Raw genomic sequence first — 67182 nt, 5'->3', positions numbered from 1 at the left:
TGTTACTCCTTGAGGATTACTCACATCTGGCATGGTGCAGCCATACAGATAGGCACATACACATAATCCCTGATAAAAAAGACAATTTAATTATCTTGCTTCCTTTAAGCTGCTATGACAATACCATCAACTGGGTGGCTTATACAACAAACAACTATTTCTCACACTTCTGGAGACCTCAGAGTCCAAGACCAAGGCTCTGGCAGATTTGGTGTCTGGAGCGGGCCCTCTTCCGGGTTGCAGACGGCTGACTTCTCCGTGTCCTCACTTGGCAGAAGGGAGAAGGCATCCCTCTGAGGTCTCATTCATCAGGGCACTAACCCTGTTCATGAGCAGCCCACCCTCATGACCTAATCACCTCCCAAAGACCTCCCCACCTAATACCATCACGTTAAGGATTAGGTTTCAACATAATGAACTTTGAGGGGACATAAACATTCAGCCTCTAGCAATAGTCCTCTCCTTGCCTTTCCGTTTACCTCAAGGCAGATAAGAATTAGCCTACTGGCAAGAATTAAGTAATCTATACCTTTCCTACTCTTACATGCCCGTGCTCAGTAAGCCAAGAGGAGCCAAAGTCCTGGGCACACAGCCCACAGAGACCGCAGCTGGCGCCGTTCTTTGTTTCTAAAGCCAGTGCAACAGACCTTAGCTGTTTCATCCTGGGAATTTGAGGAGTCTCTGTGGTGGGTGGGGAGGGATGGCAGTACAGCAGGGCTCTGGGACTCTGCTATTAGAGCAAGTGTCTGCTTCCCAAGGAAGCGTTCAGGCTAACTACAGGGTCTGCAAGAGCCATGCCCCTGGAGGGTGGGAAGTGGGGGCACTGAGCTAATTCAGGGCCATCGCAAAACTAAGGGGGGCAGAGGGATGTATAGATCAGACACTACACAGAAGAGTCAATGCTAGGTCTATGGCTACAGTTAAATATTAGACACGTTTAGGTTTTAGTGACATTTATGATTAAAAACGTCAGGATTAGAAAGTTATTTTCTAAGACGCTTCAACAAAATGAGTGATTCACATATACTTAGAGCGATTGAAAGAAATAATTGTTTAGTGGGAAACTACTAACACCAAGAAATGCTCTACTATTAGTGAAAAGGCAATAGCATTTCTGTGAAGATAGTCACAAAATCTGAGTTAGGAAATAAAAAAGTGTGAAAGCAACCAGGGGCTTCATTTATTTAGTTCTTCGTCACATCTGTGTGGTAAGAAAGTGAGAAAGTCATAGCCTAGACTCTGAGTCCAGGTTCCAGGGGGAGATCTGCCAAGGAGATGTTAAGGCACAATGGGCATCACTTATTTCTTTAGGTACTTTTTACCCAAGAGCTCTGAGGCAGTCTTATACCATGAGATATTTTGTAGGAAATGATTCTAGAATCAAGTAAGTTTGGAAAACTCTGCATAATAGATCTCACTTCTTGGAAAGGCTCAGAAAAATTCTGCTGGTGTTTCTAAATCTAACCTGACTGCAGGATACTTTCTTCATATAATATCTGGAGCAAAATTTGGGAAATACTACTATTAGATATTTACCTTATAAACCCTGCTGTGGGGACTCCGTCCAGGTGAGGGGCCTGGATCAATTGTGAAGCTGGCAAGTCTAGTCTTGAGAGAGAGAAGAGGCACTGTGGTCTCTGTGTATTTTGCTTAGACCCATCGTTAACCTTGGCCCTCAGAGCTTACCTTTTTGAGAGAGCTAAGAAGGCAGAAAGATAAAACCAAAGAAAAATGTCTAAACTAGTGACAGTTTTCTCCTTAAAGCCTCTGCTGGCCAGTGTATATGTCTACTCCTAGGCTGACTCACAGCAGCCTGGACCCTGCTCCCCACATCATAGTACCCACCCCATTGCATTGTGACGCACAGTCTCCTTGACTTGGGTCCATATCCGAAAATGATGAGTTGGGGTACCATTAAGAAAGCATTGGCCAAAACATCCAGGAATCCCTGAATCCATGTCATCCCTGAGGGAGGTATAAGCTCATGTGTACCCACCCTCACACAATCTCTCTCTCTCACACACACACAGACACACACACACCCTAAAATACCAGAGCGAGAGAATGGCAATTACTTGCCAGAGCTTTCATTTTAAAACTGCAGTGCAAAACACTAGTGTACTGACTGGACTCCCCCAGACTCAGGTTGCCAGAGGAGCCTAGAATGAGAAGCAATCCAAAGACCTCTGTCTACTTCTGTCTTGGAGCCTGAATCCAGATCCTGAGTCTTGCCTCTGCAATGCAAAGAAAGACCAGAGCACCTCAGCTGGTGTGAAGAACCAAAAGAGAAGAAGCAAATTTGATCTGGAGTCTGGCAAGGTGCTCCCCTAGGCCATCTCCCCAGTCCTGGTAGCAGAATGGGGGAAGGCTCACAGGCAGAGGACCCTCCTGGGGGAGCTGCCTCCAGTCTCATCTCATTTCACAAGGGAGAAGAAAGAAGGGCAGGGAGACCCTGGCCTTTCTCCTGCAGGGGGCCATCTGGGAAGCCAGCTATTGTGGCCAAAGTGAGCTTAATCCGCCCATCCTCCAGCAGCTGGCCTCGTCCTGGGAGAGGAATGGAGATGGAAGTGAGTACAAATACAGGTGGGAGGACAGCCTTTCCTCCACCAGAGTCCACAGCACCTTTCTTTCTTTTTTTTTTTTTTTTAATTTATTTATTTGGTTGCACTGGGTCTTAGTTGCGGCAGGTGGGCTCCTTAGTTGTGGCTCACGTGCCCGTTTGTTGTGGCTCGCTGGCTCCTTAGTTGTGGCACATGTGCTCCTTAGTTGCAGCCAGCAGTCTCCTTTGTTGCAACTTGCTGCCTCCTTAGTTGCGGTATGTGTGCTCCTTAGTTGCAGCCAGCGGGCTCCCTAGTTGCAGCACATGAATTCTTAGTTGCTTCACGCATGTGGGATCTAGTTCCTTGACCAGGGATCGAACCCGGGCCCCCTGCATTGGGAGTGTGGAGTCTTAACCACTGTGCCACCAGGGAAGTCCCCCAACACCTTTCTGTAAGTAGAGTTTGAATACCTTTTCCCTCAGTTTATTTTGTTTGCATCATCACTCACTACCTTTCAGTTCATTTACACACTCTGTATTAGTTATCTATTGCTTGTAACAAATGACCCCAAAAGTTAGAGGCTTAAAGCAGCAAATATTTATTATCTCACAGTTTCTGTGGGTCAAGAATCCAAGCATGACTCTGGTCACTCACTAGGCTGCAATCAAGCTGTGGGGCTGGGCTTTCAGTCATCTTAAGGGTGGACTCGAGGTAGACTCACTCCCAAGCTCCCTCAGTAGTTGTTGGCAGGATTCAGTTTCTCTAGGGCTATCAGACTGAGGACCTCGCTTCCTTGCTGGCTGGGCCGAAGGCTGCACACATGGGCCTTGGCATAGAGCAGCTCACAACGTGGCAACTAACTTCATCCTAGCAGGCAAGTGAGAAAGCAAGAGTGGAGTGTAAGCAAGACGGAAGTTACAGTCCTGTATTTTAATCCCAGAAGTGATACATCTCCACTTTTGCCTTGTTCTTAGTTAAAAGCAAATCACTAGGTTCAGCCTACACTCAAGAGGAGGAAATTTACCAAGAGTTTTGTGTCGACTTGACTGGGCCATGGGTGCCCAGATATTTGGCCAAACATTATTCTGGGTGTTTCTGTGAGTGTATTTTTGGATGAGATCAACATTTACACGGAAAGATTGAATAAAGCAAGATTGCCCTCCCTAATGTGGGTGGGCCTCCTCTAATCCATTGAAGACCTGAATAGTACAAAAAAGCTGGCTTTTCTCCAAGTAAGAGTGAATTCTCGCCTAACAGCCCTTGAACTAGAATATTAGCCTTTTCTGGCATTCAGACTCAGACTGAGACATTGGCTCTTCCTGGACCTGGAGTCTGCCAGCCTTCAGACTGGAACTCTATCACTGGCACGCCTGGTTCTCGAGCCTCAGACTGGCCCTACATTATTGGCTCTTCTGGGTCTCCAGCTTGCTGACTCACCCTGCAGGTCTTGGGACTTGCCAGCCTCCATAATCTCATGAGCCAATTCCATATAATAAATCTCCCTCCATATATAAATAGGTGATAGAAAGAGAGACAGGTGGACAGGTAGGTAGGTAGGTAGATAGATAGATAGAGAGATAGATAGGTAGATAGATGGATCCCATTGGTCTGTTTCTCTGGAGAACCCTGACTAATACAGGGTTGAATACCAGCAAGCAGGGATCATTGGGTGCTATCTTAGAGGCCTGCCTCCCACGCAATATTGTGGACTTTATTACATACTATCCCCCTATTTAGAGAATTATAACTTACAGTCTAAGGATTTCACTATATACCCTTTTCCCCCCATTTATCTTGACTTTAATCCCTCCCTTACAATCATGTATACCACTGTATCTAGAAAAAACTGTCCAGTGTGCCACAGACATGTAGGAAGTCCTTATTAACTACAGTGTTAACTAAAAAGGCAAGGACTAATTATGTTTAAGTATTAAACATTAAATAGGCATAAATTAAATTCAGTTTCCCTGATCAAAGCAAATATCCATCTAGCACCAGTACAGTATTCAAAGGAAATTGATTGGCCTTCATTAGATGATAAACTAGCATTTCAACAGAATATGCTTCCATTGGTGGATCCTGGAAGTTACTCTGCTGTTCGCAGTGAGAGGTGGGAAGGTTACATCTTTAAGTTGCCTCTTTTTAAAAAAAAATTATTTATTTATTTATTTATTTATTTTTGGCTGCGTTGGGTCTTCGTTGCTGTGCGCGGGCTTTCTCTAGGTGTGGCGAGCAGGGGCTACTCTTCGTTGCGGTGCGCAGGCTTCTCATTGTGGTGGCTTCTCTTGTTGCGGAGCACGGGCTCTAGGCGCGCGGGCTTCAGTAGTTGTGGCTCACGGGCTCTAGAGCACAGGCTCAGTAGTTGTGGCACACAGGCTTAGTTGCTCCATGGCATGTGGGATCTTCCCGGACCAGGGCTTGAACCTGTGTCCCCTGCATTGGCAGGCAGACTGTTAACCACTGCGCCACCAGGGAAGTCCTTTAAGTTACCTCTTTAACCTCTCTTGGTCAAGGCTAATGAAGACATATTAATGAAATTAATTTAAAAATAGCAAATATCTGATTCCTTTTTTCTTCTTTGTAAAACTGGTTCAATAACAAAGCAGTTTAAATGTCCAGTGATGGTTGATTTACTGTCAATCACTGGATTTACCTGGCTGCCGGTTAACTGGTTTGGTTTGCAGACTATCCTAACAGCCCATGAAAAGAGATTATTTTCCTCCCTAGAGAGATTTTCTCCCAGAGAGCCTTGGTGATTAAGAGACAGCTGATAAGATCTGGTGGTAGATATCTGAGTGGGAGGAGCTGTCGATTAAATCAGATCACCAAGCCCTGAGTGGGAGGAGCTGTCGATTAAATCAGATCACCAAACCCTAAAGCTTGGTTCTTCCTGCTGCAGAAGAGTCAATGCACTAATCCGGACGACCTTATTACTAAACCCACTCCAGCCAACCTTCCCTAGAAAGTGACACTATCACAGGTGACTGTAGCACCTTAACCAGATTTAGTCTACAAACCAGTTAATCTACATTGGATTAATAAGGAATTTACTACAGTTTGAGGTTGCTTTTTTTTTTTAAACTGACCTATAACACACACATAGTAAGATGCCCAAAACTAAGTGTTTTATACCTCAGGGAACTTTTACATATGTAACCACCAACCACATCAAGATGTAGACCTTTTCTGTCGCTCCAGAGGGCTACTTCATGCTCCTTCTCAATACCCACACCCCACAAGAAACCCCACAAGGAACCACCGTTCTCACATCCATCACCATGGGTTAGTTTCGTCAGTTCCTGAGCTTCATATAAATTAAATCATACAGTATGCGCTCTCTTGTGTCTAGATGCTTTTGCTCAGCATTATGTCTGTGAGGTTCAGCCATGCTGTTACGTATAACAGTAGCTTGTTCTTTCTTATCACTATACAGCATTCCTGTGCATGAACATACTTCAATTATTTAAACAATCTACAGTTGATGGACATTTGCATGGTTCCCACTTTGAATCTATTATGAAAAAAAGCTGCTATGGACGTTCCCGTCGATGGCTTTTGGCGGTGGACAGACACAAGGCTCATTTCTCCCAGGTAAATACCTAGAAGTAGGATTGCGAGGTCACAGGAGACAGTTTTCTCAAGTGGTTGTACCAGTTCACACCAGGACAAGCAAGTTGCACACGTCACAGGATGGGCTACTTGGTCAGCAGACTCTGCAACAGAGCTTAGTGTGCAGGATGTTTATTACAGACTGCCCTTGGGATCAACTGCTATGGAAGGGAGCGGTAGGAAGTAAGATTGGACAAAGGGAGAGTGAAATTGAGCTGCAGTGCAGGCCAATAACAACCTGGGGTCGGGGGTGTTAGAAATGGCCTCTCAGAATGATCCTGAGTTGGGCAAGTGGGCTAGCCCTTTGTGCCCTCCATCAGTCATGGTGACTTTGGATGAGATGCAGTTGAGGCAATCGCAGAAGGATTGGAGATGGAGGCTGTCAGCACTCTTAAGCATCCGGGGCGAGAATCATCTCATTGAAAGGAGATCCAGGCAGTGCCTCACAGTGTCTAACTACTCCACACACCCACATGCATACCTAGTGCTGTCAGCGTTTTTCATTTTAGTCATTCTGGTGGGTGTGTAGTGGTATGCCTTTGTGGATTTTACTTTGCATTTCTCTAAGGTCAATAACATTCATATGCTTATTGGCCATTGGTTATCCTCTTCTGTGATGTACCTGTTCATGTCTTTTGCCCGTTGTTTAAACGGGTTGTTTGTCTTTTTCTTGTATATAAATATTAGTGCTTTATATTTTCTGGATGTATATTTGTAAACATACTATCCCAGTACAAAGTTGGCCTTTTCACACTCGTTGGAGTCTTTTGATAAACAGAAGGCTTTAATTTTAATGAAGTCAATGTACTAATCTTCTCTTTTACGATTAATTTTTTTTGTATTCTTTTAAAGAAACCTTTCCTTACTTCAGGGTTGTTCTTGACCGCCAGGCCCTCAATGGTAGGCTGATTTGAACTTAACGTAGAATAGTTACTTTAAGCATACAGAAATTGTTGAGCCAAGAGAAATACAGCTACTGTTATTAGTTAGTCTTTGTTTCACATTATTATTGAGACATTTAATTGACAAGTTTGGCTCTTGGCCAGTGTTTCCCTAAATGTATGTCACCAAGCACTATGTCTGCGTTGAAAAAATAAAAAGGGATTCCGTGATCAAATAAGTTTGAGAAACTCCTGGTTAAACAAAGTTAAGCAGATTCTTCACTGTAGAACTCCTTGTGGTCTTCAATATCCTAATATACATTAGGTAACTTCAAGAGAGATGGCGGATACTTTCTATCCCCAAATTATTTGACCATAGAATGCTTTATCCCCAGAGCATTTCACAGGACTGGTGTTCCACAGGTGACTGGTTTAGTAAATATCTCTCAAGACAAAAGGTATGACGTCCAACAAAAAAGAAGTCAAAAAAATCTGAATCCAGGAGTCCATAGTGATATTTTAAAATACCTCTAAAAATCAGGGGGGAAGGGGACTAGCCATTTTTTATAGAAGGATACTAGTTAATGAATGTAGAAAGACATAGAATCAGGAAATCATCATTTTGCAATCCCCCGCATAAAAGTAGATTCAGGCAAAGATCATCAATCAATGCTAAGACCATTGGGTAAAAAGGTTATGGGGAAATGAAACATTCTCATGGTCTCAATACAGCATTCTACAAATTACTTCTTAATTGCTAAGTGGAAGACGTAGCTTTTCAGTGGAAAGATCTGGCTGACACCAACTGAACCAGGTGATCAAACTTAGTACCACCCACATTAAGACTCAAGTCCATAATGGTTCTCTGCTGTGACACAGGAGAAGCACCCCATGTGCTTCACCTATGTGGTATCCTTGCCAGAAACATCTACCCTGCCTCTAATCATGGGGAAGAAATCAGACAAATCCACATCACAGGCATTCCACAAAAATAACTTTGAATGCTGCAAAAAGGTTTGTCTCAAAAGACAGAAATGGGGAGAGGGGGGTTTTCTAGATTTAAGGAAACTAAAGAGACATTTTTAAGAGTGGAAACATTTTTTCCACTCTTTGCACGTGGGAAAGCCTCCTCGTCTTTCCCATGTGCAATGTCGTTCCACAGACAAAATTGTATTGCCTACGGAACGCCTCAGAAGAAGGAAAATGGGGTCCCACCCGTAAGGGAGTGCATCAAAATCGATGTTTTGGGCTCTGTAGAAAAAGCCAGTCTTTCCCCTGATCTGGAAGTTCAGGAACCTCCTTCCACTGTGGATCGTACCCCACTCCTTTCCTGCTGAGAATCAGTGAATTAGTTAAGGTTTTTCCATTAACATAAGTGATACTCTTAAGACTTGCTGCCCAAAGAGCTGGACTTCTGGGGGGTTTTTTGGGTTTTTTTTTTTTTTCCCACCTTTATGGCTGAACAATACAAACTAAAGAAAACCCAGGGTACTGTTGCCCTGTGGCCAAACGACAGCATGTAAGTAATTTTGGAGTTTACCTGGGAAACCAGAGTGGAAGATTTAGGATAGACGTCAGTTGTCCCCTTTAAACCAGCTCAGAACTTCATTACATGCTTCCTTCCTTCCTTCATTCTTTCCTTCGGCCTCATTTGTCACCATATCTTCCATGCCCTGTGTGGCTGGATTTTCTCCACATCCTAAACACAGTTGCTATTTAAAGCATTCACATTATTTCCTTTTGAGAATGATTTTGGTCTGGTGGTTGCTCTTGTTGTTTTTTCTAGCAATAAATTATCTCACTTCAGCAATTTCCGGTGTTTTCATTCCCCAATCAGGGACCTGTGATTTGTAACTAAAACAAAACAAAGATACAAGAAACTCTTCTCATTCACTCATACCTCTAGTATTCATTGTGTAATTTTTTTTTTAATTAAAATTTTTTTCCCCCTCAATCATACATAACAAAACTGATTTCTCAACATTTACTTTAAAGCAGGACAATAGTGATTGTGACCTCTAGGACCTCCCAAAGCCACCCATGGCCATGGCCTGGGGCCAGGTGGGAAGGACAGGAAAGAAGCCCCAGGGCCAGGGGCAGGATTGGCTGGGATACTGGAACCAGTGGGGGATCAAGGACAGATGCTTCTTGGGACTCAAGGGAGAGTCTTTTCAAGGGTAAGTCCTGGCAGGAGTCCAAGATGGAGAAATATGATAGTAAGAAGTGGAAAACCCTAAAATAATGGCTGGCCCTCCCGTTCTTACTTGAAGGAATTCCAAAGAGGAGCAAAAGAACACATCTTTTCTTTTTGTTTTATTCTATCTGCAGAGTTCCTTCAAGATGACTGCGTCCTCCTTTTTTCTTCCTACAAAGCTTTGTCAGCCTCAGTCCTGAACAAATATCGTCTGACATATTAGCACATCAGTAGCTTAGAAAAGTATAATTAAAGGTAAAATGTACTAGAACTGAATGATACAGATACCCTAGTCATTCACTTTTAATTACATTTGGATAGATTTTTCGTTGCCATGGAAACTCTCTATCCTTAGGAAATTTGAGAGTCAGGGATCTCCTCCAAATTTCACAGTTCTGTATCTTAAAGAAATTTCTTGTTCTATTTATGAGTTTAGAAGATATTCTGCAACTTTCCATTAGGATAACAGGCAAACTTATCTGTTGTCAGTGGCTCAGAGCAGTTAACATAAAAGGCATTGTTTGCTTTTCATTGTTACAAATTGTTACAAATTTCATTGCTACAAAAATTGCTATGAGTTCTATATGGAGCTATTTTCTTTATTGTCTGTAGGTTGGTTTATTCATCAAACTTGTATGTCCAAAATGACAGCCACTAGCCACATTCACATGTAGCTATTTAAATTTATGTTAGATAAAATTAAATATTCAATAAAATTGAAATATAATTCTTCAGTGGTATTACTAGAATTTCAAGTCCCACTAGCCACATTTTAAGTGCTCAATAGCCTTAGGTAGTTAGTGGCTATGTATTAGCATAGATATAGACCATTTCAATCATCACAGAAATTTCTATTCAATAGCACTACATTAGAATAAAAATTGCTTGCATTAGATCTATTCAATTTTCTTTGCTCAGAAACAACAAGAGACTTAAAACATATGCAAAGCTAGTTTATGGGTGTGCAAACTGTGTCGTCATAAACAGCCTTGCACTTAAGGAGGACCCCATGTATGGCTTAATGCTCTGTTCTCACAATCTTGAAGTTAATAATTTTAATAACTTTGACTGAGGGACTTCACATTTAGGCACTGGACTCCTCTCAAATTATATAGCCAGTCCTGCACATAAGAGATGGCGCTTGGATTTTGAGTTCTTGGTTTCCCTTCCCTTGTAACAGGTTTTTCTCAACCTCCTTTCCTATAATCTTTAGAGACTGAGGAAAAACATTTGGCACATGGGATAAAATTTAGGTGCCTGGAATCCTTTAGGCCATCTCATCAGAGACCCTCATCAGGGATTCAGTTTAAATAATGTCTGTTCCCAGGAATTCCAGAAGCCTACAGCTGTGTCCTGGCACCTTCACTATTAAGGGAAAATTGAGTTCTCTTTTGAACAGGTGTTTTCTAACAAGGATTCTGAGTTGCCCACAGTGGAATTCCTTTCCATTCAACAGCCTTGCCAGGGCTCATGTTTAAGCTTTAGCCTGATTGGTTTTATTCACCATTCTTTCATTCCTTTATTCTCACTGTCGTTCATTCAGCAAACACGAAGCATCTATTACATACAGGACACCGTTACAGGTCTGAATAAAAAAATTACATGGCACAAACCTACTGTTACCATCTGGTAAATTAAGTGCTGCAATTAACCCAACATTAATGATAGATTCAGGAGGACAGTAAAATCAAAAGCAGCCTGAGTATCATCAAGGGTTTATTAGCTACCATCCATGTTTCCATGGTCACATTAAAACAAGAACAATAAAAAGAGAGTAATGTAGCAACAATTCTGACTGATTCGTGTATTGTGTTATGAAGGGGAAAGTTTTCTTCCAAACCAAATTTTGGTTAAGTTTTTTTTCAAAATAGGTACAGTGTACCTGCCAAAAAAAGAAAAAAATAGCACAAATAAAAGCAGTGTTAGTAATAACAATACAGTAAATACTAAAGTCATTTTCACTTACTTTGGGAATTCATTGCATGAGGTGCTTTTCTGAAAATTTTGATTGCTTATTATGTTTGAATTAAGCTAACATTCACATTGATGTTGCATTCTGTGAGCTTATGTGATTCAAGTGTGTACCAAATGGCAGAGAGAAGGCAGTTATGTGATTAAACTGGCCAACAAAAATTTGCAAAGCCAGAAACACTCATACTGAGAATTGAACTGTCATTAAAAGTATTATTCTCTCCTTTCTATACCTTGGAAAATCGTACCTCAAAATTGACTGGGAAATAAGGGAAAACAGAATACAAAGTAGAAAAATTAGAAAAAAAAGGGGGGGGGAGGGTGAAGTTATTATTCACAATGTATGCCAGATGGTCCTGTACTTCTGAAAGCTGAGCTCTTCCTACCTGATTCTGAGTTCAGGATATGAGAACAGCCAGAACCAAGTGCTTTTGGTCCTCAGCAGAAATCACTAGGTTCTAGGGCACTGAAGTGGGATGGATGGTAGACTTTCATCTCAAGGGATTTTTTCCTTATTGACTCCAAGTTTGACTTTCTCTAGTCCTAGTCTGGAAAACTATACATTCTAGTGGGAGGTGAAAAGAACATGTGTAATGGAAAATAATGGCGTGTGGGATAAATCTTATTAGGAAAAGCTGATTATAATCTTACCTCAGAAGACTGAGATGCTTAAGGAAATGAATCAAATTTTAAAGTTAACTAGGGGGGCTTCCCTGGTGGCGCAGTTGTTAAGAATCCGCCTGTCAATACAGGGGACGCGGGTTCAAGCCCTGGTGGTCCGGGAAGATTCCACATGCCGCAGAGCAACTAAGCCCATGCGCCACAACTACTGAGCCCGCTCTCTAGGGCCCGCAAGCCACAACTACTGAGCCTGTGTACCACAACTACTGAAGCCCACGTGCCTAGAGCCCGTATTCTGCAACAAGAGAAGCCACCACAATGAGAAGCCTGCGCACCACAACGAAGAGTAGCCCCCGCTCGCCACAATTAGAGAAAGCCCACACTCAGCAACGAAGACCCAACGCAGCCAAAAATATAAATAAATAAATAAATTTATTAAAAAAAATAAAGTTATTTAGGCCTTAATATATTGCATCATTTGTTGAAAATCCTCCTAAAAAGTATGTGTTCAATTTCAGAGTTAAAGTAGCAGCAAGTTTTGGAGTCCATGTACCTGTTTCCAAGTCCCCATTAAATAGCCCATAAAAATACTGAAAACTGAAAATTGACAAAATGCCAAAGTCAAGGTAGGATTTCTACTAACTGCATTATTCCTATATTTTACTACAGTTTAAAACATACACACACACCCTCACACACACATCTACATTAACTTAAAGGCAAAATACTAGAAATAATTTCAGTATTGTAAAGGACAAAAGTGATGTTCCTTATAATTACCATGTCATCAATATTTAACACTGTTCTAGAAGTTTTGCCTAATTCATTGAAACAAGGAAAAGATAGAGATAAGAAATAGAAATTAAGAAATTAAGAGAAGAAAATATTGCAGATACACAATTGTTTATTTGGAAAACCTTAGAAAATCAAATAGAAAACTATTATAACTAAAAAGGAACACAAATAAATGTACACAAATCAGTGCTAACTACACTCAATTAAAATATAGTACAGAAAAGCTGCTGTTCATTTTGGGGAAAAAAAAAGCAAACAAGCAAATGAAAACACCTTAACAAGAGAGGTGAAGAGGCTACATTGGAGGGAACCACAAAATTAAATAAGACACCTAAGGACATGATGCTACTGGAAGATCCAGTACTATTAAGATGCTATTTTTCTTGAATTTACTGTATACCCTTAATTCAACATCAGTCAAACTGCCAATTTTGAGGGAACTGATAAAATGATTGTATACAGTTCATCTGAAAAATAAATGGAAAGGAAGAGATCAGAACATTTTAATAATGTAGAGAAATGTTGGTGGGGTGGATCTTGGGTGCCTGATCTTAAAGTGTGTGATGAAAAATAAATAAATAAAATTTTATATACGCTTCAGAGTCAGACCTGATTGAAGCTGTACAAACTACTACTAGCTGGGTTATCTTAGGCAAGGGGCTAAACTTTTCTTTTCTTTTCTTTTCTTCCTGACTGCCCACTTGGCATGTGGGATCTTAGTTCCCCAACCAGGGATCGAACCCACGCCCCCTGCAGTGGAAGTGCAGAGTCTTAACCCCTAGACCGCCAGGGAAGTCCCAAGGGGCTAAACTTTTCTAAGACAGACAATTTCTTCATCTAGAAAATCATTATAGTTATATATATAATTTATTTATGTATAAATATATAGTCATTATATAATATATTATATATTACATTATATAGTCTATATTTATATATAATTTATATTTAATATAAATATATATTATTATATAAAGTGTGATTAGAATTAAGAGATAATTTTACCTCTTAGCACAATACCTGCTACATTTTTACTGTTATTATATAGACAACAGAACCTTTAGGGAAATGTGTTCCATGAATCAAAAGAGGGTCATTTTTCAAACCTGATAAAGCAAATAATTAGAATGAAACCATATTGCGAATCTTTACGGGCTATAGTAATACCCACTGCTGGTACTGGCGTGATAAGGTGGGTCCTGGAGTGAAAAATGGTGTGAAGTTACTGGAGAGTAATCTAACAATACTTCTCAAGAGCTTCAAACATGTTTCTACCCTTTGACCCAATAATTGTATTTCTAGGAATCTAACACAAATATATTAATTACCTCATCATAAATAACAATTCAAATATTCAACAGAGAAACTATAAAATAATATGGGATATACTCATATGAGAATATTTTAGGTTATGTATATTTATGCAAGTAAAGATTACAAATGACATGGTAAAATGCTCACAGCAGAATAAAGAATGCATATGTTGAATTTCTTTGTTTTTCTGTGTTTTCTAAATATTCTACAATAAGCACTTAGAAATACGTGTCACTTTTAAACTATTTTTATTTTATATTGGAGTATAGTTGATTAACAATGTTGTGTTAGTTTCAGGTGTACAGCAAAGTGATTCAGTTACACATACACATGTATCTATTCATTTTCAAGTTCTTTTCCCATTTCGGTTATTACAGAATATTGAGCAGAGTTCAATATACAGTAGGTCCTTGTTATCTATTTTAAATATAGCATTGTGTATATGTCAATCCCCAAAAAAGCATATCTAAGAGAACAGTTAAGCTGCTGTAAATCAAGAAATTAAAGTATAAGATTTAAACTTTCTTTAAATGGAATAAAATGTGTAAGTCTACTTCCCTGTGTTAGTATTGTTTAATTAACAATTAATATTGTGGCATTGATTTGAGTTATTTAAAAACCTTGGAGTTATCTCTGAAAACATTAATCATTCTATAATATTTATAATATTAAATAGTAGAATATTAGACCTCATATGTTTTTTTGTTTTATTTTGTTATTTTAATATATTTTTTTTATTTTGGCTGCATCAGGTCTTAGCTGCAGCACGTGGGATCTTCGCTGCGGCATGTGAGATTTTTTTTTTTTAGTTGCAGCATGCAGACTTCTTAGTTGCAGCATGCAGACTTCTTAGTTGCAGCATGCAGACCCTTAGTTGCAGCATGCATGCAGGATCTAGTTCCCCAACCAGGGATCGAACCCAGGTCCCCTGCATTGGGAGCATGGAGTCTTACACATTGGACCACCAGGGAAGTCCCTAGACACCTCATATGTTTTAGGAGAAGTACAGAATACTCCCTGGAATTGTATATATATATATGCTTATATTTTAATTGCTATTAATAGAGTTACCCTTCTTGTAATTTTTCTCTTTCTCTTAAAAAAGAAATTCATTTTAAAAAATGAGGATCACAGGTATTTGGATTCTTGTTAATGGAGATTCTCTATATAATGAAAATTACAGATTACCTATATTCTGTACTACTAAGGAAATGAACACAGCCCTTGGAACACAGCAAATCTTGGTGAAAATTCTAATTTACTCACTTGCTATCTGTAGGTCTTGACTTTGTCCAAATTATTTCACCTCTACCAGCTTCAGTAATCGAAACTAAACAATGGGGACAATTTTAAGAGTTGTTTTGAGAGAATTCCTGACACAACTGTGGCTAGAATTAAAAATCCAGGCTCTGCCCCAGAGAACTAAAGTTAGGGGACAAAATTTTAAATAAAAAATAGAAAACAATGTGCAATTTTAAAATGTGTTGTATTTAGAAGATAAGAGCATACTCTTATAGCAGCACAGAAAAAACTAAGTTTAGGACAGAGTTAGCAGAAACAAATGGCTAAAATTGGAATAACAGACCAGAGGGTGTGTTTGAAGCTAGATTCGCTAGTTTGGTTTCTTGGGGGGACAGCCCCACCCTACCTTGCTCCTCCCCTTTTCTCCTTTATATCAAGGAGAGTTAGAAATTGCTTTTTGTTTTTTGTGTTTTTTAAATTTTATTTTATTTATTTATTTATACGGCAGGTTCTTATTAGTCATCAATTTTATACACATCAGTGCATACATGTCAATCCCAATCTCCCAATTCATCCCACCACCACCACCCTCCCCCTGCCACTTTCCCCCCTTGGTGTCCATATGTTTGTTCTCTAAGAAATTGAATTTTCTGGTAATTTGAATATTCTGATTCACTGATATTACAATAAGTACCAAAGACAGCTTACACATTCCCTAATAACTACAACATTTTAATAAAATACACTTCATCTGAAACTGCTCTGAACATAATCATAGACTGGGAATCATAGATGTATCTGAATCTCTGTAGATTCAAACCTTAGCTCAAGATCTTACAGTGCCTCAGGTTGTCCATTTAAACATCATTTATATAGACAGTAAATAAAAGTCTGATTATTTTCACTTTACGGCTTTCTGTCTACTTTTTATGTACTCTTTGAATAGGAGTTTGTGACAACAAGTGTTATAATTATAGCTATGGAAAAAGATAAATTACAATACATTGGGAGTCTCTTGTATTGCACCAGGAGCAAATTGGGGCAGATTTTGTGTGGATATACATAGAGGACTTAGATATTAAAAATGGCTATGTTTAGAGAGTTGGCTTGGAAAGTGAATAAAAATTAAATACTCTGGCATTTCTATTTTGGTTATTAGTATTGTAAATGTACACATTGACCTTTTGAAAGTCAGAAATTACCAGGGCCTAGACAAATAAATGGAACATAACAGAACGTATTTTAAATCCAACCCCATTGTCTTTAAAGTATTTGAAAAAAATAAAAAGCAGCTAGAGAGAGAACTCAAGAGGAAATAAAAGAAAATAATTAATACAAATAAAATATTCAAAAGTCTATAGAGAAATCAATTTTAAGCAGGAGATTCAATATGAAAAGCACATTTCAGGGTTTCCCTCGTGGCGCAGTGGTTAAGAACCCGCCTGCCAACACAGGGGACACAGATTCAAGCCCTGGTCCAGGAAGATCCCACATGCCGTGGAGAAACTAAGCCCATGCGCCACAACTACTGAGCCTGCGCTCTAGAGCCCGTGAGCCATGACTACTGAGCCCACGTGCTACAACTACTGAAGCCCGTGTGCCTAGAGCCTGTGCTCTGAAACAAGAGAAGTCACTGCAATGAGAAGCCTGCACACTGCAAGGAAGAGTAGCACCCACTTGCTGCAACTAGAGAAAGCCCATGTGCAGCAACAAAGACCCAACACAGCCAAAAATAAATAAATAAAATTTATTTTTTTAAAAATTAAAAATTAAAAAAATTAAAGAAAAAAAGAAAGAAAAGCACATTTCTGTTTGGCACTCATCTTTCTGACTTTTTTGGCCCTGGGCAGCGGGACAATGTTGATAGAAGAGAAGCTAAAGCATTGACTGCTGGCATGTGGATGTATGTTTTTGTCCAAGGTTGTGTGAGTTAATCATATTGGGAGAAGAAAAGAGATAGCATTTGGTTCTGTCAGAAAGAGCTGTTGAGTTTGCAAAACAGTGGGGCTGGACAATGAAAACATTGGCTCAGTGGTAGAAGGTGGTGACCATAAAACCAAAACATCCAAGTGTTGAACGAGATTTGAGAGACCTTGTTTATTAGAGTGAAACTGAGCAGGACTCTGCGGGGCTTTCCCAATGACAGATGCCTTGATGTCCCCCGCTTATTATTGATTGGGAAAAGAGGCTATGGAAATAAACCGTAGCCACCTAGGTCTTCCCTGAATTCCAAAGAGCAAGTTTAATCAGAGAAGTGAGAAGATGTAGAAACAAAGGAAAGCAGTCAAGCAAGACAAAATAATCATAGTTTAGCTATAAAACAAGGTCAAGGACTTTTAGTTCCTCCTCAAGGGCTATAGATAATATCCTGAGCCATATCCTTGCGTTATTTTGCAGATACTAAAGTCCACACCAGGTGGAAGAAGTTAACTACATGCAAACCACTGGCATGTAGACCCCAGACAGGTTGGACCCAGAAGGTGGATGATTGAGATTCCCAGCACATCACCCTGTTACCTCACCATCAGCCAATCAAAGAATTGCACACAAGCTGATCGGGTACCCTGAAACCCACACCCCTAATCTTGCCCTTAAAACCCCTTCCCTGAAAGCCTTCAGGGAGTTCATGTCGTTTGAGCATGAAGTTGCCCATTGTCCTTGCTTGGCACCCTGCAATAAATTCTACACTTTCCTTCACCACAACTGGATGTCAATAGATCGGCTTTGCTGAGCATCAGGTAAGCAGATCCAAGTTCAATTCAGTAAAAAGGGTAGTTGCTAATTATTCAACCCACCGTTGTTCCCTGCCCTAGCTGAATGATTTCTCAGAAGCCATTTCCAACCTCTCTTAGAATTCAGCTCCAAACATTAAAAGAATAACTTCCAGCCTAATTTTTGCAACATGCTGGACAAGTATCTCAAGAATTATCTGCTAAAAATAAATCAATCTGAATTCACTTTATTTTTAAACAGAAATGGTATATATCACTTTAAAGAGTGGAAGAATGTATCAGAAAATGAAACATTTTAAAAAAACACGTCACCCAGTTGCCCTCTTGCTGATGACAGAGCAGTCTCACATTTTTAAGGCATTGTTAAACCTTGGTAAATTCTACTTTTCTTTATCCTTAAGCATTATACTTAGTATCATACTTAGTTACCTTAAGACTTGAAGGTAACCTAGAGATCAGCTCCTCCAAACCCTCAGTTTTATCCATGAGGATACTGAAGCCAGAAGTTTACAACTGCCTAAGACCCATAGATGTTTCACAGGGCCAAAAATGGTACAGCAAACTTCTTCCTTTTCCTGTACTCTCTCTATTTCAAATAAAAGAGGAAGCATTCTCTTAGTAACCTTAACTCTTTTACTTATCCCCAAATTATATCACCCCCATCCATCCATCAATCCATCCATCCATCCATTCATCTATCCACCTATTTATCCATCAAATGTTTATTTGGCATTGACTATGTAAAGATACTAAGTTAGGCCCTTTGGATATAAAGATTAAGTAGAATACAGTCTCTGCTCTCCAGACCTTGGACAAGAGGGAGAAGAGTAGTCCCGGAGTTCCAGGTAAGCCAAGCATGACCCACTATCAGTCCCTTTGGTAGAAGCAGGAACTTTCACTTCTGCTAGAAAACAAGGGTGGAAGGGAAATGGATCAAGGTTAGTTAGATTACAAGTGTTGACTTCAACTTTTCTACAAGGTGTTCCCAAACCAAGCAAGTGAGAAATGTTGTCATGCAATTTTAACTGTATTTTCTGCATGTCTTATGACTTGATTTATAAACAAATTATTTTTGCTGACATCCTTTCACTTTCTTAGAGATATTCTTACTTCTTATATGTACCTACCTATATGGCCTTCAACAGTCTACCCCTTCATCCTGGGGCTCCCAATTCTCAACTTAAAGTTGAAAAAGAAGCATAAACACTTGAGAATTTTCTTACTTGTTTTAGACACTATTTGAACATGATTAGTGTTAACTTGTGTGTCTAATTTATGATGTGCTTCACAAGGATACTCTCTATTGCAATGGTACTTTTTAAAAATTAAAACATCTTTAGTTCTCATTACAAAAACAGGACAGGTTCATTGTAGAAAAAGCAGTCAGAAGCCCTTTTCTCCTGATTTCAAACCCTGTATATTGAAAATCCATTTGTGCTGCCAGAAGACTCTTCCGGAACAGAGGTGCTAAGGACGTGATTTTTTTTTTTTGAATTTTATTTATTTTTTTATACAGCAGGTTCTTATTAGTTATCTATTTTATACATATTAGTGTATATATGTCAATCCCAATCTCCCAATTCATCCCACCACCACCACCCCACTGCCCCACCACTTTCCCCCCTTGGCATAAGGACATGTGATTTTCTATTTACTCTCATGTCAAGGGAATCTACAGAAAGAACTTAAAGGTCTTGATGGGAAAAGTCTGAGTAACTCACAGCTTGACTGCAGCTCTCTGCCTTGTGCTCAGGGAGCTGAGAGAAAGCCAAGCTTACAGCTGAATTTTCTCAAGTGGCTTGATTTTCAATTAAATGTAGTTGTGAGGACATCTGACTCCCAGCCTGAGCTATAGATTTCTGTAGCACTTTTATGAAGGTGGGGACTGGGTTTTTCTTGTTCAGAGCTGCAGTCTCTCATAGCTAGCGTGATGCGAGACACATGGTGAAGATGGGCACATTCTACTCTTGCTGACTGAGAGTTGAATTAAACTAGGATATTATGGCCCAATACAAAAATCTCTGCAAAGCATAGCAGGTCATTGTGCCTTATAATGGGTCCTTTTATTTTTTTTTTTAAAAGGTGCATCTGGGGTGAGGGGTCTTCCAAGCAGATTCCAACACAAAAGATAACAAGGAGAATGTCTCCTTCAACAGCCATAATAGCTAATGCCTATCATACTTTACTATGTACCAGGCACTGTTCTAAACATTTTACAAATGTTAGCCAATGGAATTCTCACAGCAGACCCTATGTTAGAGATGAGGAAAGAGAGACCCACAATGCTTAAGCCATGTTGCTTACGATCACATCACTGGTGTGTTCTGAAGGTCACATCATACAGAGCTAAGTCCAGAGTCTGTCCTTAATCACCTTAACTACCACATAGACTACCTCTTTAAAGGGTACTTGGTGCTAAGTTCTTCCCAGTAAACTGAACTCTGTAAGTTGTTTTCAGAAACTGTTCTAGGATCTACCTTCTCCACTGACTGGGGTCTACAAAGCTGCTTGAGAACGGTTTGGTTCTAAGATTCAGTGGCGTTGAGTTACTGAGGCTCATAAACTCGGCCTCATGAGTAGAAGCTCCTGGGGCTGTTTGATACATGGTCACGTTCACAGCCCTGTAGACTGGCTAACCATGAGTCAACCCTAGAGATCTCCATGACATCTCGTTTGAGGCTTGTGCTTGACTTCTCTTGCTGGAAAAAACTGCATTCAAGAGGATCCAATGTTTGGATGATTTAATAATTAGGGATGTGTCGACTGAAAGAAAAATATACAACCTAAAATTTAAGAATTATGTTTTTGGTTTCTTTTTGGCTGCAGCTTGCAGAATCTTAGTTCTTCCACCAAGGATTGAACCCAGGCCCCGGCAGTGAAAGCATAGCATCCTAACCACTGGACTGCCACAGAATGCCTGAGAATTATGGTTTATTGGGTTGGCCAAAAAGTTCATTTGGGTTTTTCCGTAAGTTGTTATGGAAAAACCCGAACGAAATTTTTGGACAGCCCAATATTGGGCAGACTTTCTGAGGACTTCAAGCCCAGGACACAGCCTCTCAGACAGCTCGGAGGGACTTATCCGAAGAGGTAAGGGAGGAGCCAGGATATGTAGGAGTTTTGCAACAAAGTCCACGTAGTTGAAACATCAAAAGATTACTGTTAATTAAAGAAAACCAGACATCTCAAGTGCGTGAATTTAGCGCTTATCTATGTATGGGGAGATGCATGAGTCTGGGCTCATTGAAATCATTCCTTTGATATGCACGTTCGCTATCTAGGGTCAGTACCCCGTTCTTTCCCATCCTGAGTTCCCTCATGCTCACCATCGGGGGCAGCGTAGTGGCTGGTGGCTTGATGGCCACAGCATCCTTTGTTTGCTGATATGGCAAGCAACATTTTTTATCCACAGATGCTTATTGGAGGGAGGTTTTCTAAGAAGCTTCTAGAAGTCCCTCCACAGCCTCTCTGCTCCCTGCCAGAGGGTACAGTAATGGCGCAGCCAAGAGCCCAAGTCTGTTGCGTCAGTCAGGGTCCCCACAGGAACAGACGGCAGCATCAAATCAGGATAATCCAGGAAGGGCTTATTTGTAAAGTGACTGTGGTACAAAGGTGAAGGTGGGACGTGCGGAAGCACAGGGATAGTGCAGGAACCTGATAGAGCAGCAGCAGAGGAGCTGGGCCCTGCCCTAGACCCAGGGAACAAGGAGAGGGAGTGGCTACAGCATCTAGAAGGCTCTAGGCGGTTGCTTGCTTTGAGAGGAGCACAGGCCTTCAATTAAAGGATGCGGCCAGCCTGAGGTGAGCTTACAGGAAGAGAATCAGGGGAGTAGATACTCCATCTTCACTCTCTTCCCTCCTTCAGATCTCTCGCCAGGAATCCTCCTTGGCTGGACCCAAAAGGAAGCAAGGGGGATGGAGAGTCCTTTGTTAAAGTCCATACAAGGCAGGCTTCTAGGGCAGAGAACAGGGAATGGAGAAGAGGGAGGGTGGATCTGGAGAAGGAAACAGCAAACATCCTATACGGGGCTCAACTAGATGCTTACTAGACTGAAGCTGAGGCAGAGCCCACCCCAGTGATAGAAGGTGAGGAAGAGACGCAGCACAGGAGATAGGCATGGCAGGACAAACGACCCAGGAACAGACAGCCATGACAAAATGGCCTTGTTCTCTCTTTGCCATAATAACAAGCTGAGAGTCATAAAATAGCCATGGCATCTCGGCCTGTGGCTAGGGGTCAGAGGGTCATTTTGTTCTGGTCTCTGTTTATTACTCTAAATGATATGTAGGAAACATCTGGAAACAGAACAAAGTCATCTCCATTGGGACCCAGGGATAACCAGACAGATCTGACAGTTATCGTCACAGAGGCAAAGCTGTGGTATAACCTGTATCCTTTATCCTGACAGAAGTGCTCGCTGAAAAGCTGTAGATGAACAGCAAGTACTTTTATAAACTCATATTTTCTTTTCTTTTTAAAAACGTTTCTGTAGCTTTTATTAGACTAAACTTTCCACAGACGACAATTATAAACTCTGAAAACTAAAAGAAAATTTTTCATTTAATTTTTTCCGGCTTTGTTGAGATATAATTGACATATAACATTGTGTAAGTTTAAGATATACAACGTGTTGATTTGATACATTTATATATTGCAAAATGATTAGCACTTTAGCATTAGCTAACACCTTCATCACATCACATACCTGCCATTTCTTTTCTATGGTGAGGACATTTAAAATCTACTCTCTCAGCAACTTTCAAGTATATACTACAGTATTATTAACTAGAATCACCACGCTGTACATTAGATCCCCAGAACTTACTCATCTTGAAACTGAAAGTCTGTACTTTTTGACCAACCTGTAATTTTATAAATCTCTGTATACAAACTCTATGGAAACTTGAGACCAAGACCATAGTTTTATTTGAATCACATCTCTAGAATCTGACTATAATGCAACAAAGCAATGAGAGCAGGATCCAGCAAACAATACCCTAAGGGCCACATCCAGCTTGTGTCTGTTTTTATAAATAAAGTTTTATTGGGACACTGCCATGGTCATTCATTAACGCATTGTCAGTTTCTGTGCTCAACAGCAGAGTTGAGTGGTTGTGACAGAGACTGTATGGTCCACAAATCTCAAAATATTGATTTACTATTTGGCACTTGACAATAACATTTGCGAGCCCCGAGTTAGAGTCAGTTTTAAGAGTAGAATGTGATGTATGGTAACATCACCAGCGGGTTTGGGGTGACTGCCCGTTAATATTTACCACTGGACTCAAACTGGGAAAAGGCAGCAAATACATCTGTTTTTTGTATCCAATTCTTAGCTGCATCCTGTTCATAGCACAGGACTTAGGACAGAATGGGGTCCAACAAATGTGTGCAGAGTATATACGCATTTAGGGAGGAAGTTAGACCCAACACCATCATTCTGCAAAGAAACTTCCCCTTAAAGAGACAGGGAACATTTACTTACTGTGGAATTTTATAGTATTCATCCATAACTGGCTTTGTTTGGGATTTTTTTCTTTATCTGTCTCCCTTGCTTCATTTGAAAAGTCTGATTTGAACTGTGTGAGGAAGAGGAGGAAAGGGGCACTTGGCAATTGTGTACAGCGTGAACTCATTTCTCATCCAGTCTCTGTTCTCTAGGCATGTTTCCTGTATATGAAGAAGACTGACCCCAGAGCTGACCAAAAGTCTCTCAACGGTTGTAACCTTCAGGCTGTACTGTGCCCCTGAGCTATTTGCTGGGTCTTTCTCAGATCTTGCTGTAAAAACGGTGAGACCTCACTGCAAGTCAATTGATCTAGCTTCCAAGTGTGTGGGTTGGGAAAGAAGGTCAACAGCTTCATTTCAGAGGAAACACTGTCTTCTAAGGCATTCATTCATTCACTCTTTCATGTGTGTGTGTAAGAGAGGAGAGAGGCAAAAATATTTGTTTACAACAATAAAACAAACAGTATGTCAAATGGTGATAAGTTCTATGGAGAAGAATAAAACAAGGAAAGGTGATAGAGAGTGCTAGGCTGCGGATGGGGAAATGTCAAGTAGACTATCTTTTGATGTGTTTGAAATATCTATCGATAATCTGAAATTCGATATACCCTTTGCCTCATGTGGTGGGTAAATTCCTTTCTTAACATTCAACCTTATAAGAAGAAGCATCATCATTGCACTAGGAAAAGTAGTTGGCTATCTGATCCTCACTTCAGGGAGGAAAGGGGAAAAAGTCATTTATTGAAGACTCAGCTTTGCTAGGGTTTGAAATTGTTAGCACTGTTACAGTGGCAATTTATCCCGGCCATGAACTTCTTTATGTGCACCTTGGATATAACACACTGGGCCAAGTGAAAGTAATACCTTGGTTCACCCAGAAAATCAGGAAACAGAACACAGAAGTTGACTGATGTTGGCTATTTGGAGATAGACCAGCCACACTGACGTAGACATTTTCTTATCAGGTCCAGAAACCCATGTGAGCCAGGAAACTATCCTTTCACACTCCCTTCACCCTATTAGGCTTCTTCCAGTGCCAGACAGAAGGACCCAGTGCTTCAGAAATTCCGATCAGAGTGCTCAGATGGCCACAATGAAAATACTCCTGTGTGCTTGCCAAGGCCCACCCAGCAGTGCTAAGTTCTGCAAGGAAGCAGGACCCGGGGACAGGCTGTGAGTTCGACGCAGACTCTGAAGACACTGAGAATCATGAGAAATGATCTTCTTGAAAACTTACTGGATTTTGCCAATTAGATTGGATTGTTCACAAAACCACTTTGAGGAGCATTGTGCAGAGGCAGGGACATACCATAAACCTCTAACCACCATCTGGCCGGCCCTGGGCTATGAGAGGAGCTCTCGGTGTCAGCTGAAACAAAACCCAAACTTCCATCTCTCAGAGGGTGGGAAGATGCTCTACGACCTACTCTCCCATCCAAGAACCCCAGGTGATGTGCTGAATGGGGGTGGAGGTGGGATTGGAGAAGGGCTGCAGAAACCTCCACGATGTTCCTGGGGGCACTTTTCAGCAGGATGGAGAAGAACTGGTTCTTACAGTCTATAGGGGGCTGGTTGAAGATTTGGTTCCTAAGTCCCTTCCCTGCAACTGCATGGGCCTCTGGCCCACCTCCTCTGTCAGCCTTGGAGCCGACATGTCTCCACAGTGGGAGGGCAGGAGCACGGGTTTCCCAGGCCTGGGATGCAGTCCAGAAGTTAACACCAGTAAGGTCAGGATTTCCTGCAGCCTCTGCCGTCAAGTTTCCTCAGGTCAGCTGGTCCCACAGAGCGGCCTCCGGAGCCCTCCAAGTAACATCATGGGCCCTGCTGTTCTCCTACAAGTTGCTGCCCTTTCCCACACTCTAGGCAGGAAAGAATCTTTTTATACCTAGTTTTGCGCCAGTCCTCATCTCTCCTCGTCTTCACTCCAAATTTGAATACAAGTTACCTAAAACTGTTCTCAAGATTTTTAAAGATGGAGATCAACAAAATCACCCCTTCAGTCGACCCATTAAACAGTTGGGATGTGACCTGGTGCCTGTGTTGACCGTTTGGGCTACATTTGCCCTGCTTGGGAGCAGTAATAACTGCAGTCCTCTTCTTGTACTTGTGCCAAGACACACTGTATTTAAGAAGAGTGGAAATTCCCCATGGCATTTTCTTTCTGATGTTTTAAATATTTGCTTATTTTTCCCACAGGAAACTTTATACTTGGTGTGCATTCCTAAATCGATTGTTTTTTATTTGTGTTCCTCCCTGCGTTTCCCTCTTTAGCAAATCGTTGGGCAGCTCAACATGGACGTTTCTGCCAATGTGACACGTCACAGCAGCACGAGACACTTTCCTTTGTGCTGCGTGCTTTGATCCATGGCGGCCAGTTTTCTTATTTGCTCAGTAAACCTCAGCCATTGCCTTGTTCAGGACCCCCTCTTCACGTGTAAGAAGCGTCTCCGAAAGCCAATCAGACCCCATTATTTTTTCAATTCTCCTAGGCTCAAACGCATGGTTTGCTCCTGAAAACAGCTCCAAGAGCTCCCTGTGGGGCTGGCCATGGGATGCAAGCCCCATCAAACTCTCCAAGTCAGTAACAGTTTGCTTCCTGGTTGTATATAAAGCACCCCAGCAAAAGGAAATAGAGATTCGATAAAGATAAACTAGAAGTGGCTGATGGTCACGGAGAAAAATTTCCAGTTAGAACACTCTGGGGGTTGGATCATTTTACAGGATTTATTCTTTATTTTGAGGGGATGAAAAGCCCAGTCAAAAAATATAATCAACTCGGGACTTCCCTGGTGGTCCAGTGGTTAAGACTCCACATACCCAATGCAGGAGGCACGGGTTCAATCCCTGATTGGGAAACTAAGTTCCCAATATATATATAATCAACTAATTTATATCTGGCCTGTCAGCCATCAGAATATGCCAGGGAAACATATGCTGAAATTCTTGGCTTCACATTGTCGTTAGGGGCAGCCCTGTGAGGCAGAAAATGGTGCAAAATGTCTGCAGGACAGATAACCAGTACAGAGGGTGGTGTCAGGGAAGCCCTCTGTTTTGAGGAGCCTAAGCCTGGGGGGGGCGGGGAGGGAGGTGGAGAGACGTCCTCCAATCTTGGAGACTTTGTCACCAGACTTGGCTGCAGATCCGGGAGCTTGCTGGACCAGGTGGAGATGTCGTGGTCAGCATCTCTTTCCTTCCCAGGCTTGTCTGTTTCTAGGTAAGGTCAGAGTGGGACTCCAGGTTAGAAGGTGGGAGATTTCAGTGCTTCGGAAGTACTTTTCATGGCCAGATCTAAACTGAGACTCAGGGCTTCCCTGGTGGCGCAGTGGTTGAGAGTCTGCCTGCCAATGCAGGGGACGCGGGTTCGAGCCCTGGTCTGGGAAGATCCCACGTGACGCGGAGCAACTGGGCCCGTGAGCCACAGTTGCTGAGCCTGCGCGTCTGGAGCCTGTGCTCCGCAACAAGAGAGGCCGCGACAGTGAGAGGCCCGCGCACCGCGATGAAGAGTGGCCCCCACTTGCTGCAGCTAGAGAAAGCCCTTGCACAGAAACGAAGACCCAACACAGCCATAAATAAATAAATAAATAAACTGAGACTCAGCTGAATTCTGTGAGTACCTTTGGAGAATCTGCTCTACATAAGCCACCGTGCTAACCACGGCTGTGTCACTACGCGGCTCCTGCGGAAGCCACTCACAACCTAGTCTCTAAGAACAGCCACCCCAGGCTCGTGCTGTCCAAAGCCTCAGCAGCCACCTGTGGTGCATGCTGGACGCTGCAACTGTGTCAGAGCCTCAGGAGGACTCTCCCCGCCTTCAGAGAGCGGGGAGAGTCTGGGGGATGAAAAGATTGCTACAGAAGCAGCTGTGACACCAGGCAAAGCAAGCTCAGTGGCAAAATGGGAGTAACCAAAAATGAATTCAGAGTGAACTCAAGATATAAGGTGTGGGCAAAGGAAGAGGGACAGAAGGAAGAAGAGGAGGCTGGATTATCTTGTGGGAGCCTCCCATGCCTGGTCTTAAATTGATAGGTCGTCAAGGATTGTGTTTTAGGAGATAACACTGAGAAAAACTGGCCAGGAGACTGGAAGCCAAGTAGAAACACACTTCATACTGTCAAGGTAAAAGATAAAGGGGCCTGAACTTGTATGATAACAGTCAAAAAGAGAAAAGGCACTGAATTGGGAGATGTTTTGAGGCTTATAAAAATTCATTTTGACTCACCGCGGAGTTAAAAGTGAGAAAATTAGTAAGAAACAAAATACTGATGAACCCCAACTTTACTAACAAGAAACAACATAGTTCAAGTTTTATATTGAAACTGCCTTTTTTTGTAGGTAAAAAAAATGGTCAACAATCAGTAATTTCATGAAATTCAAATTTACTTTATAATAGGTCCCCCTAAATATCCCACTGTAGGAAAAGTATAACCCCAGACAAAATAACGTTAAAAGGAATAAAAATTAACCGTGAATACAAGAGAGCAGGAAGTCATTTATTTAGCAGTGGGACAGGTGAGGGCAGGTTTTAAAGAGAAGACCCAGTTCTTAAGGAGATTGCCTGGTAGAGAATTTCCCCATGCCTTTCAGCCTAGGGCAAAATTCCAGAGAAGAGTGGTTTAGGTCAGTGAAAGCCCAATACTTGTTTTGGAATTAAAGAAGGGCATTGTAACTTACTTCAATGTACAATGTCCTATACATCTCTCTTTGGGGCTTTTCTTAACAGGAGATTTGTTCCAGAGTTACTGGCAAAGATTAAAAATACCTGCAATGAAATCTTCCCTGAGTCCATTTCCTGCCTGTGCTCCCTTCACCATAATACGTACTGAAGACAGGGTTTAGGAACAAACAGAAAACTTAACACTGTTAAGCAAAACGTTAAGCAAACCTTCCATTACATGAGGATGTCGTTAGGTGACCTAGTAAATGTTAATGCCTACCCAAGAGTGAACCCTGTGAATCCCAGGCAGAATGATGCACGTTGTAGAACCTGTAATTTTCACCTCTAAATTCTGAGCCACAGCAATGGGCTTCCAAGCCTTTGTTCCCACTGATTCCTTTTCCTCCCCAATTCTTTGCTATTCAAGGAATGCTAACCCGTCCTTCAAGCCTTGACCCACCCTAGCCTCACCCACTCCCTAGGACCTTAAAACATTCAGTTCATGCTTTTATTTCCATTGTATTCAGTTTGGTTGTCTCCCAATCTTAGTTTGGTTTTCACTCCTAGATTCAGTCAAGAAATGTAAGCCCCAAACTACATGCTTTTTGTATTGACCAGTAAAACAAAGGAAAATAAATTTCAAGATTGTATGCTGATAATGTGCTGCATTTGTGTCAATGAGATAAAGCAAAAAAAGAAAAAAAAGTCATTGTGAAAGCGTTTGCAAATAATTTTATTTGTATATAAAATAGACATCAGTTATGTATAAAAGAAATATGTTTATAGAGGCATAGAAATATGTGAAGGGATACCCATCAGTTTCCACTAGGAACTGAAATTGAGGATGATGGAAAGATTAGAGACTTTCACAATATTATGTGATCAATGCTTCACTCCTTGATTTTATTTTAAAAAGAATTCTCTTATTAAAAAACAAAGAGACATAGTTCTCCCACATTGGATCTCAGAAAACTGTGGTTCATTCAAGACCAGCACCAAGGGGCTTCCCTGGTGGCGCAGTGGTTAAGAATCCGCCTGCCAGTGCAGCGGACACGGGTTCGAGCCCTGGTCCGGGAAGATCCCACATGCTGCAGAGCAACTAAGCCCGTGCACCACAACTACTGAACCTGTGCTCTAGAGCTCGTGTGCCACAACTACTGAGCCCGTGAGCCACAACTACTGAAGCCCACGTGCCTAGAGCCCGTGCTCCGCAACAAGAGAAGCCACCGCAATGAGAAGACTGCTTGCCGCAACCAGAGGAAGCTGGTGCACAGCAACAAAGACCCAACGCAGCCAAAAAAAAAAGTGCTAAAAAAAAAAAAAAAAAGACCAGCACCAAAGGGGGTATATCCCAGGAGCCCACAACAGCCAGTCCCCAAATGGAGACGTCTTCAAGCATGTTCCTTAGTGCTTCCTGTAGAAAGTGTTTGTCATACTACAGGGTGAGCTCTCCAGGGCCAAACATAGACAAGTTAACTAGCTCAGGAGGCTACAATCCACAGCCTCAGGTAGCCATAATTTGGAATAAGTGAGGCAGATTTTAAGTCTTGTAGTAACAGAAAGGGATTGCTGCCCAAGAAAACCATAGGACCGGCAAAGATTTTAAATGCAATATTGGACATCATTGTACTAAGAATTAAGAGGCCATTTCCCAGAATACGATGTTTCTCACATAAACCCTTAGATCTGAGCTTACTGCCATCTCCTTGCCTCTCTTGCTTCTTCCAACACCTCCTTTTCCATTTTCTAACTACCAGTCTTCAACCATCAAATTCTTATTCCATTATTACATTAAATTTCCTATCCCTTCAAGTAAAGCTTTAGATTTACCTTTAAATATCCAAAAGTGTCAACAATTGTATTAAGGAGACCCTGCTTAACAAAGACCTTGTACCTAGAGTCTCTTTCTGTAGCAACCAACAAGTAATCAGGTGAATCAGCATCTGACTCTTCAGCAGGGCCCCTGACCAGACCAATCAGAGCCCATTCAAAGTTGGGAGAGGTGTGAAGTGAAGGGAAGGTCCTTCTAAAACAACAACAACAGAACAACGAACATTAATCGGAGTCTTTCTATGGACCAGGTACTGGACGAAGACATCTTCCCTGTAATATCTTGCTTATCTTCACAACAACTCTATGAAGTTATGATAGAAAAACATTGTCCTGAACTTGGTCTGTCTGATGTAATTTATAGCCTCGTTCTGGAAAGAAATTAGGATTTTACTGATCTAATGTTTAAGCCGTTTTCTGATGAGCTTTAATGAAATTATGACTTCCTCAGAGGAATCATCACCCACACCACAGATGACTAATCAGTCAAGAGTCTAGTGACTGTTCTTCATGACTTATGTTTCTTTTAATAATCAAGCTGACAAGGATAATCTATTTATTGTCTTTTTCTGTAGAATGTCTTTACCAAAAGTGAATCCTCTTTGGCCTATAAGAGGATTTTTTTTCCCTCCTTATTCAAGATTTTCATACAATTTTGACACATAACCAAATTGCCTGCATTTTTTAACTAAGTAAATACTATTTCCCTATTTAACACCTAGTAAGAGTTCATAGAGCCAGAGCATGAAGGTGATCAGTCTGAAACACAGGCTTTTTACTCCTCACCAAGCAAGTTGGCGTCTCACCTCCTGCTCTCATACCACAAAGTTTGTGACTGTCAATCCCCCTTGTGCCCGGAAGCCCTGCTCTCAGAGTCTCATCAGTCAGGGTGTCAAGCGTGCCCTCCAAAAATCCAAAGTCTAATTTTTCAATTTTGATGCTAGTGATAACATTTCCAGAAGCTGGAAGAGGCAAGGAAAGATCTGCCCCCGGAGACTTCAGAGGAAACCCTACCAACACCTTGATTTTGGACTTCTGTCCCACAGAACTGTCGGAGAATAAATTTCTATTGTTGGAAGCCACCTAGTTTGTGGTGATTTGTTGTGGCAGCCCAAGGAAACTAATAGAGCTCCCATACTTAAGTTTGAAATTCCACCATGATCTGTTAGATGAAAAGTGCAAATCATACAGAATATAAGCTGCCAAACGTACAGAATGGGCCCTCCAGCCAGCACCTTCCAGAATGCTCCTTATAAGAAAGGCTTAGAACTGTGACTATTGAATTGATCCTCTGCTCTTCCAGCACTGATCTGATTTGTAACCACCAGGGATCTGACTTGTAAATGGAAGCTCTTCTCTAGACCTTCTGCATCATAATCTCTCTTCTTGCTTTTTTACACTGAAATAGAGTGTGTGGGGTAATGTCTGTGTTGCCCCCTTTAAGGGGTTTGCATGAAGCTGTCTCAGACAAAGACTGAAACAGGACAGTACGTTATGCCTTGGATCTGAGAAGAAAATATCCAGCGGGTACACAGGAAAGGTTTACTCCTTTTAGGCACTGAAACTTTGCCTTCTGTAGTGAAAGGGAGAACTGGGGTGGAATATAGAACTGGGCTTTGCAGTAGAACTTTCTGCATTGATAATGTGCGCCATCCAGTATGGGAGCCATGAGCCTACTGTAGTTATGGGGCACTTGAGATGTGGCTAGTGTGACCCATGAAATGAACTTCACATTTAATTAATTTAATTAATTAGACAGCATAGACCTAGAGTCTGAACAATGTGGTAAGGAGAGACAGGAAGGGGGGAAAACCAAATAGAGGACTCACAATGAAACAAAACAAAAAATCTATTTAAATCAAACCAAGTAAAAATTAATAGAGAACAACAGTTCAGGTAGACTAAATAATGAAATTAACACATAGTTCTCTCCCTACACTTTCTATGGTCACATTTACCCAATATAAAGCAACTGGCCAACTGAGCTCCATGAATAATAATTTTTTAAAGACTGTCTAAAATCGTTAATCAAATTAGCCAAATAGTTATCTTGTAAACTCAATGGCCACAGTCTTACTGAATTAAAAAATAAAATTAGATAGAAATATTTTTCTTATATGCAAAATAGCAAACAATTTAATGAGGAGAGGGTATAAGATAAAAATTCAGTAGGAGAAAAAAATTAAAAGCTCCAGGAACACCCAAAAGGGTCATTAGCTTTCTAATAGCAACAGGGAAAAAAGGACAAGAAAGAATAAACTAGAGGAAAGAAGAAGGGAGAGGTTGGAAAGGAGAGAAGGAGGAAAGAAGCAAAACATACAAACCTTAATCCATAAATTCAAATCTGTTGGCACTTGGCAGAAGCATTTGTGAGGTCCCTAAAAGTTGAAGCATTGTTATTACTTTTGAAAAGAAAATCCCAAGATAGATGGCATGAGGAAATGTCACATATGGGGATAGATGAACAAAAAGATGCCAGTTCCTACAGACCAGACAGAACCTGGAAATCGCTATAGCCTGACACACTCTATAACTGGATTTAAGATCCAGCTGCGAAACCCACAACAGCATCCAGGAAATTTTTAATGTTTCCTGAGCTCACCATCAAAACCAGGAGTTCTACTTCTTATGATAATTTGGACAAAAAAACACGTTGAATCCAGGCAAATCTGTTCAATCAACATTGCTAAAAACAATACTGTGACATCCATTTGTTGGAGGAAGTTTGTCTATTACTTGTGTCTAAAGCAGAGAGTAAATGGGATCAGTGTGATCTCTCAGTTGTGGGGATGGTGAAAAATCCCTCATATTTTGGAAAATGAAAATCAAAAGATTGATGTAATCTTATTACAAATTTAGTCCTTCTTATGGATTGAGTAATTATTTAAGACTTTCAAATTTCACTGCATTTTTTAAAAGCTTGGAATCCATGACATGGGCGATCAACTAATCAAGGCTGCACACTTGGCAGGTTTTATTTTCAGAGCTCTGCTAATTCAGAAATTTTATCCTGTGTCACTAAGTGTCTGGAGTTGGGAGTGGTGTGGATACTTATTAAATGATTGCTGAATAAAATAATAAACCCTACTTATTTAGAGACAGGTCTTGCAGGTATTATAAACACATGTCAATCAGAAAGCATAACCTGTTGACAGATTCATTGGTAATCTCCCCAGAACCTTCCTTTGGTGCTGCTGGCTTCCCTAGCAATGGCTGTTATTGTGAAGAGGGAGCTTCACTCTGCCTCAGCCCCATCCATTGGCCATTCTGGTGGGTTTCTGAAATTTCCCACAGCATCAGCTATCATGTCCCCTTTATTGTATTATCTTCTTATTGGTCTTGTGGATTTGAAGAAACAATGATGGATTAGACATCCAGTTTGACTAGTTTCCATTTAAAACAACTAAATACAGTGGATACAATGAAAATAAAGAAACAAATAAAAATTAACTACATTCACAAGCTGGCAAAATGTAAAGAATTCTGATTAAAAACTAAGTAAAGACAGGCAGCCAAGAACAAAAACAGAGACAGGTTTTGCATTGAGCATATTTGCCATGAACTTGAGCCTTGGTGTTCAAGGTCTTGCAGGGTTTGGAAAAGAGGCGGCAAGGACCGGGACCCATCTAAGTGTGACTTAATGGAAAACTCCTCCATAAACGCTGGACATCAAAGGCTATCCTCTAAAGGCATACCCTAGAAGTAAGCTTACTCTCTGCCCCTCTCCCCAGGGGCAGTGAAGACAAATACTGGCTGGAGCCTTGTCACTGAGTAGAAGGCGAAAGTCTCCCTAAAATTAGCGGCCACATGCCAGTCTTCACACGGTTTCCAACCCCAATTCATACAACCTATGTTGCCCAAAAACCACCATCAAAAATGTAGTTTAAAGTGATCCCAGAATGTAGTTGTACCAGTTGCCTGGCAGAACCAAATATAGTTCTTTTCTTGAAGAACTACCTTCATCCCAGAGACAGAAGGTAAAATTTGACCAAAAAAGGAATACTGAATTAGAAAATAGAGCTGAATAAATTACACAGAATGAAGCATAGAGAGATAAGGCGATGGGAAATAGGCAAGAGTTTTTAAGAATCATGGATGGTAGGATGAAAAAAATTAACACAGGTCCAATGTGAGTACCAGAAGGAAAAAGAATCAGAAACAATATTTGACAAGAGAAGAGTTGAGAAGGTTTGAGAACATCCATCTAGAGATTCAAAAAGATCGACATAAAGCAGGATAAATATAAAGAAATCCATTCCTAGCCACAGCAACATGAAAACTGAATAACCATGAGAAGATGCTAAAAACTTCCTTAGAGAGAAGACTTAGCCTTCCAAGGAGTGAGGCTTCATTTGACAGCTCACTTCTCAACAGCAACAATGGAAACCTGGAAACAACAGGTAACGTACTGAGAGAAAATAAAGGTCAAATTCGAACAGCACACCTCAGCAACAACAGCACTCAAGAGTGAGGGCAAAATCTGAGAGTTTGCCACATTTAGATACCCAGTAAAGGAAATTCTAGAGGATATTTTCGGGCAGAACAAAATGATCCCAGATGGAAAGTCTGAGGTATAAGGATTAAAGAACAAAGGACATGGCAAACATGGGTAAACCAGAACTAATACTGACTGAGTAAAACATAATTAAAATATCTTGTGAAGTTAGAAAAACATGGTAGAACTAAAATACAGGGCAATAACATATAAGTTGGAAGTAAATAATAGTCTAAATTTCTTCTTTTTGGGGAGAAGTATAAAAATACTGATTTACTTTAGACTACAGTGTATGTAACTTCTAAAATAGAAGAGGAATAAGACAGAATGAGAAAAAAAAAATCAGCCTAAAAGAAAGTGAGAAAAGGAAGCAATGAAACAGAATAGGGACAAGCAAACACACACACACACACACACACACACACACACACGCACACACGCACACACGCACACACGCACAAAACAAACTGGCAAAAATAAGCCTAATTTATAAACCCAGTAGTTATAACAAATGTAAATGGACCTAATTAGTTACGAAGCAAAAGATGATCAGGTTGGGTTTACAAAATGTAGTTGTATGCTTTTTACAGAGGTACACTGAAATACTTAAATGATTCAGATTGAATACAAACAGATGGGAAAAGATACATCAGATAAACATTAACTGAAAGAAAGCTAGTGTCATATTAATATCAGCCAAACTAGACCCAATTTAGGCAATGATTAGCATGTTGACAATGTGTGCTTCCTTTTTCTCACAGTGAAAGGTCAGTAGAAAGCTTCACATCCTCAACATGTTGTACTAAATATTTTTTTCTTCATTCTTTGACAACTCCAGGCAGCATTTCTTCTTCAAAAAATGTTAACATCTCTCACTCAGAAATTGCCTTAAATTTTTGTTTTGGGGACTTCCCTGGTGGTGCAGTGGATAAGACTCCGTGCTCCTGATGCAGGGGGCCCGGGTTCGATCCCTGGTGAGGGAACTAGATCCCACATGCATGCTGCAACTACATGCCACAACTAAGGAGCCCGGAAGATGCAACTAAGGAGCCCAACTGCAGCAATTAAGACGTGGTGCAACTAAATAAATAAATAAATAAAAATTTTTAAAATAAACAAATTTGTGTTTTTCTTTTTTCTTTCAAAATTTTTATCACTTACACCGGACAAAAGTCTTCTATGCTGAAAACAAGTCCTTCTGCCCTCCTCCTTACACCTCTGTCATCACTTGGTCTTGTGGCATCTCAGTATCATCTCTTTATTTCCATGCATGATTTATTTTATAAATCCATGCCTTTTTTAGTTTCTACAACTTTCATTTAGATTCCATGGGTTTCTCCCTAAATCAAATCCCCGCTGTTTAGATGCATGGAGTTCACCTGTGGTCCAGCATGCCTCATTTGGGTACCATGCATTGTCAGGTGAAATCGATTAACTTTTGAGTCGCTCCAAATAGTTTCATGGTATTTTAAGTAACAACCCCGGCTTCAGTCAAGGCTTTAATTTTTTGAGTACACACCATTCACCTGAAATCCTGGTTACTTGCAGCTAGCGGAGCTTCACCTTGCATTTCACATTAAGTCCATCTCATTTTTTCTGTTGCAGCTTGGACTAACCTATTTGAGCTTCTTATTCCATTTGGTTTACTCTGATTCCTCAGAAGTCAAGCATATGCAATTGTTTGATGAGATAACATGTTCCTCTATCTCATTTTTATACCCTATATGTCTTGCGGTTGATGATCCCATTCTAAGCTGTTCCCAACAGTGTATTATGCACATGGCTGACTGCCCTATTTCTTCTGTCATTATTCCCATCCAAGCTTATTAAGTACTCAGTGACTATAACAGCATGGTGTTTATGAATCAGAGAATCTTGGTTTTCAGTCACCATCCGTTGCCTGGCTCTGAGTCAAGGGTCAGGAAATAATGAGATCAACCATGCAAACAATTGAACCTATGAGGGAGCCCATCTCTTTCTCCTGGTGCCCCTAAACTCTGTAGAAACAGCATGAGTTTTCTCATCAAAGGCTTTGGATCAATGTTTGGATTCTGTTATAGACCAGCTAAGTGAGCTAGGGAAAATCATTTAACTTCTCTGAGCCTCAATTTTTCTCTTTTATAATATGGAGATTGTTATTATCATATCAACTGTTGTACAGATTAAATGTGACAGTGCATGGAAAGCTTTTTGCAAACTGTAATCTGATTAATTAAATGCAATCTGATTAATTAAGTAAACCCAATTCGCCTTAAAATTGAAAATATCCCCAAATTAAGACCCATCATTTAGGCTTTCTAGGGGGCCAATCCTGACTCCGAATTTGATGATTAGTGATTCGATTTGGACTCTGGCAGCCCCCCGGTTTCTGGATCCAGTAGGAGAAACCGATGCAAACTATTTAAACTTCTGTCTTCTGTTTGAACTACTATTCAACCTTCTGTCTAGTTCTTTGAGATATTTGAGTAGAAGCTTTTAAATTTAAAATTATATATGTATTCTTTATTCATAAATCAAATAAGGTGCACTATAAGAAATTCACTGGAAATAAGGGCATTTTAAGTTGCTTTTTCCTATTGATTTTGTGCAAATCATTTAACCTCTATGGACGCCAGTATTTATTGTTCTAATCTCAAGTTTCCACACTCTCTTAGGAGGATATTATGTTCAATCTTTTTTTTTTAAATTACTTTTTATTGGAGTATGGTTGCTTTACAATGTTGTGTTAGCACTTAGGAGGATATTATGAAGGTTATGTTAAGCCCAACATATAGTGGGCATTTACCCCTTATTACCATCATTTTACATCAGGGATTGTCTTAGTCATCTCAGGCCACCATAAAAAATACCATCGACTGGATGTCATAAACAACGGAAATTTATTTTCTCACAGTTTTGGAGGCTTGGGAGTCTGAGATCAAGGTGCCAATTGATTCAGTTCCTGGTAAGAGCTCCCTCCTGGGGTTTCAGGTGCCTGACTTCTCGCTATGTCTTCACATGGCCTTTTGTTAGTTCATGTGCTCTTCTGAGGGTACTAATTCCATCATGAGGGACCATCTTCATGACCTACCCTAACCCTAATTGCCTCCCAAAGGCCCATCTCCATACACCATCACATTGGGGGTTAGGGCTTCAACATACGAATTTGGGAGGGGATACATTCAGTCCCTAATGGATACAACTACTTTTGTTACTGTCACATTTATCATGTAATGTATATGTTCTTTCTTTGTCTGTGATTATTGGACTGAGATCAACTTAGTTATGCTGAAAACCCTGCCCCTTCTATTGAGAAGAATCCATTTTCAGTATAAAGGTAGGTCTGGGGAGTTTTGGTAACACATACACTAAGCAGAATGTAATTTCAATAATTGACACTTAGAAATATGAGCTGATCGTGATGACCAATCAGCTGAATCTAGGACCCTTTCAGGTGAGTTCTGTGCCTCTGGAGTCTTTAAAAGACTTGGTCGGGACTTCCCTGGTGGCGCAGTGGTTAAGAATACGCCTGCCAATGCCGGGGACAAGGGTTTGAGCCCTGGTCCGGGAAGCTCCCACATGCTGCGGGGCAACTAAGCCCATGCGCCACAACTACTGAGCCTGCACTCTAAAGCCCACGAGCCACAACTACTGAGCCCACGTGCCACAACTACTGAAGCTCACGTGCCTAGAGCCCGTGCTCTGCAACAAGAGAAGCCGTCACAATGAGAAGCCCACATACTGCAACAAAGAGTAGCCCCCTTTACAAGGAAGAGCAGCCCCCCGCTCACCGCAACTAGAGAAAGCCCGCAAGTAGCAACGAAGACCAAATGCAGCCAAAAAAAAAAAAAAAAAAGACTTGGTCAATTAGCTTTCTATGCCTCTAGCCTAAGGCCTATTCAGATAAGTGAATCTTTGCACATTTGCTTAGTTCAGATGTTCTAAAATGCCTGGAAATATTTGAGGATAAGTCAGGCTGATCCACCAAAAAGTATATAAATATCAGCTCCTACAGGGGGCAGTCCACTGCATCTCTGATTGCTTGTCATGGCAGACACCTGAAACGGAATAAACACAAGCATGCAGCAGGAGCAGAGCCCCCATCAGGCCAAATCAAGGGGAAAAAAAGTAAAACAAAAAACTGAAGCCAGTGTTCCATAAAGTCATGCCCTCAAATTGGTCACAGAGAGTAGGAAGGATCCTTGCTCTCTCACAAGATCAGAAGAGCAACTCCAATGATCTCCAGGTATGACATAAAATATTTTCTAAAAAGGCATAAATGGCCTGATTAACTTCTGCTCTTTTGGCTGGAATATTTCTCTTTTTTTTTTCTTTTAACTTTTTGGTTCAATGTTTCTAGCCCCCTGATATTTATATACTCTGCAATATTTCCTCAATGTTTCAATCCATAAGTAGCTCGAGGCACTTGAAAAGATCACAACCAAGCAATGGGCCAAGATTGATGTGTTTCCATAACAGTATCGGGCTGGAGTTCTCAGTGGGAGAGTTGATCCAAAACAAATGAGCAGGCATTGTGAGAAGCAGAACCTCTTCTCGCGTTTTGGAGAATTTTTGTTGTGAGCTCGTCTGTGGCGAGACCCTATGTGTGCAAATTTCATGAGGCCTTAATTAATGGCTCATTTCTCTAGAGAGAACTTGTGTTTACTTCTTCCATGTGCTTGATAGTGCTCTTCCCAGTTTGACCAATTTAAAGTTTGGTCATGAATGTACAAGTAATTAATATTGTTATGTGTTTATGAGTAATTTCTAATAAATTGCTTTATAATCAAAGAATATGGCCAATAAAAATCTTTTGGAATTTCTTAAGGTTTTCTTTGTAGTCAAGTAAATGATTTATTTCCACAACTGTCTGGTGGATATAGTGAAGAGTAGGGCACAGAATTATCTACAGACCTATTTTTAGATCAGGTTTGTTGATTGCATTATCTGAGACATCTATACCCTTACTTACTGTTCACCTAATTTTTGAAAAAGTATACTACAGTCTCTGCTATGATTTTGGATTTTATAATGTCACTTTGCAATTCTAGTTCTTGTTTTACCTTGTATGTTTTACTGCTATGCCATTTAGAGACATAAAAATTTATTAATATTATCTCTTCCTTGTAGGTTATACCTTTTATTACTCTCCCATATCATGCCTCAGATTCTTATTTATCCGGTATTATATTAATATAGCTGCCTTTTCTTTTCTTTTGTTTTCTATTTTCCTAAAATATCTTTGTATGTCCCATTATTTTCCACCTTTCTTTACTATTTTACTTTAGTTCAATTTATTTTAAACAGCCTACAGGTAGAAGTTATAAGTATTCTGAAGTTGCTTGTTTTTTACTAAAATAAAGTACTCCTTCACTTTCACTGCGATATTTATTTTGTTTTATTTTTATGTTTTACCTTCTGTTTATAATCAATTTTTGTTCTTGCTTCCTCTCGATATTGTTTTTAATTTGCTGCATTGAAAAAGTTTTTAATTTTTATTTCCACCTTAACCCTGAAAATTAATTAGGAGGTTTTTCTCTCTCTCTGTCAGCTACTAGTTAGCTCCCTAATTTTTTTTTTTTAACATCTTTATTGGAGTATAATTGCTTTACAATGGTGTGTTAGTTTCTGCTTTATAACAAAGTGAATCAGTTTTACATATACATATGTTCCCATATCTCTTCCCTCTTGCATCTCCCTCCCTCCCGCCCTCCCCACCCCACCCCTCTAGGTGGTCACAAAGCACAGAGCTGATCTCCCTGTGCTATGCGGTTGCTTCCCACTAGCTATCTATTTTACGTTTGGTAGTGTATGTATGTCCATGCCACTCTCTCTCTTTGTCACATCTTACCCTTCCCCCTCCCCAAATCCTCAACTCCATTCTCTAGTAGGTCTGCATCTTTATTCCTGTCTTGCCCCTAGGTTCTTTATGACCTTTTTTTTTTTCTTTCTTAGATTCCATATATATGTGTTAGCATACTGTATTTGTTTTTCCCTTTCTGACTTACTTCACTCTGTATGACAGACTCTAACTCCATCCACCTCACTACAAATAACTCCATTTCGTTTCTTTTTATGGCTGAGTAATATACCATTGTATACATGTGCCACATCTTCTTTATCCATTCATCCGATGATGGACACTTAAGTTGCTTCCATGTCCTGGCTATTGTAAATAGAGCTGCAATGAACAATTTGGTACATGACTCTTTGTGAATTATGGTTTTCTCAGGATATATGCCCAGTAGTGGGATTGCTGGGTCCTATGGTAGTTCTATTTTTAGTCTTTTAAGGAACCTCCATACTGTTCTCCATAGTGGCTGTATCAATTTACATTCCCACCAACAGTGCAAGAGTGTTCCCTTTCCTCCACACCCTCTCCAGCATTTATTGTTTCTAGATTGTTTGATGATGACCATTCTGACCGGTGTGAGATGATATCTCATTGTACTTTTGATTTGCATTTCTCTAATGATTAACGATGTTGAGCATTCTTTCATGTGTTTGTTGCCAATCTGTATATCTTCTTTGGAGAAATGTCTTTTTAGGTCTTCTGCCCATTTTTGGATTGGGTTGTTTGTTTTTTTGTTATTGAGCTGCATGTGCTGCTTGTAAATCTTGGAGATTAATGCTTTGTCAGTTGCTTCACTTGCAAATATTTTCTCCCATTCTGAGGGTTTTCTTTTGGTCTTGTTTATGGTTTCCTTTGCTGTGCAAAAGCTTTTAAGTTTCATTAGGTCCCATTTGTTTATTTTTGTTTTATTTCCATTTCTCTAGGAGGTGGGTCAAAAAGGATCTTGCTGTGATTTATGTCATAGAGTGTTCTGCCTATGTTTTCCTCTAAGAGTTTGAGAGTGTCTGGCCTTACATTTAGGTCTTTAATCCATTTTGAGTTAACTTTTGTGTATGGTGTTAGGGAGTGTTCTAATTTCATTCTTTTACATGTACCTGTCCAGTTTTCCCAGCACCACTTATTGAAGAGGCTGTCTTTTCTCCACTGTATATACTTGCCTCCTTTATCAAAGATAAGGTGACCATATGTGCGTGGGTTTATCTCTGGGCTTTCTATCCTATTCCATGGATCTATGTTTCTGTTTTTGTGCCAGTACCATATTGTCTTCATTACTGTAGCTTTGTAGTATAGTCTGAAGTCAGGGAGCCTGATTCCTCCAGCTCCATTTTTCGTTCTCAAGATTGCTTTGGCTATTCGGGGTCTTTTGTGTTTCCATACAGATTGTGAAATTTTTTGTTCTAGTTCTGTGAAAAATGCCAATGGTAGTTTGATAGGGATTGCATTGAATCTGTAGATTGCTTTGGGTAGTAGAGTCATTTTCACAATGTTGATTCTTCCAATCCAAGAACATGGTATATCTCTCCATCTATCTGTATCATCTTTAATTTCTTTCATCAGTGGCTTATAATTTTCTGCATACAGGTCTTTGTCTCCTTAGGTAGGTTTATTCCTAGGTATTTTATTCTTTTTGTTGCAATGGTAAATGGGAGTGTTTCCTTAATTTCACTTTCAGATTTTTCATCATTAGTGTATAGGAATGCAAGAGATTTCTGTGCATTAATTTTGTATCCTGCTACTTTACCAAATTCATTGATTAGCTCTAGTAGTTTTCTGGTAGCATCTTTAGGATTCTTTATGTATAGTATCATGTCATCTGCAAACAGTGACAGCTTTACTTCTTCTTTTCCTATTTGGAATCCTTTTATTTCTTTTTCTTCTCTGATTGCTGTGGCTAACACTTCCAAAACTATGTTGAATAATAGTGGTGAGAGTGGGCAACCTTGTCTTGTTCCTGATCTTAGTGGAAATGGTTTCAGTTTTTCACCATTGAGGACAATGTTGGCTGTGGGTTTGTCATATATGGCCTTTATTATGTTGAGGAAAGTTCCCTCTATGCCTACTTTCTGGAGGGCTTTTATCATAAACGGGTGTTGAATTTTGTCAAAAGCTTTTTCTGCATCTATTGAGATGATCATATGGTTTTTCTCCTTCAATTTGTTAATATGGTGTATCACGTTGATTGATTTGCGTATATTGAAGAATCCTTGCATTCCTGGAATAAACCCCACTTGATCATGGTGTATGATCATTTTAATGTGCAGTTGGATTCTGTTTGCTAGTATTTTGTTGAGGATTTTTGCATCTATGTTCATCAGTGATATTGGCCTGTAGTTTTCTTTCTTTGTGACATCTTTGTCTGGTTTTGGTATCAGGGTGATGGTGGCCTCGTACAATGAGTTTGGGAGTGTTCCTACCTGTGCTATATTTTGGAAGAGTTTGAGAAGGATAGGTGTTAGCTCTTCTCTAAGTGCTTGATAGAATTCACCTGTGAAGCCATCTGGTCCTGGGCTTTTGTTTGTTGGAAGGTTTTTAATCACAGTTTCAATTTCAGTGCTTGTGATTGGTCTGCTCATATTTTCTATTTCTTCCTGGTTCAGTCTCGGCAGTTTGTGCATTTCTAAGAATCTGTCCATTTCTTCCAGGTTGTCCATTTTATTGGCATAGAGTTGCTTGTAGTAATCTCTCATGATCTTTTGTATTTCTGCAGTGTCAGTGGTTACTTCTCCTTTTTCATTTCTAATTCTATTGATCTGAGTCTTCTCCTTTTTTCTCTTGATGAGTCTGGCTAATGGTTTATCAATTTTGTTGATCTTCTCAAAGAACCAGCTTTTAGCTTCATTGATTTTTGCTATTGTTTCCTTCATTTCTTTTTCATTTATTTCTGACCTGATCTTTATGATATCTTTCCTTCTGCTAGCTTTGGGGTTCTTTTGTTCTTCTTTCTCTAATTGCTTTAGGTACAAGGTTAGGTTGTTTATTCGAGATGTTTCCTGTTTCTTGAGGTAGGCTTGTATTGCTATAAACTTCCCTCTTAGCACTGCTTTTGCTGCGTCCCATAGGTTTTGGGTCGTCGTATCTCCATTGTCATTTGTTTCTAGGTATTTTTTGATTTCCCCTTTGATTTCTTCAGTGATCACTTCGTTATTAAGTAGTGTATTGTTTAGCCTCCATGTGTCTGTATTTTTTACAGATCTTTTCCTGTAATTGATATCTAGTCTCATAGCGTTGTTGTTGGAAAAGATACTTGATACGATTTCAATTTTTTAAAATTTACCAAGGCTTGATTTGTGACCAAAGATATGATCTATCCTAGAGAATGTTCCATGAGCACTTGAGAAAAATGTGTATTCTGTTGTTTTTGGGTGGAATGTCCTATAAATATCAATTAAGTCCATCTTGTTTAATGTATCATTCTAAGCTTGTGTTTCCTTATTTATTTTCATTTTGGATGATCTGTCCATTGGTGAAAGTGGGGTGTTAAAGTCCCCTACTATGATTGTGTTACTGTCAATTTCCCCTTTTATGGCTGTTAGTATTTGCCTTATGTATTGAGGTGCTCCTCTGTTGGGTGCATAAATATTTACAACTGTTATACCTTCTTCTTGGATTGATCCCTTGATCATTATATAGTGTCCTTCTTTGTCTCTTGTAATAGTCTTTATTTTAAAGTCTATTTTGTCTGATATGAGAATTGTTACTCCAGCTTTCTTTTGATTTCCATTTGCATGGAATATCTTTTTTCATCCCCTCACTTTCAGTCTGTATGTGTCCCTAGGTCTGAAGTGGGTCTCTTGTAGACAGCATATATATGGGTCTTGTTTTTGTATCCATTCAGCCAGTCTGTGTCTTTTGGTGGGAGCATTAAATCCATTTACATTTAAGGTAATTATCGATATGTATGTTCCTATTCCCATTTTCTTAAATGTATTGGGTTTGTTATTGTAGGTGTTTTCCTTCTCTTGTGTTTCTTGCCTAGAAAAGTTCCTTTAGCATTTGTTGTAAAGCTGGTTTGGTGGTGCTGAACTCTCTCAGCTTTTGCTTGTCTGTAAAGGTTTTAATTTCTCCATCACATCTGAATGAGATCCTTGCTGGGTAGAGTAATCTTGGTTGTCGGTTTTTCTCCTTCATCACTTTAAGTATATCCTGCCACTCCCTTCTGGCTTGCAGAGTTTCTGCTGAAAGATCAGCTGTTAACCTTATGGGGATTCCCTTGTGTGTTATTTGTTGTTTTTCCCTTGCTGCTTTTAATATGTTTTCTTTATATTTAATTTTTGATAGTTTGATTAATATGTGTCTTGGCATGTTTCTCCTTGGATTTATCCTGTATGGGACTCTCTGTGCTTCCAGGACTTGATTAACTATTTCCTTTCCCATATTAGGGAAGTTTTCAACTATAATCTCTTCAAATATTTTCTCAGTCCCTTTTTTTTCTCTTCTTCTTCTGGGACCCCTATAATTCGAATGTTGGTGCGTTTAATGTTGTCCCAGAGGTCTCTGAGACTGTCCTCAGTTCTTTTCATTCTTTTTTCTTTATTCTGCTCTGCAGTAGTTATTTCCACTATTTTATCTTCCAGGTCTCTTACCCGTTCTTCTGCTTCAGTTATTCTGCTATTGATCCCTTCTAGAGTATTCTTTTTTTTTTTAAAGATTTATTTATTGATTCATTCATTGATTGATTGCTATGTTAGGTTTTTGTTTCTGTGCGAGGGCTTTCTCTAGTTGCGGCAAGTGGGGGCCACTCTTCATCGCGGTGCGTGGGCCTCTCATTATCGCAGCCTCTCTTGTTGCGGAGCACAGGCTCCAGACGCGCAGGCTCAGTAATTGTGGCTCACGGGCCTAGTTGCTCCGCGGCATGTGGGATCTTCCCAGACCATGGCTCGAACCCGTGTCCCCTGCATTAGCAGGCAGACTCTCAACCACTGCGCCACCAGGGAAGCCCCTAGAGTATTCTTAATTACATTTATTGTGTTTTTCATCATTGCTTGGTTCCTCTTTAGTTCTTCTAGGTCCTTGTTAAATGTTTCTTGCATTTTGTCTATTCTATTTCCAAGATTTTGGATCATCTTTACTATCATTATTCTGAATTCTTTTTCAGGTAGACTGCCTATTTCCTCTTCATTTGTTAGGTCTGGTGTGTTTTTACCTTGCTCCTTCATCTGCTATGTGTTTTTCTGTCTTCTCATTTTGCTTATCTTACTGTGTTTGGGGTCTCCTTTTCACAGGCTGCAAGTTCATAGTTCCTGTTGTTTTTGGTATCTGTCCTCAGTGGCTAAGGTTGGTTCCGTGGGTTGTGTAGGCTTCCTGGTGGAGGGGACTAGTGCCTGTGTTCTGGTGGATGAGGCTGGATCTTGTCTTTCTGGTGGGCACGTCCACGTCTGGTGGTGTGTTTTGGAGTGTGTGTGGCCTTATTATGATTTTAGGCAGCCTCTCTGCTAATGGATGGGGCTGTGTTCCTGTCTTGCTAGTTGTTTGGCATAGGGTGTCCAGCACTGTAGCTTGCTGGTTGTTGAGTGAAGCTGGGTCTTGGTGTTGAGATGCAGATCTCTGAGAGATTTACGCCGTTTGGTATTATGTGGAGCTGGGAGGTCTCTTGTGGACCAGTGTCCTGAAGTTGGCTCTCCCACTTCAGAGGCACAGCCCTGACGCCTGGCTGGAGCACCAAGACCCTTTCATCCACACGGCTCAGAATAAAAGGGAGAAAAAAACAGAAAGAAAGAAAGAAAGAGGATAAAATAAAATAAAATAAAGTAAGATAAAATAAAATAAACCTATTAAAATAAAAAATGAGGAAAAAATTATTAAGAAAAAATTTATTAAGAAAAAAATTTTTTTTTAATTTTTTAAAATAAAAAATAAGGAAAAAATTATTAAGAAAAAATTTATTAAGAAAAAGAAATTTTTTAAGCAAAAAACAAAAAACAAAAAAACGGACGGACCGAACCCTAGGACAAATGGTGAAAGCAAAGCTATACAGACAAAATCTCACCCAGAAGCATACACATACACACTCACAAGAAGAGGAAAAGGGGAAAAAATAATATCTCCTGCTCCCAGAGTCCCCCTCCTGAATTTAGGATGATTCGTTGTCTATTCAGGTGTTCAGCAGATGCAGGCACATCAGGTTGTTTGTGGAGATTTAATCCGCTGCTTCTGAGGCTGCTGGGAGAGATTTCCCCTTCTCTTCCCTGTTCGCACAGCTCCTGGGGTTCAGCTTTGGATTTGGACCCGCCTCTGCGTGTAGGTCGCCTGAGGGCGTCTGTTCCCCGCCCAGACAGGACGGGGTTAAAGGAGCAGCTGCTTCGGGGGCTCTGGCTCACCCAGGCCGCGGGGAGGGAGCGGTACAGAGGAGGCGGGGCGAGCCTGCGCGGCAGAGGCCTGTGTGACGTTGCACCAGCCCGAGGCGCGCAGTGCGTTCTCCCGGGGAAGTTGTCCCTGGGTCACGGGACCCTGGCAGTGACGGGCTGCACCGGCTCCCGGGAGGGGTGGTGTGGAGAGTGACCTGTGCTCGCACACAGGCTTCTTGGTGGCGGCAGCAGCAGCCTTAGCGTCTCACGCCCGTCTCTGGGGTCCGCGCTGGTGGTCGCGGCTCGCGCCCGTCTCTGGAGCTCGTTTAGGCGGCGCTCTGAATCCCCTCTCCTCGCGCACCAGGAAACAAAGAGGGAAGAAAAAGTCTCTTGCCTCTTCGGCAGCTGCAGACTGTTTCCCGGTCTCCCTCCCGGCTAGCTGCGGTGCGCTAACCCCTTCAGGCTGTGTTCACGCCGCCAACCCCAGGCCTCTCCCTGCGAAACCTGAGCCTCAGCTCCCAGCCCCGCCCGCCCCGGCGGGGGAGCAGACAAGCCTCTCGGGCTGGTGAGTGCTGCTCGGCGCCGAGCCTCTGTGCGGGAACCTCTCCGCTTTGCCCTCCGCACCCCTGTGGCTGCGCTCTCCTCCGTGGCTCTGAAGCTTCCCCCCTCCGCCACCCGCAGTCTCCGCCCGCGAAGGGGCTTCCTAGTGTGTGGAAACCTTTCCTCCTTCACGGCTCCCTCCCACTGGTGCAGGCCCCGTCCCTATTCTTTTGTCTCTGTTATTTCTTTTTTCTTTTGCCCTACCCAAGTACGGGGGGAGTTTCTTGCCTGTTTGGAGGTCGGATGTTTTCTGCCAGCGTTCAGTGGGTGTTCTGTAGGAGCAGTTCCACGTGTAGATGTATTTCTACTGTATCTGTGGGGAGGAAGGTGATCTCCGCGTCTTACTCTTCCGCCATCTTCTCCTCCTCTCCCTAATTTTTAAAGTCACAAAGTCATAGATATGTAGTAATAAATTTAAATTAAGTAATATTAAATAATCCCTATATCAAGATTTTTATTAATCTGCTCTCTATACCACCAGTCCCAACCAAGAGTTTCCCATTGCCCTCATGCCAACTGTTGAGACTCATTTAAAATTGAAATCTTAACCTAAGTATCACTCAGTAAACATTAGTGCTTTTTGCCTGGGGAGACAGCTATTATTTCATACAGATACATGCAGTGTGTCTCTTCTGTTTAGGGAATGATTATTTAACTCATATTACAGTTCACAGCCTGTGTCGTCATCTTCTAGACTTAATTATACATTTTACAAGCACATTGCTCCCTGCTGTTTCTTGTACTCTTTGTCTTCTATACTGAGATCTAGGTTATCATTAAATTTCATTCAGTTAAAATAATTCCTCTAGTAATATAAAAAGTGTATATTCAAAAAGAGTGGGTCCTAGCCTGTTTAATAATGGCTGTCTTTTGTCCTCACATTTAGATGACATTGACTCAATTTCTGTCAAGATTTGTAAATGATCATTACTGTTTTCTAACTTCCAGTGTTGCAAATAAGAAGTCTGATGCTAGTCTAATTCTCCTATTCCTCTAACAGCCATTTCTTTGCATTGGAAAGTTTACTAAACTTTCTTTTTCTTTTTTTTGATTTCAGAAGATTCATTTGGATGAATCTGATTTCTCTGTCATTGTCAGAAATACTTCCTGGTGTTAGTTGAATCCTTTCAATCTGAAAAAGCAAATTTTGTTCAAACAAGGAAGTCGTTATCTATTGTTCTTTGATCTGTATTTATCTCCTATATAGTCTTCTTTTCTTTCTTTGTAATTCCTATTACCAGTGTCTTCCATGTCTTTTGTCTTTTCATCTATGGTATCCATTTCTTTGAATTTTTGCTCTGTACTGTGTACTATTTTCTCCACTTGATCTTTCAGATAACCAATTTGATTTTCATCAGGAACTGCTCTCTCCTTGAATTCATCTCTCAACTTTAAATTTGGAAATTTTGAGGGGGACTTTTAAAAATATTTCCAGAAATCTTTTTATATTCTCTTATCTCCTTAAGACTTCTCATTACATTTTTATTAAATCTCTAATCTATTTTTCCATTAATTCTGCCTCAGTAGGACCGATGTAATCTAGTTGTTCAATCTGTTATGTTCATTGAAGTGATTCATTATTTTCTTGTCCTTGCTGAGTGTGGATTTCTTCAGCAAGAAATGATGCAAGTCCAGCTACTGGGTCTCTCAGGTAATAGAGACTTGACAGGCAGTGGAAGACATGCCTGCTTTTTTTCTCCCTAAATGGATCAGTATTGAATGAGTTCACAAGCTGGGACTTTAGGGCTGAAATGTAAAACCCCCCAAGCCTCAGGGTCCCTCAGGCACAGTGCAAAAGGGCAGTCCTCGGTGCAGTCTTTCTCCTTCCCTCCAGATCTGCTGGAACCTGCTAGCTCAGCCCCTAAGCAAGCAGGCATAGCCCTGCTTTGGAAGATACCCTCTGACCAGGCAGCTAGTACAGGAAGATCCATGTGGCAACGCATACCAAAAGATATGAAAACTCTGTAGAACTTACGACAGTTTACAACCTTTCCATGACCTCCAACGACTGGAAACAAATTTTGTTTATAAGGAGTTGAGGAAAAAATGGCAGGTTGAAGACGTTTGTCGCCTTTCTCTCCCAAGGACCTACTACAATTAAAGGAAAAAATTGCAAAAGCATAACCAACAAAAGCAAAGAATATGACAGGTGACATCAGAGGATAAAATGGCTTTTTAAATTTTATTTATTTATTTTATTATTTTATTTATTTATTTATTTTGGCTGCGTTGGGTCTTCGTTGCTGCACGCGGGCTTTCTCTGGTTGCGGAGAGTGGGGGCTACTTTTCGTTGCTGTGCACGGACTTATTGCGGTGGCTTTTCTCGTTGTGGAGCACGGGCTCTAGGCATGTGGGCTTCAGTAGTTGTGGCATGTGGGCTCAGTAGTCGTGGCTCGTGGGCTCTAGAGCGCAGGCTCAGTAGTTGTGGCACATAGGCTTAGTTACTCCGAGGCATGTGGGATCTTCCCGGACCAGGGCTTGAACCCGTGTCCCCTGCATTGGCAGGTGGATTCTTAACCACTGCACCACCAGGGAAGCCCAAAGTGGCTTTTTTAATGCAAATGGGAAATAGAGACATGGGAATCAATTTAGCAAAGGAGAGGCGGCTACTGATATTGACAGGGGTTACTGTTGAGAGGAAAGCCCATTCACCCTGCAGAACTGCAGGCCTGGAGGCACGAGGCATATGACAGGGAAGAGGGGCTTAGCAGGTGTCAAGGAGCTGGGTTGAAAGTCTCCATCCGGGAATCCAGGGACAGGCAACAGGAACAGCCTGGCACCAACTCCCCAGGGAGCCCGAGACAGATTTCTGGTCCTCTCCTGAAGGTCAGTCTAGAGAAAATAGAAAAATAATGATTAAGTGAAATTTCAGAAGAACTTCCTGATAGCTGAAGTGATTAAACACTAGAATAAGCTTGGAAACAGATGGTTGGACTAGGTTCATGCATTTATGCAACAAATAAATATGAAAGGCCCTGGGCACTAGATCTACTTCATATCTGTTACACCTCTAGGATTGTCTTATTTTATGAGTCATTAGGGGCAGTAGGTACTGTGTCTGATTATAAACTATTAAATATCAAGATCCATAAGTTTCCTACCTTAACCATGGCTTAATAATCCACGCTCGCATTTTACGCTTCAACATTACATACTGCTAGTTACATAATTCAAACCTTTGCAAAAGCTTATTTTTCCCATTCCTCCACTTGATGACCTAGAAAATAACTATTGAGAAAACCTAGCTTATTATGTCTCCTCCCTGGCCCTCTGTGACAGGTAAACATTCCTACTTTGGGGTTATTTCCATGCCCATTTTATTGATGCATTCTATTTTTATTGGTTTAAAAGTCTGTCTCTCTCAGTAGACTGAGCTTTCTGAGGGTAAGGATTGTATTCTTGTATTCTTAGTACAGTCTTGACACTAAAAAAATATTTATTGAATTAGACAGATTTTATTTCAAAATAATTGGCCTGGTGCAGGCGAACTGTGTTCAGATAGTTTCTGTATTAGCCTTTCTCTTTCTAACCTTGTGACCACTGACATAGTTCAGGGCCTACTCATCCTTCCCAAGGAGGACACTCATCTTCACTGTCTGCGTTTTCTACTTTCTGGTCATTATTTCTGTTTAAATAACCTCTTTTACTCACACCCCGCTCCCTCCTCCCCACCCCAAGTCTCCATCTTCCTGAAGATGATGAGGCTGGAACCCACAAAGAAGCCAGTGGGAGACTTGGTCTGCGTCCCCCATCACAGGACAGAAAGGCCTGTGAGGCCTGGCTGGGACCAGGGCACCCAAGGCAAATGGCCAGCTGTTGGATCAGCTGAAGGGTTAAGCACAAGAGACTTCCTAATTGAAGGAGAACCAAGTCACTAGTCACAAACTTGGGGCACCCATATGTTTTTCTCCACGTCAATATTATACCTTTTGTTTCTCAACATTCTAACATGATTGCAAGTGAGTAGGGCTATTGTAACTCATAACAAATGCCTCAAACAGAGATATTGGCTTTTTATAATTGGTTCAAGACACACTGTCATTCTTGTGACAATGAAATTAACTGAAAGAAGTCTTTTACTTTATCTATGCATTACATCCTAACCTTTAACATTCATTATTAACAATCAGTGTTACATGTTTAGGTAGCAGAGAAGGAAATGAACAAAGATTGAAATTTTTTAAATCCCCAGTCCCTGCATTTGGGCCTCTAAAACTGTCTTCCTGGTAGATTGCATTATCTGTGCAGGGCCTTCTAAATTTTCTTTCTTTTATTTTCTTTTTAAGGCCTGCAAGCTTCCAGCTCCTCAGGACCTCTACACTGAGGCAAGATTCTTAGTGAAGGTAAACGGTAAACTCAGACAGCTATTGCAATGCTTCCGGTGTAGTGATGTTGTTAGATGTATATTCATGCTATACAAAGGTTTGAAATACAATTTGTAAAATAGTCATATAAATGGGGATTTTAACTGTGCAATAAGTTTGGAAAGCAACCTGACAATGCATGTCAAAGTCTTTAAAATTATCATAACTTCTGCCTGAATAACTCTACTTTTAGAACTCAGATCTATGTAAATAATCGGAAACAATAGAAACAAGCGTCAATCACAAAGATCTCCATCACAGCCTTCTTTATTATAGTAAACATCAATAAAACCCTGAATGTCTAAACATAGGAGACTCTCTAAGTAAATTAGTTGGGAAAATAGCCATGTAAATAATGGCACCATAACCAGTTATGTTGCAGATCAGTCCAATTCAACAAACATTTATTTATTTGAATCTTATTTAATTTATTTATTTTTTACACAGCAGGTTCTTATTAGTTATCCATTTCATACATATTAGTGTATACATGTCAATCCCAATCTCCCAGTTCATCCCACCACCCACCCCACTTTCCCCCTTGGCGTCCATACATTTCAACAAACGTTTATTGACTGCTTTAAATTTCTAGCACCATTCTAGCAGCTCACGGTCTAATGGACAGACAGATATAAAAGAATATTTGAAATAGACTGTGGTTAAGTGCCACAAAAGCATGGAGAAGCCTCAGCTACCTCAGGAGGGGAGAATGGGGGTTGTAGAGGCAAGAAGAAAAACCAGGGATGCCCTAATTTTGGTTATGTCATGTGATTTGGTAAATAGTTTATTATGGGGAAGTTTGATGTGCATAGAAGAGGCTTCTAATCAACCCCTAGAAGAATGATTAAGATGAAACGTAAAAGATGAGTAGGAGTTAGCAACAGAATGGGGGCAGGTTAGGGAGAAAATTGTTCTAGGTAGCAGGACTGGCTTGTGCAAAGGTCCAGAGGTGGGAGAGGCAATGAGGTGTCTGGGGTACCATAATTAGTCAGAATGCCTGGAGCATGGAGTGTCAGTGTCCCAAGCCTGAAGAAGTAGGTCCACAGGACCTGAAGGTTTTTGAAAAGCATACAGAGCCTGGATTCTGTTTTGAGGGTGACAAGAAAGCACTGTGTTTGTGAGCAGATTTAAAGAAAAAGATGATGTGTGTGCGTTTAGCTATGTTGAGTAGAGCTCACCAAGCAGTCAGAGGCAGAGGACTGGGGGGTCAGAAGAGAGAGCTGGATGAGACACAAGGATTTGGTGTTACAAGCGTTCAGATGATAACTGAGGCTCAGGGGATGGATGAGACTGGGGAGGTGTGGGTCAGGGATTGGGGGTGTAAAGGGCTTAGGAGAGGGACAGGCAGAGGGATGGGAGTCCTCAAAGAATACTGAGATGGGGTGGCCAGAGCAATAGGAGACAAACAAGAAGAATGTAGTGTCACAAGACACACGGAAAAAGTACGTTTCAAGAAGTGGGTGAACACATCAAAAGTTGCCAAGAATCAAGTAAGATGAGAACCTACTGTATAGCACAGAGAACTATACTCAGTGATCTGTGGTGACCTAAATGGGACGGAAATCTAAAAACAAGTGGATAGGGACTGCCCCGGTGGCACAGTGGTTAAGGGTCCGCGCTCCTAGTGCAGGGGGCCCGGGTTCGATCCCTGGTCAGGAACTAGATCCCACACGCATGCCACAATGAAGAGTTCGCATGCCGCAACTAAGGAGCCCACATGCTGCAACTAAGGAGCGAGCCGCAACTAAGGAGCCCACCTGCTGCAACTAAGACCCTGTGCAACCAAATATAAATAAATAAATAATAAAATAAAATTAAAAAGAGTGGATATATATATATATACATATAACTGATTCACTTTGCTGTACAGCAGAAACTGACACAACATTGTAAAGCAATTATACTCCAATAAAAAATAAATCAATAAAATAAAATACTAAAATACCAGACTCAAAAAAAAAAAAAAAAAACTTGAAATCTTCTAAGGAAATCAGCAGCAAGAGCATCAGTGACCCAAGCAAGAGCGATTTTAGTGCAGTGTTGAAAACAGAAGCCACATGGCAGATCATTGTGGCGTGTGTGGGTAGCACAGAAGTGGAGGTGAGAAGAGAAGCAACCCTTTCAAAGAGTTTGTCTGGAAGAAGGGTGAGAGCTAAGGCAGCAACTTCAAGCTCTCAGTGGGGTGATTTTATTTTTCTTACTATAAGATGGAAGATGCTAGCATTCAATGATTGGATGCTGATGGGACTGATCTATTAAGGAGACTGGAGAGTTAAGGATAAAGATGAGAGAAGGCATAATCGATATAACGAGATTCTTTGAGATGAGGTGGGTAAGAATGGGCTACAGAAACTTAGCCTGGATAAAGGACACCTTTTTGTTGGATATTTATTCCAAGAAGGAAGGGATGAAGTGGATGTAGGATAGATGGTAGGTTTGAAATTCGGAGGTTGGGGTAAGAAGTGTGTCGCTGGATTCCATTTTCAATAAGGGGCTGGAGGGTGAGGCACCTGTAAAGAATGAGAAAGAGGAGGTGAGGAAGGAGGCTTGAGGAAAGAGGAGATAGTGGTAGCTTTTTTGGAAATGGGGAGGATTGATTAGGGACAGAGGAGAAGGCAGGGTAGCCCAGACGATGACGTAAATGTGCTATTCCTCTCCAGCAGAGTAAACAAACATCTTTCTTATTTTTTATCTCCAGAGACTCAGATTGAAGCACATTCAACCAACTTCATTCAAATTCCCCAAACGCAACCTTTGTAGGACTCACCATAGGAAAATCCAAGTTAACCAGAAAACTATTCTTTGTTTTTCTGGATGTTTGGGGAAGTGTGGTAAAAGCTCTGGTGGGAGAAGAAGGAGATGGCAGAAAAGAAACAAAGTCCAATCAAAATATACTATTATACATCACAATCTGTTGATAAACCTTAAATATTGTACAGTGCTTTTTCAGTTAAAAAGTTATTTTCAAATATATTCATTTACCTCTTCTAATAATTTGCTGAAAGTCATAGAGCAAGTGGAATCATGTTAAGACCAGCCCCAGGCTTTCTGAACTCGGAGCACTTCCTTTTTCAGTATACTGTTAATCTAAAACAGTAAAACCATCACTTATTTTTCCAGCTAAATAGGTTTATGTGGGAGCAGCAAAGAACTGCAATTCAGGACATGCAGCTATGGTGAACCACATGCAAATCCAGTAAAGCAAAGGAGAGTAAACTCTTTTATAGAGGAGAATGGGGGAGTTGAAAGGGGCTGTTATAAACAAAAAGTCCATTGGAGGAAACTGGGTGTTTGAAGGGTAGTGGCTTTTCATTGGCTGAGTTGTGACAGTCTCTCAATGGCTGATCTGTTACCAGGCAAGGAGAAAATCTTTCTCCTGCTGGTGATAGTAAAGTAGTGTCACTTCTTGCCGGAGGTGCAAGGTACATCTCTTCCTGTTGGGAGCTGTGTTGGCATCATGTGATAAGTGTATGAGAGCTCTCCCTTCTGGTCTTCTGACTCCATTTTAGTGAAGTTTTCCTGTATTAATTTTCTCAATAACAGGAGCCTTTCTGACCCCACCAGACTGGTGCTAAAGTAGCATATATAAGAAGGATTTTCAGCCTCTGATCCAGGAATTATTCTAGTGAGGGTGCAGGATCTTTTTTCATAAGTGCTCTCAGACCCATTCTAAATACACACACACACACACACACACACACACACACACACACACACATTGTTACATTCAACAACAATAACAACAACTAAAGGGAAGTGCTCTTGCAGACTCAGTTGGCTGCTTGACTCAATGTCAAGAAGAGAAATGAAATTGTCCCCTGCCTTCTCTGGAGTAAGAGATTTCTTGACCTAGAGAGTAAAGGTAACAGGAAACCCACATGTTACACAGAGCATAAGCCCAAATAAACAAGTCCTTTCCAGTTAGTTATCAACAGCTGTGAGTGACTTATCTTCCATCCATTTTCTCTCTCCTCTCCTCTCACATGTCCTGGGGCAATCTGGTGATAAACAATGTATAATAATATGGGAATAGTGCACTTGAGGAGGAAAGTAGCAGAATTCCTTAATCCTTTCTGTATTCAGGAATCTTCTCTCTCCCAGTTTTTCTCTATATCAATTAGAAATACTACAAGATGGCCAGCCCCCCTTACGAGTGAGCGACAGCTTTAATCATTACCATCTCTTTTGAATTGTGTCACAAGATACTGGTTTTTGTCAAGTCGTTGGCATTCCTTGTACTAACATGTGGAAACTGGGGCTTCCAAACCAAGATGAGGTCATCCGTTGATTGTTGTCTTCCGTAGCTGTTATCCTCATCATCGAGTTCTTTCCCACGATTACTACCAAAATGCAGAGACTATGGTGAAGCAAAATCTCTATCTTGTACGAAGAAAAATTAAATGTTAGATATATCTGAACTTCCAAGCATTTGGTATTTGGTTCCTGGGAACTACATGGAAGAGATTCAGATATAAATACTTTGTTCCCATTTAAAAAAGAACAAACCAACTTTGAAGGGGGTTTATTCCCCCAGAGTCAGACAGACATAGAGTCAAACTCTAGTTCTGTAACTCACTGGGTTGTATGAACTTGGTTAAGTGACTTAACCTTTTTGAGCTTGAGTGTTCTATGGTAAATGGGGAAAATATCTCCTTCACAGAATTTAGGGAGAATTAAAAGAAAGATTGCAAGCGAAGCAGGTAATAAACATTCAGATATTGATCTTCAGCTGGTCCCTTTCTCTCAACACTCTCCCACTTCCTAGAATCATAATTAACAAAGTATTACTTAAAAAATTAAAATATTTGGTGAGAAAAATAACTTTGCAGGTGCCAGTGTTATTTTTATTTTGCTCTGCTAAGACATGACAGGACCGGACAATCTTTCCCCAAAGCCTAATTAGCGTTTTCCCATGACTGTATTTGTGTTTGTTTTTGCTTCTTTTGTTTAAGATAGGTCTTTAGGCGACTGAAATGAAATGCTCGCCAAAGAGTCATCCTTTGTAGCAGTGACGACACAAATTACATTGTTCTCCAGGGTTTAAAACACCCAGACATTAAATTTAACTATATGAGCTTGGCAAATCTTTTCAAAAACAAAGCAGCTGTTTCCCTTTTGTTCATTTTTTTTTTTTTAAGCCTTGCTCACCAGCTTAAAGATGTACACACCCTTATTGCAAACCCAGGGAAATACTATGAAGTAAGCAAATGCATTTAAAAGTGTGAAGGTGCACGGTGATGAGAAGAGAATGAGGGGATGAGATGCTGAATTTTACTTTCAAGCAGTACAATATTCTCTATTTGTTAAGCAATATAACACATATTGTTTATGTGGTGTGTCAGCCACTAGTTCAAGTCTTCATGAATAATAACTTGTCTTTATGAATAACAGTCCCTCATAAGGCAGGTACTATTATTATTCCCACTTTACAGATGGAGAGACTGAAGCATGGAAAATTTGACAATTTGCCCAAGATCATGCAGCTCTAATAGGCAGGGCCGGGGTTCTGGACCCAGGTAGACTGGCTCCACAGTCTATGTTTTCACAAGGTTCTTCTACCTCTCATCTGCTATTTATTCTCTTTATTTCATTTATTCTTTTTCCTTTATGTAATGGCCCTCCATTGTTCCTACTCATCACGGTAAAGTCCTTGCTTTCACTGTTCTTGGGCAACTATCTCCCTCCTCCAACAAAGATGGCTCCCCTAAATGGTCACCACCATGGCAGCTGCCCACAGGCATGCCTCTCCACGGGGCAGGGAATCAGCAGGAAACTCCACTGGTCACTGATTCAAAGGATGACACGCAGCTCAGATTGTGAGCAATGTAGTTACAGCAGGGGGAGGCGTGGCAAAGACACTGCAGCCATAACCCCACTTTGTGCCACCCACAGTGGTCATCTTCTCAGGTCTCCGTGCTGAGTCCTTCTTGCCCGTGACACTCTCAGCTCCCAAATATGTTCAATGTCTACATGAGTGTGAGATTATGTCACTACTGCCACTGGCCAATACAGGGCCTTTGAGTGAATTAGAAAGGGCAAATGGTGCATGAGGGTGTCTGGGTGTGGTCTGTGGGAAAAGGGTATGCTCACTCTGGGTCATGAATAACTTCAGAGTTCACCTGCTATGTCCTGGCATCACTCGTTCCTCAAAATGCAATGGTTCAGTCCAACAAAACGTTGTCTGAGCATCCACTGAGGGCCAGAAACTGTGCTAGGTACAGGAGAGATGAAGAGAACTATGACAAGCTCCCAACCTGCTTCGGTCAACGTCAACGGTGTCAACCTAGCATAATACATCAATGACAGAGTTAAACCTGATACATTGACGAGCAGAGAGGAGAGCAGCCCATCTCAGTAGGGGTTTCTATAAAAAGCTGCCTGATAAGTATATACAGTGGAGAAAAGACAGCCTCTTCAATAAGTGGTGCTGGGAAAACTGGACAGCTCCATATAAAAGAATGAAATTAAAACACTCCCTAACACCATGCACAAAAATAAACTCAAAATAGATTAAAGACCTAAAAGTAAGACCAGATACCACAAAACTCCTAGAGGAAAATATAGGCAGAACACTCTTTAACATAAATCGTAGCAATATTTTGGAGTGATCCATATTCTAAAGCAAAGGAAATAAAAACAAAAATAAACAAATAGGACCTAATTAAACTTTAAAGCTTTTGCACAGCAAAGGAAACCATTGATAAAGTGAGAAGCCAACCTACTGAATGGGAGAAAATATTTGCAAATGATGCAACTGACAAGGGGCTAATTTCCAACATATATAAACAGCTCATACAACTCAACATCAAAAAACAAAATAAAACAAAACAAAAAAACCTGATTTAAAAATGGGCAGAAGAACTGAATAGACATTTTTCCAAAGAGGAAATGTAGATGGCCAACAGGCATATGAAAAGATGCTCAACATTGCTAATCATCAGGGAAATGCAAATCAAAACCACAATGAGATATCACCTCACACCTGTCAGAATGGCTATCATCAAAAAGAACACAAATAGCGAATGTTGGTGAGGATGTGGAGAAAAGGGAACCCTAGTGCACTGTTGGTGGGAATGTAAGTTGGTGCAGCCACTGTGGAAAATAGTATGGAGGTTTCTCAAAAAACTGAGCATAGAACTCAGCTCAAAAAACTGGGCACAGAATTGCTCAGTGGAACTGAGCAATTACACTCTTGGGTATATATCCGAAAAAAAAGAAGCATTATTTATAATTGCCAAGATAAAGAAGCAACCTAAGCGTCCATCAACCATCAACAGATAAATGGATAAAGAAGATGCAGTACACACACACACACACACACACACACACACACACAATGGATTACTACTCTGCCATAAAAAATAATGAAATTTTGCCATTTGCAGCAACACGAATGGACTTGGCAGCATTATTAAGTGAAGTAAGTCAGACAGAGAAAGACAAATACTATATGATATCACTTATATGTAGAATCTTAAAAATACAACAAACTAGTGAATATAACAATAAGACGCAGACTCACAGATATAGAAAATAAACTAGTGGTTACCAGTGGGGAGAGGGAGAAGAGGCACTACAGGGGTGGGGAAGTGGGAGACACAAACTATTAGGTATAAAATAAGCTGCAAGAATAGATTATATAACACAGGGAATGTAGCCAATATTTTATGATAACTGTAAATAGAGCCTAACCTTTAAAAACTGTGACTCACAATACTGTGTAGTTTCTATAATATTGTACTATACTTCGATTAAATAATTTATTAAAAAAATAAATAAAACCACACACACAAAAACTCTGCCTAAGCACAGTGCTTGGCATGTAGTAGGTACTCAATAAATATATATAGGATGAATGAATGGACAGATGCATGCATGCATGTCTTAAAGAAAGAGTAGGCAATAACAAGACAAAAAGAGAGAAAATAGAACCCAGGCAAAGAGAAGAGCATGAGAGAAGCCCGGAGACAGGAAACAGCTTGGTGTGTCTGGGGAATTTCAGTTCAAATCCCAAGAAGGCGAGTGGCAGGAGGTAAACTAGAAGAGTGGGCACAAGACTATTTCATAATAGGAAGTGGGAACATGAGCCAGCAGGTCAGTGCTTCTCAGACTTTAGTATGCATACAAATTACTTCGAGATCCGATTCTGATTCAGGGGGAATCAGCAGAAGCCTGAGATCCTCTGGTTCTAAAAAGCTCCCAGGTGAGGCTGCTGCTGGTCCACGGACCACACTTTGAGTAGCAAAGCCCTGGGAGGTGATGGAAAGCACTGATGACTTGGAAGGAGAGTGACTTGTGATTGACCCCCTGGAAGGTATTCAGTAGAAGTTAAATGAATAAGAATGTTAAAGTACAGGAACAATAATTAGTTAAAGTTTACTTCATTTCACAGAGAGAATGGAACGAGCATTTATTGAGTAGCTTTTATATACTGGCCCCTGGTAAACATTATCTCCTCTAACAATAAAAATAAAAGCCCTACCTCCCACTGTACCACTTTTAACTATGTAACTTACATAACCAAACAACCGTTTCAGGTGAATTTTAAACAGAAATAACTGTATGTAAATGAACTCACACCAGAAATGTTTAGCATAGTGTAAACTGTGAATGCTAAGTATTTTAATGACATAAATAGCATTTTTCTTTTGAGTCATGAGTCCAGGCACAATTTAAAAGTCAACTAAGCCACTACTCACATCTTTGATGCTTAAGTTTGAACGCTTCGGGACTTCCCTGGTGGCACAGTGGTTGAGAATCCGCCTGCCAATGCAGGGGACATGGGTTCGAGCCCCGGTCCAGGAAGATCCCACATGCCGTGGGGCAACTAAGCCCGTGCGCCACAACTACTGAGCCTGTGTGCCACAACTACTGAAGCCCATGCGCCTAGAGCCCGTGCTCCGCAACAAGAGAAGCCACCACAATGAGAAGCCCACGCACCACAACAAAGAGCAGCCCCTGCTCGCCACAACTAGAGAAAAGCCTGCGCGCAGCAACGAAGACCCAGTGCAGCCAATAAATGAATAAATAAATAAATTTATTTTTTTAAAAAAGTTTGAACTCTTGGTCACCACCCCACAGCTACCAATTCCTGAAATAGGCCCAGATCTCTAATTTTAAATTCAAAATTACACTTTGCTCTTGATCTAGCCTTGGGTGTTTCGGTTGGTGACACAACATAAAGCTAGCTTATTTGGAACTCTTATTTTCAGAGAGGGAGAGAAAGCTCGAGCAGGAGGAGAAAACTCTCCCTGGGCCAGCAGTGGCTGCGGAACCAGACGGTTCTTTTCTGTTTGCTTTCCCCTCAGCCAGGCTGACTTATCAATTCCTCTGAACTTGTTGACATTGGGAAAGAGGCCGGCGGGGGTGGAGCAAAGGAAATAAAAACTGAGGGAAAAGCAGAAAGGCATGAAAGTTCAGACAGGGCTGCTGACTCATTTCCAGTGAAACCCTACTTTTCCCTGAAAGAGTTCAGAAGGTTTTATAAACATAGGGCTGTGGACCTTCTGGGCTGTGGATGTCATCCTTCTGCTATTATGCGCCACAGAACAAGGGGAATCCGGCAGAGGGGAAGAGCAGATGCCTGCGGATGAGACTGACAGGGGTGCACATCTCAGCCTTGTCGCCTAGACGTGTGCCTTGACATGTGACTAAGCATAACTGACCTCTTTCCTCACCTTTAAAATTAGGAGAATATTATCGTAGACACTTTGGATCTTTGCCTGAGCAGTTTCCCTTCCTTGCTTCTTTTGTTAACAGCCTCTCTCACGTCCCTTTGTAAAGTAAAGCCAACCCCATTGTGTGTCCATCAAAGTACCCTAAGGGAAAACAGACTCAAGCCAGGACCATCGGACACTCCACCACCACCATCATTTGTAGGACTTGAACCAGGGTCCAGAAGCAATCGGAGGCTCCCTGGACAAACGATTCATTAGTTTCTGCTCCTGAATCCCCCAAATTGCCTTGGATCACGTTCTTCCTGAAGCCTGTGTGTTTAGCTGTTCCTGTGGTTCCTTGAGCCTGACAAATTCCTTTTTGATTGAATTAGCCAGTGTTGGTTTCTGCTGCTTGCCACAAGGAACTCTAAATGATGCACATACTCACCTCTTAGGGTGGCTGTGGGTATTAGCAGTAACACCTGCACTTCTAGGTTTAAAGGCTCAGTATCTGATCAAAGAATTAATATTAGGGAATAACTTAAGGTTATAGCACAGGCAATCAATCCTAGGAAAATTCACAAAGTTAACACATCTGTGCCCCTGGGTGTTGCAACAGGAGTGCCCCTTTGGTAGTGTTTCTATGGTTTTATTAACTGAGAGGCACAGAAAATTTCCCAGATCAAAAGCATCTTCCCCAGGCTTCCCTGGTGGCGCAGTGGTTAAGAATCCGCCTGCCAATGCAGGGGGCACGGGTTCGAGCCCTTGTCCAGGAAGATCCCACATGCCGCAGAGCAACTAAGCCTGGGCGCCACAACTACTGAGGCTGCGTTCTAGAGCCCATGAGCCACAACTACTGAGCCCACATGCCACAACTACTGAAGCCCGTGCGCCTAGAGCCTGTGCTTTGCAACAAGAGAAGACACTGCAATGAGAAGTCCGCGCACCGCAACGAAGAGTACCCCCTGCTCGCCACAACTAGAGAAAGCCTGCAAGCAGCAAAGAAGACCCAACGCAGCCAAAAATAAATAAATAAATAAAATTTTTTTTTTTAAAAAAAGAAAAGCATCTTCCCCTACCTGCCTACCATCTCTCCTGAAGTTCCCACCATTCATACCATGTCTCAAGTTTTCTCATAAAGAAACATTTGCTTAATACACTTAAAAATGGTGCTTCCTTGAACTAGTTAAAGGTATATTATCCATATATACATAGTAAGTATATTATCGGTATATACATAATAAGTGCTCATGTGTCCTTTCCTCTAAATGCAGGGCACAAATGTTTGACCAGTCTGGAGAGAAGCTTAAACTCCCTGTGCCAACTATATCATTTGTGATCAAGGTTTATAATCATAAACATTTACTTTGTTAAGAAATTCTATGGTTTTTAAAAATATAGACTATTTCTTAGAGCAATTTTAGGTTCACAGCAACATTAAGTGGAAGGTGCAGAAGGTTTGGGTGTGTTTTTAAATATTTTATTATAACTTCAATTTTTCCTTTATGATAAAACATGATTATGCAGCCCTATGAAATGTGTAATTCAATATATCCCATTGAACACAGGAGTAAGTACCAGGATACTTGCTTTATAAAATGTGGTGCTTCTCTCAACATTTAGAAACCTGTAACCCACCCCTGCAAAGCCCTTTATGTTCCCTCTGAGTGAAGCTGGGAGCCTTACACCTCTTGCTCCAAACACTGCCTATTTATTATTTATTGGTTAGATTTCAGAGGCATGCTTCCTCTGGAGAGCTCAAGGCCATGCGCAAAGGACTTTCGTCTTCTTAGTTATAAACATTCTCCTAACCTTAGAATAGCCCAAACAGCAGAGTGTCAAGGGCAGCAGGAAAGCAAGAGAGAGAGTGAAAAGCACATTCAAGGATCGTCTCAATGTTCTGTCTGGAAGTTACTTAGCAGAACACCAGTGGCCTTCAATTTAAGGAGGAGGCCTTTTGGTTTTCCTTCTGTGAGAAAATAAAAGGGATCTTATCCCAAAATGAGAAAAAAAAAAAAAAAAAGTAACAGAAAATAAAACTGAATTTTTAGTCTCCTGCTCTAAATTACAGGTTAGTTAGGGACAGGTACTTAATAAATACAGTGCTTGCATGGCAAAAGCAACAAGTCATATCTCTGATATTTATTGAATGTTTATCATGTGCCAGGTTTACCAGCCCTTTACGTTGCCCTCTACAATGAGGTAAATCCTATTACTATTCCCATTTTACAACTGAGGAAACTAAGGCTCAGAAACTTGCGGAAATTCATCTGGTAAACGGTGGAGCTACTACTCGAACTTCAGGGTCTGCACCCTTTATCATTAGGATACACTGCCTCCCTTATGTATATTCATTTAAGCTGAATAATTAAGTAATTAAGCTGTCAATGTCCAAGTCAAGAGCAAGGCAATAGGAGAAAATGTTGTGACCGTTTGCCAAAGCTTCTTCTCTTCAAATAAATAACAACAGAAGAAAAATTTCAGAAATACACTAGTGGAAGATGTCTAGAGCCCTTTTTACCTATTTTCCAATATGGGTAAAATGGTGTTATATAGGGGAAAAGTGGACTCCATTATTTTAATAGTTTGAATGCTGCATTAAACAAATTTAGTCAGGTTTATATACATCAGAACTTTTCAGAGCCTTTAAACTATTATTGTAGAGCTGCATTTCACTTATATGAAGCTTTTATCTTTTGCAAGTATGTACCTAATGTTTGAATAATTAAAAAGTTGAAAATATTAAAAAAAAAAAAAAAAAAAGAGAGCTACAGTAGTAAAACTTGTGGAACAAGACCAGAGCTGAACACCGAAGCCCTCATCACTCCCTGCGGAGCCAGCCTCTGCCATAGCCCTCATGACCCCACCTGCTGGGGTCACAGCTCATGTAACACCGTCCCCTCGAGGGTGGGCTGGACCTAATGGCTCACTTCTAGCGGACAGAATTAGCAAGAGTGATGGGGTAACACTTCCCGGAAGGTTACAGAAGATGGTGGCATCCAAGCTGGGCATCCTCTTTCACACTTGCCCACTCTGAGGAAGGCCACGTTGTGAGCTGCCCTATAGCGAGAACTACAAGGCAAAGAATTGGTGTCCCCTGTCACCAGCCAGAGAGAGCCTTCCACCTGCCAAAAGCCACATGAGTGAGCCCACCCTTTCCTGTACCTCCTCTTCCACTTTCTGCTCAAAAGTGGCATGAGAACTTCCCGTTTCTGCCATCGAGTCTGCTGAAAGAAGAGTTTATGGAGGTAGGCTCGTATCAATTGATCCCCCAAAGAGGAGTGTCTGTATCCTCTCCCAGCGCACACCACCGTCAAAAAGCAAAGCAAATCAGGATCAATTTTATTATCTTGTCTTCCGTTTTAAAGACAACAACAGAAAAACAACAAAAACTTCAACATGTATTATATCATCTAAGTCTGCCAACCCTATCCCCGACAGATACTAGTATTCTCGTTTTACAGTTGCCAAGCCTGAGTCTCAGGGAGGTTGAGGCACTCGATAAATATGTCAATGACTTTCCCAGAAAACACAAGGGAAAGAACTGGAATGAAAAGCCAGGTCTTCTGATTCCAAATCCCACGCTCTTTAGCGTGTGGTTGGAGTTCACACGTTTTCATCTGGGATTCCAACTCGCCTCTCCAAAACCATCTAAGGCGTCCGGGCCGAGTCAGGTGACATCTACCATTTACGTGGCGAGTATCACTTGCTGTGTGAAGCAATAAGTTGCTGTGTTGGCCTCGTAACAGGTCAGCTTGGCAGAGCTGGGCTCCGTTTCCTAGAAATCCCTTTCCTGTATGTTTCTGGTTTGGGAGGCCTGCGTGAGACATTCACGTGGGAGATTGGGAGCAGAAGGGAAGCAGCAGCCGTTCTTGAGCTCACACACGTTGGGGCTGATCTGCTGACGCACCCATTGCTCTGAGCAGCAGCTGGGCCAGCAGGTCCTCTACCTGTGACGAAGTTCTTAAAGGCTCAATGGTTGCACGTGTCTGTGTCAGATGTAATGGAGATTAGAAAGCCAAGAGACAGGATGGGTTCTCTATCTAAATGGGATTTAAACAGAAAGAGAGGGCAGGTCTGAAAGTCATCAGATTGAAAGAGTTTTGTTTCGTTTCGCTTTTTCTTTTTTTTTATAAATTTATTTATTTGGCTGTGTTGGGTGTTCGTTGCTGCACGTGGGCTTTCTCTAGTTGTGGCGAGCGGGGGCTACTCTTCGTTGCTGTGTGCAGGCTTCTCATTGCGGTGGCTTCTCTGTTTCGGAGCATGGGCTCTAGGTGCGCAGACTTCAGTAGTTGTGGCTCGGGGGCTCAGTAGTTGTGGCGCACAGGCATAGTTGCTCCGTGGCATGTGGGATCTTCCTGGACCAGGGCTCGAACCCGTGTCCCCTGCACTGGCAGGCGGATCCTTAACCACAGCGCCACCAGGGAAGCCCTTGAAAGAGTTTTGATCTAGGTCTGCCTGGAGAGGAAGCTTCAGTCGAAAGATAGAGGCTCTGACCTGGCGCAGAGACTCTGGACCTCTGCTACCTTACTTCCTAAGCCCAGGCACCATCCCATCTACGAGCAGCCATGACAAAGGGATGCACGAGGACAGAGAGAGTGTCCTGGGTCAGCTTTGTTCCTGGCTTTGCTTCTAGGCGATTCCTTCCACTTTGTGTTGACTCCATGGGGATGTAGGGGGATGGGAGGAAACCCCATGTACACTTGTTAGAGACCTGATCTAAGGCCCTGTTAGGGCCCTCATGACACCTGCTATGGCCAGCCCAGTGCTCAGCTCTGTGGGGACCCGAAGATTTATAAGACCCCTTGGGAATATCTTTATTTTTTCTTCATTTTCGAGAAATCTTTTTGCTACATGTAAAGTTTGGGGTTGATGGTTTTTCTTTCAGCATTTTAAAAGCATTACTTTGTTGTCTTCTGGCTTCCACAGCTTCTGATCAGAAATTGACCCTTAATTGATTTGTTTTTCCTCTTCATGTAATGTTTAATTTTTCTTTTAACACTTTCAAGATTTACTCTTCTTTGGGCGGGGCCTAGGGCGCCGTGCGCCGGAGCTTGTGGCGTCAATGCGTCCGCCGTGTCCATGGAGAGAGGCTGAGGTGGCCGAGCTCCGGCCCAAGGCATCGGGGCGCCGGGACGGCGAGGATGTCGGCTTCGTTAGTCCGGGCCACTGTCCGGGCTGTGAGCAAGAGGAAGCTGCAGCCCACCCGGGCCGCCCTCACCTTGACACCTTCAGCAGTAAACAAGATAAAACAGCTTCTTAAAGATAAGCCTGAACACGTTGGTGTGAAAGTTGGTGTCCGAACCAGGGGTTGTAATGGCCTTTCCTACACTCTGGAATATACAAAGACAAAAGGAGACTCTGATGAAGAAGTTGTTCAAGATGGAGTCAGAGTGTTCATCGAGAAGAAAGCACAGCTAACACTTTTAGGAACAGAAATGGACTATGTTGAAGACAAATTATCCAGTGAGTTTGTGTTCAATAACCCAAACATCAAAGGAACGTGTGGCTGTGGAGAAAGCTTTAATATTTGACTCCTCAGGACTACTCGGGCTGTAGGCCGCAGGAGAGCTGTGGAAGCTCTAGGGCTTATTGAAGAAGTCATAGGACTGTCACATGCTTAAGGTTTGTAATGTATGGCTGCCTTACAAGGAAAATAAACTGATGCATTTGAAAATGAAGCCAGTGTGTTAGATTCCAGAAGAATTGATACTTGTGTTCTTTATAGGGGACAGAAAATGAGAATCTATTGCTCTCTTTGTGTCGTCTTTCTGATCTGTAAAGAAAAAAAGTTTTACCCTGCAATTAACTTCTCCTTCCTGCATCCTTTCTGTTAGAACTAGTTTCATGGAAGTTGCCTTCCTGGGGGGATTTCAGAAAACATGTTCTTAATAGGTGTAGATTGGTAGATCTTTTGAAAGGATTGAACGTACGTCTCCCAACAAGATGGATGGCGTTTAACATTCAGAGGCAGGAAGTCTTGACTGCTGGTGTGGTGTGGTGCTGCATTGTTTTTCTACCCAAACTGGGCACAGCGTTTCTACATTTTTATCTAAAA

The 67182-nt window shown here is 41.1% G+C and overlaps 1 protein-coding gene across 1 annotated transcript; it reads left to right on the top strand.

Moving 5' to 3' along the window:
• The first annotated feature begins 8178 nt into the window (after positions 1–8178).
• LOC130705641 (uncharacterized) lies at positions 8179–66805 on the top strand. Its single transcript, XM_057533222.1, has 5 exons — positions 8179–8344; positions 49764–49930; positions 51391–51447; positions 64316–64372; positions 66161–66805. The coding sequence occupies exons 1-5, from the start codon at positions 8179–8181 to the stop codon at positions 66656–66658; spliced, it is 945 nt and encodes a 314-aa protein (XP_057389205.1). The 3' UTR covers positions 66659–66805.
• Positions 66806–67182: the final 377 nt, after the last annotated feature.

This window comes from Balaenoptera acutorostrata, chromosome 18, assembly GCF_949987535.1.
Source record: "Balaenoptera acutorostrata chromosome 18, mBalAcu1.1, whole genome shotgun sequence".
Classification (NCBI taxonomy): domain Eukaryota; kingdom Metazoa; phylum Chordata; class Mammalia; order Artiodactyla; family Balaenopteridae; genus Balaenoptera; species Balaenoptera acutorostrata.
Note: the sequence above shows the minus strand (reverse complement) of the source record. Positions and strands in the feature narration are given on the sequence as shown.

Bases quoted from the DNA above. Each gene is read 5' to 3' on its own strand.
- LOC130705641 (XM_057533222.1), top strand. From the start codon at position 8,179: ATGTCGTTCCACAGACAAAATTGTATTGCCTACGGAACGCCTCAGAAG. The intron at 51,448-64,315 runs GTAAACGGTAAA...TCTGCTCAAAAG, and splicing joins AGGCAAGATTCTTAGTGAAG to TGGCATGAGAACTTCCCGTT. The intron at 64,373-66,160 runs GTAGGCTCGTAT...GGCGGGGCCTAG, and splicing joins TGAAAGAAGAGTTTATGGAG to GGCGCCGTGCGCCGGAGCTT.